General features: G+C 35.3%; 1 protein-coding gene across 1 annotated transcript; it reads left to right on the top strand.

Annotated features, from left to right (window-relative positions):
* The first annotated feature begins 17,150 nt into the window (after positions 1 to 17,150).
* On the top strand, positions 17,151 to 39,427 carry LOC148939173 (uncharacterized). Its single transcript, XM_089107063.1, has 2 exons — positions 17,151 to 17,278; positions 39,065 to 39,427. Exons 1-2 carry the CDS (start codon positions 17,270 to 17,272, stop codon positions 39,398 to 39,400), a joined length of 345 nt encoding a protein of 114 aa, XP_088963189.1. The 5' UTR covers positions 17,151 to 17,269; the 3' UTR covers positions 39,401 to 39,427.
* Positions 39,428 to 72,089: the final 32,662 nt, after the last annotated feature.

Here is a 72,089-nt window from a genome sequence, read left to right as displayed (position 1 = left end):
TGCTCACCAACGGCCCTTGCTGAAGATCTAATATTTTCCTAAAACTCTCGTTGAAATTCTTACCCGACCCCCAGTCTTGTAGTGTGGAGGCAGCAAAATTTGATGCAGCAGGTACAAGATATTTTCTGGCAAGGGGTAGTGCAGAACGAAATACCATAGCAAACCAGCTACCAAAACCATAGCCAGACATTGTAGTACGACCCTTGTAGTAGTCCAATCCATTGCCTATTTGACGTGGACTCAAAGCACCAACATAGCAATCGATATCGGGGCAGTCAAATGGAATTCTTCTATTGTTCATTTTAGGTGATGGTGCTGTCGCCGACAATGGGTCGAAAATGACATTTAATCCCTTCTAACCCTTTTGTTATTGCTAGAAGTTCACCCAATTCACTTCTTAGTGTTAACTGACAGAGTTCCAAATACAAAGTGTTTACAGGAACATACTGAAGATGCTTTATTTTATAGTGAAGAACAAGTTCATGAGTTTTTTTTCGTTCAAGAACACGTAGGAGGGGGACATTTGAATTACCAACTCTCGATGTCTCCACAAAAGATGCATAGAGAAATATGCGAAAGTCTGAGGTAAAACCAGGTAGATAATCAGCAAAAATAACTTGATCCATCCCGTAAACGGTGCCCGCATTTTTCCCATTGATCATATTCTGTTTAAAGCCAAGAACATCTCTCAAATTGTCATTGAGAATAATTATTTCAGTGTCAACAGATGAGGTAATGTAAATCCTATCGTGTTCCAATGAATAATTAAAATAGAATGTACCATTCCTACCATATGAGATTTTTCTATTGATTGTACGACACAAATATGTCATATTATCATATTCAATATATTTCAATTTGGCATGTGGATATTCGCTAGATTTAAATGCTTCAACCCATTCATAGTCGACAAAGAGTGTCCAATCAAATGGTATAACTTTTATATCATACACACAATCCTTTCTCAGGATGTCATAGGTATTTTTGAGAATACAGTCGACAAGAGCCACTTCATACGAACCGTCAAATTTGACGGCGGAGGGGAGTTTCGTCCAAAAATCACTTGTCGTATTCAAGTAGTTGTAGAGAGGATCGAAAACGTTGGACATAAAAGTTACATAGAAATCATTGGGCATTGTCAATATCTTCAACACCGATCCAAGAATCAAAATCAGAGTTGTATCCTAGCCACAGAACAAGTAACTGTTTCTTACCCCTGCGAGTACGAGTCTTTAATATCTTTTCAATTTGATAGATTTCACTATTACTTTTAAATTTTTGTAGTTCATAGTCATAAAAGCCACCAAAAATCTCTTCATCTTTGGTATCGCACAAACGAGAAGTTATGGGTTCAGTTTCTAGGATATTTGCCACTTTAAAAAGTTCTGTGGACCACAAGTAATTCCCCTTTTCAAAAACATTAGTTGTTCTATTATTTCGAACGGTATCATCAACATTGAATTTACTTTTCTTCTTAAAAATCATTTCATTGGAATATTGTTTTAGAAAGGTGTCAATTGTATCATGATCAGAATGATGAACTTCCGTTGGGGTTGAATTGGACAATGATCGATGAGGTTGTTAATTATAGATCGACATGATTTTATCTAAATCATGAATAAAAGCCGGTGTATATTTCAATGTACAATATCTTGAAATTAAAAGTCGAATAGTTCTTATCAATCGTTCGGCCAATAGAGCTTTTATAGGACTATAACTATGATAGAGCAGTGTACTATATTTCTCTAGTACTTTTGCAACATGGGGGTTAACAAATTCCCTACCGCGGTCCGTTTGATTTTTTTTTATATGAATCCTGTTCGAGAATACTTTCAATGGCCTGAGCAACTTTGACACCTCTCTTTGATCGCAATGGAATTGCATATGCATAACGACTATAAACACTGATTGCAAGTAGAATATACTTGTATGGTGTATTGTGACGTCGTTGAATCTCATCTAGAGTTAGGGGGTCTGCTTGCATTATATGTAATGGGAAAAAGGCTTTAGTTTTTCGATATTGATTAGCACGAAGTCTATGATCTCTATGCAGAGTGTAACTTGATTCATTTTGTAGATAGTCTTGCACACTTTTAGTGTGAACACCAGTGACATAGGAAAGAGTGGTGGTTGTACTTAAACTCCCCGCCTCACCAATATTTTCATAAACACCTTTCAGAACTTCAACCCTTTTGAAAGTAAACACGTAGTTTAACGCCCACTACCCGCTTATATGATAGTTGTGGATGGTGATGGTGACATGATGCGTATTTATATTTTCCTAGAAACTATTATCAAGTTTCCACTAGGTGAGCTAGTATTCCTCAAGATTAGATTAAAATCTTCTTCTTCTTCTTCTTCTTCACGTTTATATTTTAACGGTTGTGTTGATGTCGATGATGATGCATGTTCATTTAATTTTTTTAGAATTTGTCTATTGCCAATATGGCTTTTGGGGGAGTTTAATGTATTTAGAAAGTTGTATAGATGAGTGTCAAATGATAATAGTCCTTTACGATTTGTAACCATGTCATAGATTAAATCAAGTAGATTATAGCTCTTGCCCTGAATTATAATCCCTTTCCCATTGCTCTCAACTTGAATATGATCTTGACCACTTTCCAAGAGATAGGGTAGGAGTCGTGTACTTTGTTCACGATATGAGTGAGGCATTAGATTTCCAATTTTCGTTAAAATTAATTACATGTTCTCCTTCGTTAATTTTTTTTCAGAAGCAGCGGCAGACGCTTGAGGAGATGATTTGTTTTCTGATCAATAGTACTAGCCTTCACACAAAAGGGTTTGTGTTTATCAACTCGGTGAAGTGAATGTTGAAGTAAAAGCAGGTTTTTTCATCCTAAATATTCTCGTTGTCAAGGAATTTACTCACATTGCTCTCAAAGTGTTCCACGGGTGAGTGAGCGAGTTCTATTGGAGTCAATTTATAGGGTTTTGCCATTCTCTCTCTCTCTCTCTCTAGAGAAAACTGTTTACAAGTCCTGCAATTATTGGCAGTAAAAGTGTGAAAAAGCTACCACCCACCTGAAGAAGTCGTTTCTTTTTAAAACTATTTCCTTTGTTTTTAGAGGCCAATGTACGAACAATGGAACGATATTGCTTTGCCTGTTACTTAACTTCTTCTGGCAGTTGAACATTACCCTCGATCAAATTTAAACAAAGTTCAGATATCAGATTAATGAAATCATTGTCAATACCATCTTTGAGAATGGCTTTCCTAAGCGAGGGTTTTGAAGTGCTTAGAACTGAAAACAGATGTCTATTTTCATGTAGTTGCTTCAGTGTCATGATAGGAACTAATAGGTCTTTTAGTGTTCACAGGGAGATATACTTTAATTTCATTGTCAAAAATATCTGTGACTACACGCAGATCCTCGGGTGTATTTTGATTAAGATCCAATAGGATATAGCCATAGGGTTTATTAGTTGCCTGATTGTATGCTGAGATCAGAAATTTAGGGGAGCCGGGGTATATCTTTTTATTGAGAGTTATTAGCGAGCTAGAACCACGAAAAACTTTAGATGATGTAATAGGTGCAGTTCAATACAAGTGTTTATATACATTTGCTCTGATGAAAGAGATTTTGTAGAACCAGAGTAACGGAAATCTGTTCATGATGAGAGCGAACAGTAAACAGTTGTAGCATTTCCTGGGACCATTGTACAATAGATTCAGCCACATCATCAATAATCAGCCAAGAGTTTGATTCAATAATGCTGAAAACATCAAGTCTCTGTATGAATTGTATCTGCACCAAACCCGTGGTGGCAATTTGTTTTTATTTTATCGTATGACTCCTGCCAAATACTGTAACAATAGTAGATTTTTTTCGGCTTTTCCACAAAAATTTTATCGCAATTTTTAATTATTTTAGTTAAGAGTGTTGTTTTGCCTGACATCGACGGCCCACACAGAAACGATCTGAATCGTTTTTTAAATTTATACATGTTCCCTTCAACAGTTCACCTAGACAACTAACTGTGACTATGACTGTCTAATGACTAAATAATTTCCCTATTACTACTACTAGTCCGTTCAAGAATGAGAAGAAGAAGACGAATAAAGAATCATATTTTCTTTTATTATGTACGCATAAAAAAGTAATAACACTTAAAAAATACTACTTTGAATTTGAAAGCACATTAAACATGAAAAAAATACACTTTTTTAATTTATAATAAAAAATACAATATTTACATATGAACTAGAAAAAAAACACTTTAATAAATACACTTTTTTTTCTTTTATTTATAAAAAATACAACATTTATTAGAATAATGCACTTGAAATAATCTCAGACTTTTATTTAAAGCATTTGGTATGGGATCCCCCGGGCGTTGGCCTTGGGGCCCGCTGCGGCGGGCCGGAAAGGGGTGGCGGCCCGTTGCGGTGGGCCGGGGCATTAAATTGTGGAAATTGCTCTGCCTTGCACAAACACATTGAAAATTGTTTGTGATATAGAAAAAACAGAATTTAAAAACACCCAAAAAACTCTCCCACCCAATTTATACTTTTTTTTAAATGAATTTAAGTTAATTTTTCTAGACCGAGTTGTTTTCTTCAATCTATACATTCAACTCGGTCTAAAATTAAATAATGACCGTTTGGTAGTACCTTCACACCATCCTCAAGTACATAGACTTTGTCCGATATGGCAGACATGGCCTTTTTGTCAACTCTAACTGTGTACTTTTTAAATTGTAAAGAGCAAATCGTTATGACCTTCGCTCTTGGGACTAAACTACATTCCACACAGTTTCTATACACACTCATGTCAAAATTATTTTTTTTACAAAGTGTGTAGGTACCCCCTTGCAAACTTTTTTGATATCCTTGCTCTGCGTTTCCACACAGTATACCTTCGGCACAGGAAACGCACCACTGGATATCAGATCACTACCCGTTTCAGATTTTAGCATTAACAATTGATGTGGGGCCTGGTGTTTCACTAGCTCTGGATAGAGGGATTCATCCCAATTAGTGTAGTCCATTCGTGAGCTAATGTACTCGCCATTTTCTAAAGCATTCAATAGATTTTCAGTTTTGACTTTTAACAGGTGTGAATCAGTGTCCCCGTAATAAACTTGAACTTGTCCCTCAATCGGCCACTGTACCTTGCATACATTATAATAAAATTACAACATGAGTTTCTTGGATATTTCAGTTATTGCACTCCCGCCTGCAATATTTTTATTTAAAACAATGTTTCTTTTCTTACGGTGTAGGAGCAACATATCAGAGTCTATGATTGTGAAAGATGTGAAGTTTGGATCCACAATGATTTGAGCAGAATCTTTGGGGTTGGTTACAATGTCACATCGACTTCTGTTTCGTACAGTCTCTCACATTTTACCGAAAGCTGAGTTCAAAATGAGTTTATAGACTTCTTTTTCAACTTTCGTTTTTGCTTGTGAACGCCTACTGACAAAGATGTCAATAAACATTTTCATGTAAGGCTTTTGATAAAATTGGAGGGCTCTATGAATCTTTCTGACTTTTAAACCATTGGACACCATCTATTTCAATAACAAGTGTTGACCGACGATATTCTGTTTCGGGTTGAGGTCGGCAATTAGTTTTTGTTTTGAAGGTACCCAGTGCATACTCCCATCCTCTACTAATGATAAATTGTAGGGGCTCAAATAGTCCCTACCCACCGGTCTGTTTATGCACGGAAAAACAATCACGGAAAAACATGTCATGGATTTCCATGGGTATTTCACCGTCAATTTAAAAAAACCATCCCTGTGCCCCATTCTCTTCAACGCTAGCAATGTCGGGGAAATTCGAAGCAAACGGATTGTCAAGCCATTTATAATTGCCCCATGGCAAACAGTAGTGAGACATTGCCGATGGGTAAAGAGAATTCATATAAAAAAAAAACGCGTCCGACTTTTCATCGGTTTGCTGTCCGGTCGGATCAGTTTTCATGATACGATCCCCGTTAAAAAACATACCCACCCCTCATTGATCTCTCTACAAACAGATGCTGATCCACATCGGCGATCAGACCTATTTCTTCTTTGCTGATTTTAAGTATCAAGTCCATCACCAAATGAGGAGTGGAAAAATAATAACCTAAATCCAACCCAAATTCCCCATAGATTTTATCCGTATGTTTGCACACAATGTCCAGAAGAGTGACTACGTCACTAGCCAAGTATAGTTTACAATAATCTCACCCATTTTTACCTCCGCCCTTTGCCCAAACCCTCTTAGCAAATTCGTAGTCGCTAGTGGTGCACTCACTCTCAGTAAAAGAATTGTAAAAAGCTTCAATGGGCGGTAATGACACATCATCTAGCTTCGAGGCAGAGTTGTATTAATCATATGGATATATGCCCTTACACGTTAATAAATCATACATTTCATCATCGGGGAAGCGCTGTTTGAAGAGGGGGAAGCTATCAAAACTGTCACTTTTCTGTACCCGAATCAATTGACGAAAAAGCTTCTTCCCCAAAAGATTTGGGGAAGAAGCTGAAAGAGTCTAAAAAACGGATTTTATTCAGGCACGTGTTACTCTTGTCAACTGTTTTCCACATAAATTCTAGCAGCAGTAGCTTTTCCGATGATTTGGGTATGATATTATATGAAAAAGAACCATCTATCCATGCGTCATCTACAGCTCCACCCTTGGCAATGCGGGCCAACGCCGGTAGAACAAAATTTAAGTCGTAATTGGAATTGTGTATAAAAACAGGTACGAAATATTGCTGTCTAACGTTTAAATTGCACGACTTATGTGCTACCCCTCTAAAGTTACTCCCCCCCGCTGTAATGTCCTGCCACAAATGATCATGGTCGATCACCTTCCTCCTCCCCCCATTCCCAACCCCATCATCAAATTCTCCCTTCAAACCCAACACATTTTACGATTTTTAATGGCCAATCTGTCATCTGGTGATAGGAGCATAGGATAGTTTGTATAACGAAGGCGAGAAATTGCGCCGTTCGATGTTTTGATTAGACTGACCAATGCCGAGCGCATGCAGTCTTCACCGTCACCCAACATCTCAACTACATCCAGCACTTGCATGGTATTATTGGAATTTCCTTGCGCATGAGCGTAACAGACCCCTATGGCTTCATGTATTTTAACACGATTTGAATTTGACGGATCGCACACGTCTGTCAGTTTCGCTTCGCAGTCTAAAGAGATCTTATTGCTCTGCAGGAGTGTGTTTTGGAATTTTTTAAAACTTAAGATCGCTCTATCTCCGCTTACCTTCTCCACAGCCTGGTATCCATGACGTTTACATTGTTTCATGTGATGCTTTAAATTTAAATCAGAGCAAAATCTTGAGAGGCATGTTGGACAGTAATAACATGCCTCATGTTTCTCACTCTCCACCAAAACCATACCAATAACGGTAATTGGATTAAAATGACCAATTGAAGCGGTGTCTGTGTGTGGAGTTTATAGAAGCCACACCCAATGTTCCACTGATTCAATTGACGGAGGCCGCACTGGAAATAATACCCTCTTCTTATTGAAACGGTGACCCTCCTCAAATTCTGTTTTATACTGTAACACCATGACACCAATCTTTAAATGTGGATTAGTCCGCTCGAAAATATCTATTCCTTTTAGTGTCACAAAAAATTTACCATTTAAACAATTAAAATATACTTTGGGGAACTTTGAACCCTCCAAACCATTAACTGCCATTTTATTCAACTTTTTCTTAGTGGCATCTTTGCGCAGAGGTCTGTATGCTGCAATTAAAAATGCATACTTGAAACACTGTAGCCTCGTATCGAAACAAATTCGTTGTACCCCCTGAGACCCCTCTAATTCTGAATGATATTTTAATTCAATTGCCCTCCCCCTATGTCCACCTCTTAAAATAAAATCCTTTTTAGATCTACAAATATTAACATTTAAACTTTCAATAAATAAAACCACAGATCCACTACCCCCCTCATTATAATTTTCCAACCTACTTTGAATACTATTAGCCCAATTAAGAAAAACCTCCCCATAATTTGATAAATGCGGGTGAATTGCCAACATCTCTGTGTGCAAGTATTTCGAATACATCTCACCCGCATTTTCATTTAAAAAAATATTTTTAGTGCTATCGAAGCTTTTAAACTGACCCCCACCCCCCACACCCCCATCTGTTGTTCAACAATGGCTCGAATCTTATTATTATATAAATGTGTAATGGCCGAGGGATCTGTTATTATATCCCCTGACACTAGAGAGTTAAAGGGATCACCGAATTCTGCACTGTAGACCTTTGTTTGATGCAAGGCAGAGTTGGAAAGAAAAAATCTGGAATAGGGGGTACTTGTCATGTTGCTGTATTAATACTACTACTACTACCACTAGGTGTAACATTATGCGGAATGGTGGGGGGTGACATAGAATTGTCAATAGCACCACCCCCAGTCTGTTCAATTACATTGGATGGAGGTGGAATGAGGTCCCCTAGGCTAGTTAGCATGTCATCCAGTGTGTTTGGGGACAGCTGATCGAGCCAGCCTGTATTGTCCTGTGACGTAATTTCTATATGAGGACCCGGTTCAGATGCACTACTAACATCGCCTAAATGCTCCCGCATGAATCTATCTGCCCATTCCGGGTCCTCCATCATGTCAATGTCACAAGTTAAATCATCTAGGCTGGCCATGCCCCCAAAACAATCATTAAGAAAACCCCTATGCCACTCCATATTATCTAGAACTAATGTAGGTTCGTCTCTAAACTCCATTGGTGTTGCGATGATAGGCTCAGGTCCACTAAGAATTGATGTTTCATGAGCCAATGGCACTGCTATTTCATTAATCTATAGAAAAAAGGGCTTATTTTTTATGTGAAATAACCATTATTTTTATAAAGTTAATAAACTATGTCAATTTTTCATAGCCATTGTCCCACTTACCAATGTAAATGATCGTAATATATATATATATATATATATATATATATATATATATATATATATATATATATATATATATATATATATATATATATATATATATATATATATATATATATATAGATCGAATGAATGAAGTATTCAAACTGTATAAAATTCCAATTTGAAACTCGATTTTATAGTAAAAAAACTGAATATATTAACACCTAGCCAAGATACACCGTTTTTTTTTTACACCAAGACACACCGGTTTTTTTTTTACACGGATAATGTACTTACCCTAAAAGGCATGTAGGTCATACATACATTATGAAGTAGAAATCTGGCCTACATGAATTATGTCAGAAACCCGTCCTTCATAACATATTATGCAATCACTAGTGAAATCTATATATCAATGTCTGTGGTAAGTCAATGCACAGGTTAAACTACTTTTTTTCGAAAATCAATGTATATTTTCTTGTCCCTTCCGGATCAGCACTATCTTGCCCACGTTTCTTGTCCCTTCCGGATCAGCACCTATTCTTGTCCCTTCCGTTGTCCCTTCCGGACCAGCACCTATTCTTGTCCCTTCCGTTGTCCCTTCCGGATCAGCACCTAAGTTACTACTAGTATTAATATTCTATAGATGCCATAATAATCTAACTAGGAACACCTTAGATATATTTTCGGAAATTCAAACGAGATCAAGACAGATTGAATAAATTTACGCGGGAAATGGTTTCTTGGGAATTTCAAATGTGACAGCGCAGGGATGCCGAAACAAAGGAACACGCAGAAATTATTTTTAGGGGGTTATTTGGGCAAAAACAAATTAATTGGCATTTTAGGGAGTTTTTTGGGTGAAACAGTTTGAGACATTTAGAGGATGATTTGGGGTAAAAGTCTGCGGTCATTATAATACACAAGTTCCATTTGAACAGTGTTGTAAGCTCCCCTGCCCCAACCCCAAAGGCCCCCTAACCCCAAAAGGCCCCCGAGCCCCCAAAGGGACCCCCTCCCCCCGTGGCCTCCAAAGGGGCCTCTCCCCCTCCCCTTGGTCCCGAAAGAGCCCCCCTCACCCCATCTGTATTGGCTCCCCCTGAATTTATATTTTCAGAACAAGTTTCTTTCTTAATGTCCCTCCTAAATCAATTTTACAACTTGAAGTACTCATCATTATCACCAACAACTTTACAATATGGCTTTTTGAATACCCCAACACCAAGCAATTCAATAATTTTATCATTTCAGAACAAGTTCCTTTCTTAATATCCCTCTTAAGCTAATTTTACAAGTTAAAGTACTCACCCTCTTCACCCACAACTTTTCTTTATGGCTTTTTGCATACCCCCAACACCAAGCAATTCAGCAATTCTATCATTTCAGAACAAGTTCTTTTCTTAATATCCCTCCTAAACCAATTTTACAAGTTGAAGCACTCACCCTCTTCACCTACAACTTTACTTTACAGCTTGTTGAACACTCTAAAACCAAGCAATACTTTTAAAAAGGCTTTTTATATCTTTTCAAAATAAGTTCTTTTCTTAATATCCCTCTTAAACCTATTTTACAAGTTGAAGTACTCATTCTGTTCAGCAACAACTTGACCTTACGGCTTTTTGCATACCCCAACACTAAGCAATACTTTTCATAAGGCTTTATTATATTATTTCATAACAAGTTCTTTTCTTAATATCCATCCTAAGCCAATTTTACAAGTTGAAGTACTCATCCTTTTCACCTACAACTTTACTTTACGGCTTTTTGAATACCTCTACACCAAGCAATACTTTTCAAACGGCTTTATTATATTATTTCAGAACAAGATCCTTTCTTAATATCCCTCCTAAACCCATTTTATCTGTTGAAGTACTCATCCTTATCACCCACAACTTTAGTTTACGACTTTTTGCATACCCCAACACCAGTCAATACTTTCAAAAGACTTTATTATATTATTTCAGAACAATTTTTTTTAATATTCCATCTAAACCAATTTTACAAGCTGGAGTACTCATCCTTTTTACCCACAACTTTACTTTACGACTTTTTTGCACACCAAAACATCAAGCAATGTTCCACATTAGTTCAGATTTTTCCCCAAAGACATAAATTTAAAGTTCTCCTCCAATTTTTTTTTAGAAGATAGAAAAAGTTATACATTGAACATAAATATTTCACCATGACGATAAGGAGCTCCACTTTAATTTTCAGATTTTTCCCAAAGTCATAAAAAAATTTAAGGCTCTGTTCCAAATTTTAGCGTTGAAGATAGGAAAAGTTATACTATGATTGTGAAGGTTTTCCATGAAGATAAAAAGTTCCATTTTAATTTTAATTTTATCTATGAGACGAATTTATGGCTTTTTGCATACCCCAACACCAAGCAATTCAGCAATTCTATCATTTCAGAACAATTTTTTTTCTTAATGTCCCTCCTAAACCAATTTTACAAGTTGAAGTACTCACTCTCTTCATCCACAACTTTACGTTATGGCTTTTTGCATACCCCAACACCAAGCAATTCAGCAATTCTATCATTTCAGAACAAGTTCTTTTCTTAATGACCCTCCTAAACCAATTTTACAAGTTGAAGTACTCACCCTCTTCACCCACAACTTTACTTTATGGCTTTTTGTATACTCCAACACCAAGCACAGCAATTCTATCATTTCAGAACAAGTTCTTTTCTTAATGTCCTTCCTAAACCAATTTTACAAGATGAAGTACTTTCCCTCTTCACCCACAACTTTACTTTATGGCTTTTTGCATACCCCAACACTCAGCAATTCTGCAATTCTATCATTTCAGAACAAGTACTTTTCTTAATGTCCCTCCTAAACCAAATTTTCTCTTCGAACTATCAACATTTTCCGTTAATACTAACAAACTTTTACTTAACACACTCAAATTTCTCTTTGAAGTATTAACATTTCCCCTTAATACTGACAAACTTTTACTTAAAACTGTTAAATTTTTCTTAGAAGTATAATTTTTTCGTTTAGGATAACAAGTTTTCTGTCAGAAGTAGCAAGTTTTCCTTTCACACTAACAGATTTTCTCTTCGAACTAACAACTTTTTCCACAATACTAACAAACTTTTTATTAATACTATCAAATTTCTCTTACAAGTAACAATTTTTTCGTTTATGACAACAAGTTTTCTGTTAGAACTAGCAAGGTAACAACTTTTTCGTCTATGATATCAAGTATTCTGTTAAAGATACTAAACTTTTCTTAGAAGTAACAATTTTTCGTTTAGGATAGCAAGTTTTCTGTCAGAAGTAGCAATTTTATCTTTCACACTAACAAATTTTCTCTTCGAAGTAACAACTTTTTCCTCAATACTAACAAACTTTTACTTAATGCTATCAAATTTATCTTAGAAGTAACAATTTTTTCGTTTATGATAAAAAGTTTTCTGTCAAAAGTAGCAAGTTAACAACTTTTTCGTCTATGATAATAAGTATTCCATCAAAGATACTATATTTCTCTTGAAGTATCACTAACAAATTTTCTCATCGAAGTAACAATTTTTCGACAGTGATAACAAGTTTTTCTTTTAGAAGTAGCAAGCTTTCTGTCAAAGAGACCAAATTTTTCTTAGACATTTTTTAATTTATAGAAACAAGTTTTCTGTTAGAAGTATCAAGTTTTCCTTAACACTAAAAAATGTTCTCCTCGAAGTAGCAACTTTTACCTTAATACTAACACACTTTTACTTAGCGCTATCAAATTTCTCTTAGAAGTAACAATTTTTCGTCAGTAATACCCAGTTTTCTGTAAGAAGTAGCAAGTTTTCTGTAAGAAGTAGCAAGTTTTAGGTCAAAGATACCAAATTTTTCTTAGAAGTAACAACTTTTTCGTGCATGATAATAAGTTTTCTGTCCAAGATACCATATTTTTCTTTTTCTACCATATTTTTTCGATGTTGTCCGTTTCACTCAAAATCAATAAAAAAACATTGTCTTCTAGGAGGAGGAGGAGAAGTAATTGAGTATCGTCACAAAAAACTTATTTCCTATTGTTTTAAATAATGAATTTCTAGGTAGTGGTTAAAATCAGAATCACAATGTCATTTTGCTTCGTTTCAATTTATATATCAATAAATTGAGTAAATGCATTTGGTTCACACCCCATAAGCTTCATACAATAGTTTAGAGACGGGGAATCAGTCCCAATTATACTATTAAGTATTTCTAGAGAATATATTTGCCGTTGAAGAGATAATTTCAGAAAGTCATCATTTAACACTAAAAATTTTTTAAATTTGACTAGATTCCGTAAGATCTTCTGTTTCTCAAATCGAATCATTCTCGTTCTTGATACTCCCACTACCACTATAGACTAAAATAACAATTACAAGTGTCTACTTTGTGCACACTCTCGCTATCTATTGGTCACCTCCCACCATAAGAGAGAGAGAGAGAGAGAGAGAGAGAGTGGAATAAACGGTAATCTAGAGTGTCTAATCAAAAAAAGCATTATAAAAAACATTTTTATTAACAGAAACGTAATAAAATAATATATTTTCATTCTCTTTGCGTTAGGTGAGTCAATCTATTTTCCTCAATGTGCTTCATAATAGCATTAAACCCATGCTGTAGTCGTGATAAATACATTATATTCACTTTTGCGGCAAAGAATAATTGTTCATCTGATTTAAATTTACTCAATGATATAACGTATCTGCCAAACATCTCATCCCACTCAAATATTAGTCAGGAATCCTTTCCAATTTCAACTTCTACATTGGGGGCCCTTGTCTTCAAAACATCACTGTCAGTTCCTTCGAGGTGTAATAGTATGAAACTACTCATTTTCACAATATTTGATCGTTTATTTCTCCAATTTGAAATAATGTAAACTAATCAAATTCAACTTATAGAGTGAGATACTAACTCAGTATTGGGATTTTTACATCCACGCTCAATGACAGAGTAAAAGCGTCAACTCCTATAATCATGCTAAAATGAAGAATCATATCCAACATTAAAACATCCATAACAGCCTGAAAAACTATTATAATCCGTATATCCATACAGTAAAACATCCATACAAAAAAAGTATTGAATAAAACTCCAACCATATGACAACACCAGGAAAAAAACATCAATGCATGAAATCAGTCATGACTTTTAACAGAAGCATGAAATTATATACAAAATCATTGTATTGTGAACAGCACGAATTTTAATGGTATGCTGATTATAATTACAACATAAAAAACCAACCAAAGATATGACTTTTTAGGCATGGAGATTTTTTTTATGGCACATGTTAATGCCCTGTCGGAATGGCAGCCCCCGTCAGAATGCAGGAGGACTACCCCCGTCGGAAGTATTACTACTACACTACTCTTGAGAATCAAAATTAACCTCATATTATCCTAAGAGACTCTAAAATCCATATATCTAAGGTTTAGAAAAGTTCTTAGCAGCAAAATCTAAGTAAGGAGAAATTTTTGGCTAATATTAACAATAATTATAAAGTAGAGTCTCGATAACAACACATTTATCAGAAAATCGAAGTATGTAAAACCCGCTATGTTTAAAGTTGCACAACAGAACTAACAAATCTGAGATAAATTGCTCAGTTTAAAAAAGGGGGTGATATACTCCTAAAAGGGCGGTTTTTATGAATAAAACTTCATAATTGCTTAAGGATTGTTCTGGGTACCCGGCTGACTGACCGTATATCAGACAACAAGCTGTACGAAAGATATGGTTCAATACCGCTCTCTAGGGCTATAATGAAAGAGGGGTTGAGATGGCTAGGGCACGTTGCGCGGATGAAGGATGACAGATTGCTGAAGATTATTCTTTTCGGCCAACCGTCTAGGGCTAAACGGTGCGTTTCTGTGTTGGCCTCAGGTGGCTTGGTGCTGCGGTGAGTTGTTAGTAGTAGTAGTGGTAATAAATTTAGTGTAAAAAGAATCAAATTACTGAAGTTTCAAGCTTTAATCGATAAAGATGTATGATGTTGCATTTTGCCCATGAAAAAAGATCACTTCTGCTTGTTTATTTGCTTGTTTATTTGCTTGTTTTATTTGCTTGTTTTTTATTGATATTTTTTATTTTTACTGATCCAACCAGTGGTTCTAGAGGAACGATAAAAGGCTTATTCGGGCTGAAATCAGAGGTTCTGATTGGTTTTTTAAGAGGTGAAAAGATTGCACCACAGCAAGGTGACATTATCTAACATTTTGTGGCGCAAAACAACCTTGGGTGCAAAAATACCAGAAATGGGTGCAAAATTGAGCAATTTCTCTCAAATTTATTAGTTTTATTGAGGACTGAAAATTCTGAGATAGAAAAAAAACTACAGACTCTGATAAAAAAAACAAAAAACTATATATTGAGCTTCAAGATTTCAGAGGCAATGATACCAAAAAGTGGCGCATTTGTCACTAAAAATCTATGCCATCCTTACAAAATAAATGGTTGAAAATTTTTATTTTAAGCTTTACTTACCCAAGTTAATTCATTTAAGGTTTGGTAAATTTGTTTTCAATCATGTGCAATTCCTAATTAGCCATTATCGACGAGGGCTCCTGGATATTTATGTAGGTAGGGGAGTGTGCTTGAACCACAAAATGGGCATATTTATGCCAAAGTTGCTCAAGTCTCCATTAGCCTTCAGATAAATGTGAAAGAGTCTTTGGGAGGAGAGGGGATAATTAAAAATTAATGTCTGATTCCCCTAGATTCCCTTGAACACTTCTTGACTACGTCTGAAATATGGGTATTGTAGGGGAAAGTGCCCCTTTAATTACATACAATCTTTTTCCTTGTAAGATACAAGATTTGATTCTAAGGCTTACTGGCATACGGGTGGATGGGGAGACAACCCTACCCAGCAGGAAATATGCAGGAGGAGGCTGAATTTATAAGACCCAGTAAACATTTGGAGGGGTACATTTCTTTTCAGGGATTATTACCATTTTCATTTTTTTTATATTGATATTAAACTTTCATTTAAAATTGGGGGTTGAAAGAGGGACTAGTAGCCTCTATAATATTAAAAAGAGCCAGGGATCAAACAGCTGTTAAAAAACTGCAAGTAAAGAGTGGCCCTTATCATTCAAATTTGAAACTTTGTAATGATAAAGATTTGATAATCAAAGATTCGATTACAATTAATATAACAATGAAATACTTCATTTATGTTGATTCTAAATAAATAAAATGCTTTAGTTCCGAAGTTGTTTGTAATCAATATTAAAACAATAAACATTGGCATAACTTTTGAAAATGAAAATAAACCCTCCTCATATTATGCAAACACAACATAAAAACAAGTCTAATAGAAGAACTTAGTTCTAGTTTCACGTTATTTATTATATTTCCTGACGCATACGCAACACACCTAACGCTACTAATGAGGATATCCCCTGTATTTTTCCTGGCCATAGAACCTTACGGGGGAGTTTATATTGAAGTGTATTTTGTTGTGTTTAGTAATTAAATAAATTGATTGATTGATTGATTGATTGGATCCACACACCTGCTTATCCCTTGAGACAAGAATTTTAAATCTCGAACGCTAATGTAAAGCGAAAGTCATATATACACTATTTGAATAATTTTCGACGTCCATTAGTTTTTGTAACTCATTCCAAAGGTCTCCTTTGAGGGGGAGGGAGGGGGTTTCTTTCAGAAGTCCCAACATTTCCCCTTAAGGACACAAGTAGTCCCTCTTGTTTAGCCTGTGTCTAATCCTACCAATGGTATATCTAAAAACCTCTTCCCTCCATGTTTTCTCAAGGGCAACCGATCAAAATATTTTTTTTTTGTTTTCTCCTATTTTTCCCAAACAAAATTTAAATCCGTTCAAATATCCTGCAACCGTTTGACTTTTCCTTCCCTTATCTCCATAAGATGCCTATTTCCTTTTCTTTCATTAGGAATTAACCCCATGGCAAGCTGTAATTATCATTTATATAGTTGGGTCAAAGGTATTTTCCTGAGGGGGGATGGACAGCTGGATTGTAAGAGGGTAGGGTTTATCGTGTTCTGTCAGATCTTATTTTACCCTAACTTCAAATATTTAGGAAGAAAAATAGTCTTGGTCATTATTGGCCAAACCCCTTCCGAACCCCTTCCATAATTAAGACCACTGTGGTGAGTTATTAGACCAGTTAGACCAGTTAGACCGTTAGACGAATTTCGGTTAATACCCTATGATCCTTATTATAAAAGGATCATAGGATATTACCCAAATTTTGTTTTACACTAAAAACTTGTTAAATTGCTACACAACTTTATAAGATGCAATGAGTTCTCTTAGCTATAAATACAGATTGTAAGAGGCTTCAACATTACTAAGCTAACGTCGTTCATTTCATTTACTTATAACTTATCTGGATTAACAAGACATGAAATTGGTATGTTTACTTTCTCATAATTATTTTTTAAAGTATGATTCCCTCTTTATTGGAAAATGATGAGCATTTTGAACATTTAGTGTTTGTTTATTATCAGAGTATCCTTAAGACGACAAATACCAGGTCAATTTCATGGAGAAAGAAAAAGACATTTTTTGGTCAAAGCCGAAGGCCAAAAACGACTCCGTTGACTTTTGAATTAAAATCAAGTTGGTATCAAGCCGTGGCCATTTGGTGAAAAAGCCAAGACAGATAGTCTGAGTGAGGGGTGAAACTTGCGTGATATTTGGACAATCAATTTAATTTTACTATTTTAATTACGCCACTAATTTTCGTCAAATATTTATTGTTTCTGTTTGATTCAAATGCATAGAAGAGAAGTAGATAAGATAAACTTTGAAAGAGTCCATTGGCAATTTTTATGCAAAAAATTTAGTTTTACGTAAAGCGTTAGTGACAAGTTCGTTTTAAGATGATTTGACAGGGGTGGCAGCCGAAACTTTTTGTTGTGGTAATTTTTCTTTTTCTAAGACGAAGTTAACATTCCGTTCACTTTTGCTTTCATTTAGTCAGTCATAGTACTTTATTCCAGTTTTATTTTATTCATTACATGACTATTTTAATTTATTTAAAAATTCATTAGTGTTTTAAAACACTGCTAAATTTCTTTTGACTTTATTTTTCTTCTTTAAAGTTGACACAATATGGCTAAGTACTTGTCATACTGTTAATGCACACACTATACCTTCTTGGGGTATATTGTTACCCCAGCAAAGGTAGTTAAGAAACAGAGTATCCTTATTGTTAACAAAGGCAATTGAAGATGGGGCGAACAAATTGTTACCAATAAAGGTTATGAACAAAGGTTACAATAAATTGGAAGTTTTGTAGGCTAGAGAAGGAGGTTTTGTAGTACTTGCCAAAGGAGGCTGGCATGAGAACGCAGACACTGTTTACCAAATGGGTTTGGGGACTGAATGTAGACATTGCTGACCGAGAGGGCTCAAGAGGAAGTACACGAAGTTTTTTTTTTCAAGGGAGTTCAGAATCCAGAGTTTACCCAATGCTGACCAGTTGGGGTGTGAGGTTGATTTTATATGGGAGGTTATGCCTCACTTATGGCTCTTCAGTTATGTACATTGAAAATCGTTGTATTAATTTCAACTGAGTGTGTCATGTGATTTTTTTTTAATGTGTATGTATGGCGCCCCAGTAATACATAGGCTATTTTTGTATAAATATATGGCCTTGACCCTGAAAAAAAACGTACATATAATGTCACTACTATAATCATCTTTAAAGTCTACTTACCTAAAATGGCTTCCCGAAATTTTCGGCAAACAAAAATAGTTTCCTAAAAAGCCTTTAAATTGGCTTCTTAAAGACTTTAATGCTCTGTAGATAAGTATGGCTGTCCGATAGGACATTGGGCCCTGAAGAGACGTGAAAGTGCTGGATAATTGCACCAGAACTTTAAAATTTGTACTATTGGACCTTTTCTAAGTTCTACCTTCCTGCCTTCCTCATTGTGGGGTGAGGGGGATATAATACATCAAAGACACATCCATTTTTACAAGGTCTATTTTATTCCATTGATCACGTGATCACTCCTCTCTTTTGTCAAAATAGTATATTACAAAAAAAATCCATTTAAAAATAGCGTTTCCACAGTATCAGGGAATTTGGGGTCAAAGCTTTTAAATTGTGGCATATAATAAGAGAAAATGGCAATTTGTTGTTGCAAGATATCTTTTTTATTCAAAGAGAGGCTCAAACTTGAAAGTTTTAATCAATTGAGCCATCTTCCAACATACCACTATCAATGGTTCAATATATTCTTCCCTCATGAAATTAAAAAAATTGTAAACGTGTATTTGTGATTATCCATTCCTACCAGGAAAAATACGAAATTTTGCTCATTTGTTGTTATAGACTTGACACTTCTGATTAAGAATAATACTCTTTTACAAAGTCCCCTTTATAATATTAAAATCATTTTAATTCAAAATTTAAAAACTTAGCCTTTTGTTAATAATAGAAAAACAATATGAAAAAAAGGAATATTTTCGAACATTTTCGCAATTTTACATTAGATAGCTAAAGATTACTGAAAGATTACATTAGATTACTGAAAACACCGATGCGATGGTGCCAATGACAATGTAGCATGTCTCTAATAGATATATTATTTCATTTAAAATTATGATGTTTTGTGTATTTTCCTTAAAGGAAGAGTTATGAATTTTTTAAATCTTTAAAAAGTGAAATGAAAATTTTACAAAATTTACAAGAAAATAAATGCAAAAAAATTGAAATTAAGATTTCGTAAAATATTTGAAAAAATGAAAAAAATATAAATTTTGTAAATAAAATGAAAATGAAAAGAAAACTTTTAGAATTTTCAAAAAAAATCAAATGAAAAAAAAAGTGAAATGAGAACTTGGCAAAATCTTAGAAGTATTGAAACGAAAAAAAAGTTATGCAAACTTTTTACCAAAAAATGAAAAACTGAAACGAAATTTTTAGAAATAAAAAAAAAAATTGCAAAATTTAAATATCCAATTTCGGCGATGCTTTCTACCTTTTTCTAATATTATGCAAGATTTTGTATCTGTACAACAATACTAGCTGTTAAACAATACCGCATACACTATTTACTTCCCCAGCATTATAATGGTAACTCCGGAAAAGGGGCAGTAGTTCTCTTAATAAGGAAAAAGGGTACCTGAAACCCCAAAAAGTGCAAATGATCCAGTCTAGTTAGTCGTTCAAGCGCTGTAAATTGAAAAATAACTGAAATCTTGAAGAATTGTTTTACTTATAACCATGAGTTTAAAATGTTAACCGCAAAAGCTCTTAAACTATTTCTATACCCATCAAGTCTTGGTTCTAAAGCTATTGTACATGCGCTTCTTCCCCTCCTCTTAAAACAGCATACTTAATTCAATATAGAATGCTTGGGCAACCACAAGTGAGGGTGGAACCAGAAACAAACCCCTCGCGTGCTATTGAACCCAGAAACATATAACACGGCCAAATTTTGTGATAGTCAGGGGCAAAATTACATTTCAGAAGCCTACCATTTCCTCCTCTTTAATCTTTACATCCCCTTTAAGAAAGCATAGACTTTAAATCCAATAGAAAAAAGATCATTTGCTTCCCCATTCAATTCTAGTTTTTCAAATATAATAACCCCTATCGTTACAACTACGCACCAGTAATCTTATGGACATAGCCCCCAGGAAACAAGAATGTCCCTCCAAAACCCATGCTGGAATCCATCGAGTAAAATCCTTCAGAAAAGATGTGATAGAAGGATTGACCTTCAAAATGGTAAAATAATGAATCTAAAAACCCTAACAGAAAAGCAAAACCCTACAGAAAACATGCTATAGAAGGATTGACCTTAAAAATGGTAAAAATAATGAATAAAGAATCTCCCATGGAAAATTTTTCACCGTGGAAAATACCCCCGGGAAAAAAGGAAAATAACCCCGCGGAACCCTCCACCCGGAGAACACCAATACAGAAAATATCCCCCCACAGAAAAAACCCTAGAAAATCGTCCCTTGGAAAAGCTCCTTACTCCCCCCGTCATTAAAATAAAAAGTCATAAAAAATCACTCATTCTTATTTTTGAGACTTCCTACCCACCCCACCTAACAAATATTTGGGATGGTTCCATTTTCAGGGAATGATTCTTGTATTTTTTTTTTATACGAAGGGGGATTAGTAACCTCCCTCGGCTTTAAGAGAGCCATGGATCAAAAAGCTGGTAATAACAAACTGTAAGTAAAGAGTAACTTGCCAGCAGAAATTGATCGAAACAGTAAAAACAAGTTTCCAATTAACATTTGTTCAACAACAGCTTTTATATTTTGCTACATCTATATATGTAAGATGTATTAATTTTAAAATCACTCATCTAAAGCTAATATTCAATGAAAAATTGGATAATCTTTGAAATTGGGATTGTACATCCCCAAATTGGGATGGAGGTTTGATAGAAATTTGGGAACTTAAGACCACTACTGGCACAGAATGATATTTTTTTCTTTTCTTCCAGAGAAGGATAGTCACGCATGTGACCACCCATAGTGTGTAATTGTAGATTGTTAAAATAAGGATTTCATTTTTGTTAGTAAACTCTATTTTTTTTGTGGCTCAATCCAATTTGTCATAAATATTATTTGCAAGCATAAGAACCGTCGGCAATAAATGTGGTATTATTCTATTTATGCTTTTCTTCATTGTGATTTGCAATTTTTTCTTTTGTATTGCGTTCAAAACCTATCCCAGAAGCTACCGGACTTTTTTTTTCTATCACATTTTCTTTACCATTCATTTGGTATGGCTTTTAATAATTGCAACGACAAATATTTTCAAACCTTTACTGAAATGACAATAAATGAAACCTTCTTAAGAAGTATGTGTCCTGCCTTTACGCTACAATTTCATTTTGCTATTGAGATGCATTGCAGCCTTTGTAGTTTTTTTTTCATGATAGTTATTTCCTGCCATAGCTTTTACTAGTAAGAAATGAAACTGAAAAAAAAAAATTAATGGAAATAACGAAAAGAAAAACACTTTCTCTGAAGTTTGTAATATTTTTAGCTGGTTCCATTAAGAATGTGGTGCTTTTTTTAGTCTAATAAATAATGAAACATGAAACAATTCTTGAACAACTCCAAGACGCCCACCCCAGGAAAATACACCCCTAAGGATAATACCCCTCCCCGTTGAAAAAAATACGCCCGGAAAATACCCCACCTCAGAATATACCCCACGAAAAATACCCTCGTGGTAAATCCCCCTGCGGAAAATACCCCCTCCCTCTTAGAAAATACCATCCTACGGAAAATAGGATTTTCCGAATTTGGGAATTTATCTATTTTTTTTTCTTTGACAAATGCTAAAGAAAGTGAAAAGGCGTAAAGAAAATATAAGGCGTTGTCGTAGAAACTTCAAAAAAGGCACATTCGATTGTAAATTCAAAGGGCTAGTGCCCTTTTTAATAGTCGGAAGTGATTGCAGGGTAACTAGCCCCCCCACGCCCATCACTTATCAAAACACGTCTAATCAAAATTGTGCGATAACCATTTTGTTCAGCTTAGTTGATTTCCAGTTGTTGTTTTTTTCACTGAGATTTTTCTCTTTGTTGGTTTTTTGAGATAGCGATTTTGTTAATAATAGTTCAAAGGTAAAATAATAAAATTCCTTTGTTGACAAAACCCCCCGAGGCCCGGGGATAGGTCTTGTAAGTTATGCTCTGGGGCTATATATGGTTCTTATGGAAGGGATGCTCGTATAAAATTTAAAGAGGACTCACTTTTTTGGAAAGTGAAAGTTTTAGTTCACTTTTTAAGAGTCAAAAGAGATCGGAGAGCAACTAGTTTTCCCAAATACATCAAATAAAAAATTTAAGATAGCTATTTTGTTAAAAATAGTTAAAAGGTAAGATAACATAAACTCTGGTTTCGACAAAACCCTCCAGGGCCCGGAGACAGGCGTTGTAAGTTTTACCCCAGGGATGAATATGGTTCTTATGGAAGGGATGCCCGTATCAGAAGTAACGCTATAGCTTTGCCTATAATAAAGGCTATATAGCTCAAATGTTTCATTATTTTTATTTTGTTTTCCCAGAGGCACTTCATACGGAAGGGTTCTTCTTATAAACTTCAAAGGTGGCTCAGCAATTAGAAATCAAGAGTTCTAGTGTCCTTTTTCAGAGTCAAAAGTGATTGGAAGGTAATTAACACCCCTTCGACAACAAATCCAATCAAAATTTGAACGAGCCGTTTTGTTCTACGTAGTTGGTTTCCAATTGAAAATTATGTTTTTGAGGAGGACACTCCCCCCACAGCCCTCAGGGCAAGGGTTGTAAGCTATGCCGTGGGGCATATAAGTATTTTATAAAAACTTTGTCATAGAAACCAAAAAAAAGGCTCATTCGATTGGAAATTGACAGGGCTAGTGACCTTTTTGATAGTCAAAAGTGATTGGACGGCAACTAGCCCCCCTCTCACGCTGACCTTTTCCCCAAAGGGCTCATTCAATTGGAAATTTAAATGGCTAGTGTCCTTTTTAATAGTTGAAAGTGATTTGAAGGCAACTAACACCCCTTCCATGTCCACCGTTCCGCCAAACATATCCAATAAACATTTTGAGATAGCTATTCTATTCAACGTAGTTAAAAGTTCTGGAAATTATATTTTTGAGCAGGACACTCTCCCCACAGTCTTCAGGGCAAGGGTTATAAGTTATGCCTTGGGGGTATATACGGTTCTTATGGAACGAATGCTCGTACAAAATTTCAGAGAGGGCTCATTTGATTGAAAATTGAAAGTTCTAGCTGACTTTTCACGCGTCAAAAGATATTGGAGGGTGACCACCACCCTTTGTTTCCCAAATAGATCCGATAAAAATTTCGAGATAGCTATTCTGTTAAAAATAGTTCAAAGATCATATAACAAAACTTCTGGTTTCAACACAACCCCCAACCCAAGGCCCAGGGGTAGGCGTTGTTATGGCAAATATGGTTCTTATGGAAGGGATGCTCGTTTAAACTTCAAAGATGGCTCATTTGATTGAAATGATGGAAATGATTGGAAATATAAAGTTCTAGTTCACTTTTTAAGAGTCAAAAGATATTGGAGGGCACCTGTCCACCCTCCTCCATGCCTTTTTTCTCAAACCCATCAGATAAGAAAGGGAGATAGCCATTTCTAAAGAATAGTTCAAAGACCATATAACAAAACTCTGGGGTCGACACAGCCCCCCCTGGGCTTGAGGATAGGCATTGTAAGCTATTCCCTGGGGGAATAAACATTTTTTATGGAAGGGATGCTCGTAAAAACTTCAGAGAGGGCTCATTTGATTGGACATTGAAAGTTCTACTTCAGTTTTTGAGAGTCAAAAGAGAATAGAGGGCTACTAGCGCTCAAGCCCCTTTTTCCCAAATGAATCTGATAAAAAATTTTAGATAGCCATTAAGTTTAAAATTGTTAAAAAGTCAGATTACAAAAATTCAGGTGTCGACAGAACCCCCCAGGGCCCGGAGGCAGGTGTTGTAAGTTACGCCCTTGGACATACATAGTTCTTATGAAAGGGATGCTCATATAAACTTCAGAGAGGGCTCATTTGATTGGAAATTGAAAGTTGAACATTTTATGTTAGCAAAAGTGAACATTATCTTACAAAAAATAGTTCAAGGTCGGAAAAGAAAAACTTCGGTGTCAATACAACCCCCAGGGCGTTCTAAGTTGTTCCCTAAAGGCATGTATGGTTCTTATGAAAGGATTGCTCGTATAAACTGCATAGACGGCTCATTTGATTAGAAATTGAAAGTTCTAGTTCTGACAAAAAACAATCTTTTTCCCTTTGATATTGTTACTTTGATACCAGTTTTGATAATTTGATGAAAATTTGATTTTTTTTAACAAGTTTGATATTAAATAAGGAAATTTTAAAAACTTGAAACTTTTTGCAAGCAAAAATGAAAAAAAATTAATTTAAAAAAAGCTTTCCTAAAAATAAATTTTTCAAAGAAAAGTAAAGGCCATTTTAAACTTAAGCTCAGCAGATACCTTTTAAAATTCAAACTCAAAACGGCCAGAAATTACTATTAAAGAATAAATGAAAAATGATATATAATGATATTTGTTTTTGAAAGATCCATCAGTTCAAGAATTTATTTCACTGTAATTTCGTTATTGAAGTATAAATGAAACTTAAAACGAACAGAAATTAAATGAAAAATCAATACAAACAAACATACAATAGATATTAATGTAAATAAATAAATAAATCTTAAAAAGAGTAAAATTTAAATTGAATATAAAAATCAAGCTTGAAACGAACAAAAATCACTTCAAACAAGAATTTGGGTATCGCCTCCTTCTCTCACTATAAAAGTCTTTTTACTGAAAACTTCTTTACTGAAAACTGAATGCGTCTTGAACAGTCTTGGAAAGTATAAAAAACATAAAATTGAATATTCGATGTATAATGATATCAATTGTCGAAAGATCCATCAGTTCAAGAATTTATTTCACTGTAATTTTATTTTGATTTTCAATGCTGTAAGAACTGGAAAATAAACTATTTATAATATAATTCGTTTTAAGTTATGCGTCAATGATGCAGTAGGCTTTTAGTTTTTATTTACAGCTAAGGAAGCTAAGGGGCAGTATCCAAACTCTTATCTGTAGTGAAACTATATTCGGCTTGAACAACTTTAGAAACAACTAATAGATTCAAATGAATATTTGATTCATAATGATGTTAATTACTGAAAGCTCATCAGTTCATAACTTTACTATAATTGTAATGTTTATTTTCAATATTAAGTACAAAAGAAAATTTTTGCAATAAAATTGGTTTTCTGTAAAGCGCCAATGACCCAGTACGTTTTAGACTTTTAGAGTGAGAGAAAGAGGTGATACCAAAACTCTTGTTTGTAGTGATTTTTGTTCGTTTCACTCTTCTTAAGTTTTATTTATTTTTGTACATTATTAACTATTGTATGTTTGTTTGTATTAATTAAAAAAAACTTTCCAAAAAATAAGTTTTTCAAATAAAAGTAAAGGCCATGTTAAACTTAACCTCAGGAGATACAAATACCTGTTAAAATTCAAACTCAAAACGACCAGAAATTACTATTAAAGAACAAATGAAACCCAAAACGAAAAGAAATTAAATAAACAATCATAGCAAAAAACATGCAACAAGTAATAATATAAATGAATAAATAGATCTTAAAGCGAGTAATGCTTAAATTTAATATGAAAATCTAGCTTAAATCGAAAACAAATATTTTGCTATTAAAGCATAAATGAAAATTAACCCGAACAGGAATTAAATGAACAATCATTCCAAAAAAAACAGATAATATATATAATGTATATGAGTAAATGATTCTTAAAACAAGTAAAACTTAGGTCGCAAATGCAAGTCAAGCTCGGACCGAATCGAAACAACTATAAACCATGATTTGCGTATCGTATCACTGGAAAAGCCTAAAACCTACTGTGTCATTGGCGCTTTACTGAAAACAATTCTTTAAAAACTTTCGCATTTGTAACCTTAAGAAATCAAAAATTAATTAAGATTTTAGGGAATAAATATCAGCATATGTATATTAAATTGGCAATGCACATTTTTTTTCAGTAAACTCATTTGAATTTTTTTTCAAAAAAGTACAAATTATATTCTTGCTTTTAGAAAGCATAGGGGTTTTGAACCCTACTCACATTAATTTATGCTCGTTTTGAGCTTGACTCTAATATTTATTGTAATTTTTGTTCGTTTTGGGTTTCATTTATTTTTTGATACGGATTTGGGGTAGTTGTATGCTTGGTAGATTATATGAGATTCCGAATGCCAGGTGTTGAAATAGTGAATCATACCACGACCGAATGGGACTGCTACGAGAATTAGCCTACCCTCCACCCTCTAAATTAACCATATGGATTCAAAAATATCAATGGCACTTTCTTGCGAGTGGTGGAACACACCGAAACTTGACATTTTATTATATTTTGGTGTTTAATGCAAGAAAATACATGTTCCACAAAGTTTGAGGTGCAGTTTTCCGCTCAAATAGAAATGCCTAGAAGCCATAGAATGTTTTCATACCAAACTAACACGATTAGTTAAAAAAATGGCACAGTTAAAAAAAATGGCAAAACTTTATGAGTCTTGAATAGTCTTGGAAAGTATAAACAAAATCAAATTGAATAATAGATATATAATGATATTAATTGTTGAAAGATCAATCAGTTCAAGTTTTTTTTTCACTGTAATTTTTATTTTAATTTTAAATGCTTTAAGAACTTGAAAATAATACATTTGCAATATACGAGTAATTCGTTTTCAGTGAAGCATCAATGACGCAGAAGGCTTTAGGTTTTTACAGTTAAAAAATGGGACAGTATCCAAATTTAGCGTGTAGTGAAACTATATTTGTCTTGACCAATCTTGAAAAGAAATAATATATTAAACTGAATATTTGATGCATAATGATATTAATTGCTAAAAGCTCATCAGTTCAAAATTTTATTGTAATTTTAATATTTATTTTCAATATTAAGTACAAAAGAAAACATTTGTAATATAATTAGTTTTCAGTAAAGTGCCAATGATGCAATAGGTTCTAGGCTTCTACAGTGAGGCGATACCCATATTCTTATTTTTAGTTTTTTTTATTCGATTCAAACTTGACTCGCATATTCAATTTAAGTTTCACTCGTTTTAAGATTTATTTATTCATTTATATTAATATATATTGTATGATTTATTCGCATTGATTGTTTATTTAATTTCTTTTCGTTTTAAGTTTCATTTATAGTTTAATAGCAAAATATTTGATTTCGTTTTAAGCTAGATTTTCATATTCAATATAAGCATTACTCGCCTTAAGATCTATTTATTCATTTATATAATTACTTGTTGTATATTTTTTGCTATGATTGTTTATTTAATTTCTGTTCGTTTTGGGTTTCATTTATTCTTTAATAGTAATTTCTGGTCATTTTGAGTTTTGATTTTAACAGGTATTTGTATCTCCTGAGGTTAAGTTTAAAATGGCCTTTACTTTTCTTTGAAAAACTTATTTTTCGGAAAGTTTTTTTAATTAATTTTTGTTCGTTTTTGATTGCAAAAATTTTCAAGTTTTTTTGGCATGGAGGGGGGGTTGCTTACTGTCCGATTATTCTTGACTTAAAAAAACGGATCTAGAACTTTCAATTTAAATCGAATGAGGCTTTTATCCAAGTCTATACGATTACCTCTTTCATAAAAACCTTATATATGAACAATAGACAGCTTGCATAACTTGTGGACAGCGATTGACAACAATAAATGTATTGAAAAAATAGCTCCAATAAGGGAGTTGAGTCCATGGCAACGACTGACAAAGATGTATCACAACTTTTTTGACTTAACCTACATAGAATTGTGTGCCCCGAAGTCATTTTGTACTTAATAAAAAATATTCATCTTAACAAAGTAAATGATTAAATATAACAGATGTTAAAGGTTTTCTTTCCATACAAAACAACCTCCCGTACGTTATAAGCCCCCCTTGATAAGTTATGCCCCAGGGCATAGTTTACACCGCCTACCCCTGGGTCCTGGTGGGCTGTGTCGACACCGGAGTTTTTGTTATCAGAACTTTGAACTATTTTAACAAAATGTCTATCTCAAAATTTTTTTCTGATGCATTGAGGGCGTGTAGGACGGAGTGGGGCTAGTTGCCCTTCAATCTCTTTTGACTCTTAAAAAGTCAACAAGAACTTTCAATTTTCAATCAAATGAGCCCTCTTCAAGGTTTGTACAAGCGTCCTTCCATAAGAAATAATATGAAGGATCCAGAGAATACTTAAATTATAATCGTTGTAAAGAGGGCTGTGGGGCAGTTATAATCCTCATAGACCTAATTTGTAGAACTTAAAACTACATTTAATAAAATGGCTGTCTTAAAATTTTGATTGGATGTGTTTGGGGAAAAGGTGGGCATGAGAGGGGGGTTAGTTGCCCTCAAATCACTTTAGACTATTAAAAAGGGCACTAGCCCTCGGAATTTCCAATCGAATGAGTCTTTTTTGAAGTTTCTACGACACCGCCTTCTATAAAAACTTTATATGCCCCCAGGGCATAAATTAAAACCCTTGCCCTGAGGGTTGTGGGGGATTGTTCTCCTCAAAAACATATTTTCTATCTGGAAATAAACTACGCTGAAAAAATGGCTATCTCAAAATTTTGATTGGATGTGTTTGGGGGAATGATGGGCGTGGGGGGGGGCTAGTTGCCCTCAAATCACTTTCGACTATGAAAAGGACACTAGCTCTTTGAATTTTCAATTGAATGTGTCTGTTTTGAAGTTTCTACGACAACGCCTTCTATAAAAACCTTATATGCCCCCAGGGCATAACTTTAAAACTCTTGCCGAGGGTTGTGGAGTAGTTTCCTCCTCAAAAACATATTTTCTATCTGGAAATCAGCTACACTGAACAAAATTGCTATCTCAAAAGTTTGATTGGATGTGTTTGGGGAAATCATGGGCATAGGGGGGGGGGGGCTAGTTGCCCTCCAATCCCTTTTGACTATTAAAAAGGGCACTATCCCTTTGAATTTCCAATCGAATGAACCTTTTTTGAAGGACCTAAGACAATACCTTCTATAAAACCTTATATGTCCCCAGGGCATATCTTAAAACCCTTGCCCTGAAGGTTCTGGGGGAGTGTCCTCCTCAAAAACATATTTTCTATCTGGAAATCAGCTGCATTGAACAAAATGGCTATCTCAACAGTTTGATTGGATGTGTTTGGGGAAATGATGGGCGTAGGGCGGGGGGGGGGGGCTAGCTGCCCTCCAATCACTTTCGACTATTAAAATGGCACTAGCCTTTTAATTTCCAATCGAATGAGCCTGTTTTGGAGTTTATACGACAACGCCTCTTATAAAACCCTAAATGCCCCCAGGGCATAACTTAAAACCTTTGCCCTGAGGGTTGTGGGGGAGTATCCTCCTCAAAATTATATTTTAGATCCGGAAATCAACTACGCTGAAAAAAAATGGCTATCTCAAAATTTAGATTGGATGTGTTCAGGGGAATAATGGGCGTAGGGAGGGGGGGGGGCTAGTTGCCCTCCAAACACTTTTGACTATTAAAAAGGGCACTATCCCTTTGAATTTACAATTGAATGAACCTTTTTTGAAGTTTCTACGACAACACCTTCTATAAAACCTTATATGCCCCCAGGCCATATCTTAAAACCCTTGCCCTGAAGGTTCTGGGGGAGTGTCCTCCTCAAAAACATCTATTCTATTTGGAAATCAACAACTCTGAACAAAATGGCTATCTCAGAATTTTGATTGGATGTGTTTGGGGGAATGATGGGCGTGGGGGGGGGCTTGTTGCACTCCAATCACTTTTGACTATTAAAAGGGCACTAGCCCTTTAATTTCCAATCGAATGAGCCTGTATTGAAGTTTCTACGACAACGCCTTCTATAAAAACCTTATATGCCCCAGGGCATAACTTAAAACCCTTGCCCTGAGAAATGTGGGGGAGTGTCCTCCTCAAAAATATATTTTCTATCTAAAAATCAACTACGCTGAACAAAATGGCTATCTGAAAATTTTGATTGGATGTGTTTGGGGAAATGATTGGCGTGGGGGGGGGGGGGGGGCTAGTTACACTCCAATCACTTTTGACTATTAAAAAGGGCACTAGCCCTTTAATTTTCAGTTGAATGAGCATGTTTTGAAGTTTTTACAACAACACCTACTATACAAACCTTATATGTCCCTAGGGCATAACTTAAAACCCTTTCCCTGAGGGTTTTGGGGGAGTATCCTCCTCAAAAATATATTTTCTATCTGGGAATCAACTACGCCAAAAAAAAATGGCTATCTCACAATTTTGATTGGATGTGTTTGGGGGAATGATGGGCTTGGTGGGGGGCTAGTTGCCCTCCAATCATTTTGGACTATTAAACAGGGCAATAGCCCTTTAATTTCAAATCGAATGAGCCGTTTTTGAAGTTTCTACGACAACACCTTCTTTAAAAACCTTTATATGCCCCCAGGGCATAACTTAAAATCCTTGCCCTGAGGGTTATGGGGGAGTATCCATCTCAAAAATATATTTTCTATCTGGAAATCAAATACGCTGAACAAAATAGCTATCTCAAAATTTTGATTGGATGCGTTGGAGGAAATGAGGGGCATCGGAGGGGGGCTAGTTGCCCTCCAATCACTTTTGACTATTAAAAAGGGCACTTTCCCTTTCAATTTACAATCGAATGAACCTTTTTTGAAGGTTCTACGACAACACCTTCTATAAAAACCTTATATGTCCCCAGGACATATCTTAAAACCCTTGCCTTGAAGATTGTGGAGGAGTGTCCTCCTCAAAAACATATTTTCTATCTGGAAATCAGCTAAACTGAACAAAATGGCTATCTCAAAATTTGATTGGATGTGTTTTGGGAAATGATGGGCGTAGGGCGGGGGGGGGGGGCTAGCTGCCCTCCAATCACTTTCGACTATTAAAAATGGCACTAGCCTTTTAATTTCCAATCGAGTGAGCCTGTTTTGGAGTTTCTACGACAACGGCTTTTATAAAACCCTAAATGCCCCCAGGGCATAGCTTAAAACCTTTGCCCTGAGGGTTGTGGGGGAGTGTCCTCCTCAAAAATATATTTTAGATCCAGAAATCAACTACGCTGAACAAAAATGGCTATCTCAAAATTTTGATTGGATGTGTTTAGGGGAATGATGGGCGTAGGGAGGGGGGAGGGGGGGCTAGTTGCCCACCAATCACTTTCGACTACTAAAAAGGGCACTATCCCTTTTAATTTCCAATCAAATGAGCCATTTTTGAAGTTTCTACAACAACATTTTCTATAAAACCTTATATGCCCCCTGGGCATATCTTAAAACCAATGCCCTGACGGTTCTGGGGGAGTGTCCTCCTCAAAAAAATATTTTCTATCTGGAAATCAACTACGCTTAACAAAATGGCTATCTCAGAATTTTGATTGGAGGGGTTTGGGGAACTGATGGGCGTGGGGGGGGGGGCTAGTTGCACTCCAATCACTTTCGACCATTAAAAAGGGCACTAGCCCTTTAATTTCCAATCGAATGAGCCTGTTTTGGAGTTTCTACGACAACGGCTTTTATAAAACCCTAAATGCCCCCAGGGCATAACTTAAAACCTTTGCCCTGAGGGTTGTGGGGGAGTGTCCTCCTCAAAAATATATTTTAGATCCGGAAATCAACTACGCTGAACAAAAATGGCTATCTCAAAATTTTGATTGGATGTGTTTAGGGGAATAATGGGCGTAGGGAGGGGTGGCTAGTTTCCCTCCAATCATTTTCGACTATAAAAAAGGGCATTATCCCTTTGAATTTCCAATCGAATGAGCCTTTTTTGAAGTTTCTGCGACAACACATTCTATAAAACCTTATATGCCCCAAGGATATGTCTTAAAGCCCTTGCACTGATGGCTCTGGGGAGTGTCCTCCTTGAAAATAAATTTTCTACCTTACTATCAAATACGCTGAACAAAAAGGCTATCTCAATATTTTACGTGGTGTGTTTGGAGAAAGGAAGGGCGTGGGGGGGGGCTAGTTGCACTCCAATCAATTTCGACTATTAAAAAGGGCACTAGCCCTTTAATTTCCAATCGAATGATCGTTTTTTGAAGTTTCTACCACAACGCCTTCTATAAAAACCTTATATGCCCCAGGAAATAACTTAAAACCCTTGCCCTGAGGGTTTTGGGGGAGTGTCCTCCTCAAAAATATATTTTCTATTTGGAAATCAACTACGCTGAGCAAAATAGCTATCTGAAAATTTTGATTGGATGTGTTTGGGGAAATGATGGGCGTGAGGGGGGGGGGAGTGGGCTAGATTCACTCTAATCACTTTCGACTATTAAAAAGGGCACTAGCCCTTTAATTTTCAGTCGAATGAGCATGTTTTGAAGTTTTTACGACAATGCTTTCTATAAAAACCTTATATGTCCCCAGGGCATAACTTAAAACCCTTTCCTTGTGGGTTTTGGGGGAGTATCCTCCTCAAAAATATATTTTCTATCTGGGAATCAACTACGCTGAACAAAATGGCTATCTCAAAATTTTGATTGGATGTGTTTGGGAGAATGATGGGCGTGGTGGGGGGCTAGTTGTCCTTCAATAATTTTGGGCTATTAAAAAGGGCAATAGCCCTTTAATTTCCAATCGAATGAGCCTGTTTTGAAGTTTCTACGACAACGCCTTCTATAACAACCTTATATGCCCCCAGGGCATAAATTCAAAGTCTTGCTCTGAGGGTTGTGGGGGAGTGTCCACCTCAAAAATATATTTTCTATCCGGAAATCAACTACGCTGAAAAAATGGCTATCTGAAAATTTTGATTGGATGTGTTTGGGGAAATGATAGGCGTGGGGGAGAGGGGAGTGGGGCGCGTTACACTCCAATCACTTTCGACTATTAAATAGGGCACTAGCTATTTAATTTCCAATTGAATGAGCCTGTTTTGCAGTTTCTACGACAACGCCTTCTATAAAAACCTTATATGCCCCCAGGGCATAACTTAAAACCCTTGCCCTGAAGGTTGTGGGGGGGGGGTATCCTCCTCAAAAATATATTTTCTATCATAAACTACGTTGAACAAAATCAACAGTTCTTTAATTTCCAATTGAATGAGCCTGTTTTGAAGTTTCTACGACAACGCCTTGTATAAAAACCTTATATGCCCCCAGGGCATAACTTAAAACCCTTGCCCTGAGGGTTGTGGGGGGTATCCTCCTCAAAAATATATTTTTTATCAGGAAATCAACTACGCTGAACAAAATGGCTATCTCAAAATTTTGATTGGATGTGTTTGGGGGAATGATGGGCGTGGGGGGGGGGGTTAGTTGCCCTCCAATCATTTTCGACTATTAAAAAGGGCACTAAAACTCTCGATTTCTAATTGAATGATCTCCCTCTGAAGTTTCTACGACAACCTCTTCCATATGAAGTGCCTCTGGGGAAAAAAAATAAATAATAAATAATAAAACATAGGAGCCGTATGGCCTTTACTATGGGCAACGCTACAGCGTTGCCTCTGATTGATTTTTATTTAATTTCTGTTCGTTTTATGTTTCACTTATACTTCAATATCAAAATTACAGTGAAATAAATTCTTGAACTGATGGATTTTTCAAAAATTAGTATCATTATACATCATTTTACATTTATTCTTTAATAGTAATTTCTGGTCGTTTTGAGATAGAATCTTAAAAGGCATTTGTATCTGCTGAGCTTAAGTTTAAAATGGCCTTTACTTTTCTTTGAAAAACTTGTTTTTCGGAAAGTTTTTTTTAATTAATTAAAAATAACCCCCAGCTGCTGTGGCGTAACTTGTCATAACATATTTCGACTTCTTCATCTGAGAACAATCCGATTGATTTAGGCTCTTTGGAAAGTAATTTTTCCATTATCCGCCTCCTCTTGACAAAACATTTCGATTCTTACTTTTGGGTCATTTTGCAAAGTTAGACCATGCTAAAAACTATATCACCATCACGCCTGCATCTATTCAGGCACATATTCGCCGTCTTAAACTAAGTAAAGCAGGGGATTGAGACGGCCTGCAACCCGAACATATGATATTCGGTGCTTTCAAATTTTTCAAACAACTTGCTATTTCATTTTAGGCTTGTATTGCTCAATAACATATTTCTGATGCACTATTTGAAGGTCTACTAACGTGCATTTTTAACAAATATAAATACCTGAAATCCTGTGATGCAAATAGACCGATTACTGTACGTTTGAGGATTGGCAAGCTTCTTGAGAAGCTTATCTATAATGAAATTATCACGAAGTGTGATCATGGCGATAACCAATTTAGTTTCAAACAGTTCGTGGTAACGAACTGTAAGTAAGGAGCGACCCGGCTCAATGGGAACCGAAACTGTAGAAAACGGAATTTTGATACCAATAGATACATCAAAAGAATTAAATTTTAATGCTAATTTCAAATATATAAGTTTCATCAAGATTAGTCCTACCTATCAAAAGTTTAGCGCATGAGAAAATTTGGCTGATTTTCAAAAAAAGTAGGAAAGACCCCCTAAAATTTAGAGAACCTTAATAAAAATCACACCATCATATTCAGCGTATCAGAGAACCCTACTGCGGAGGTTTCAAGCTCCTATCTACAAAAATGTGGAATTTTGCATTTTTTGCCAGAAGAAAGATCACGGATGCGTGTTTATTTGTTTGTTGTTTTTTTTTCCCAGGGGTGATCGTATCAACCCAGTGGTCCTAGAATATCGTGTTACGGCTCATTCGAACGTAAATTAAAAGTTCTAGTGCCCTTTTTAAGTGACCAAAAAATGGAGGGCAACTAGGCCCCCTCCCACGCTCATTTTTTCCCAAAGTCACCCGACCAAAATTTTGAGATAGCCATTTTGTTCAGCATGGTCAAAAATATGATAACTATGTCTTTTAGGATGGGTTAATCCCCCGAAGTCCCCAGGGGGAGGGGTGAAAGTTATGAACTTTACCCAATGTTAACATATAGTATTGGTTATTGGGAAGTATACAGACGTTTTCAGAGGGAATTGTTTCTGGTAGTGGGGGGGGGGGGGCAGTGGGTCGGGGGTTGTGTGGGAGGATCTTATAATGAAGGAAGTTTTCATGGGAGAAGGGACATTGCTATGAAGGGGGCGCCGGATTCCCCAGCATTATTTAAATACAGATCAGAAATTATATATAGCTAGTGCACTTGCATATACAGCTATCCGTGCTAGTGCACTTGCAGATATTAAGAATAAGCTTAAAGCAGGTTATGCTAAAGTTGTTCCAAATCTCGGCCGACATTCGCGTAAGGCATTGGCTAAACTCTATTCTACGTATTGTGACCATTCCATTCTTTTTCTATCAGGTTTGCGCCTATTTTTTAATAATAATGATATTCGAATGTTTAATGCAATTGATATATTGACGTCATATAACAAGTTGGACTCCAAGTTAAAAGATGAGGCCTGCAAGCGGTTGGGTCCTTTTCATCCTCTTGTGCGATTGTTTTGATTTGTATTTGTAGTTTTTATATTGATATTGTTTTGCATGTGTTTTGTTTTTGTATGTCTTTACTTTTTATTTTCTTTTGTTACTCCACTTTTTTATCATTGTTAGTGGGTCAAAAATAAATTATTATTATTATATGATTGGGTTCATCCCCTAGTCCATACCTCGCTCTTTAAGCCAAAGATTATTTAGTACTTTCATAAGAGCTATTTATTCTAATTAACGGCATTTGTGATTAAGGGGTCATTTTAAAGAATCGGAACAACATTCAAACTTTAGCTTAAAGAGCAAGGTATTGACTAGGGGGCGAACCCTCCAATATACGTATTAAAAATATAAGAATATAGAGGTTCGTTACGTAAGTTAATTCGTAAGTTACGTATATTTATTACTAATAAAAACGTTCGTAAATAAAATTAAACAGGTTTCGTGAAAGCCATTTAACCAAATAAAAGTAAAATTAATATTCATTTTTTTTTAATTATTCATCTACGGTGAGCCAAAATCAAAACCTGAATTAATTCAAAAACGTTCAGAAATTAAATAAAAAAAATAGGTTTTTTTAACTGAAAGTAAGGAACGACAGTAAAACTTAAAACGAACAGAAATTATTACGTATATGAAAGGGGCGGTCCCCGCCGCCACGCCGCGCGCGTTACGCTAAAGTTTGAATTTGTCACAACTCTTTTTTTTGTTAACAATAAAAAACTTTAGCCTAAAGAGCGAGGCGTTGAGGAGGGGATAGCCCCTTTCATATACGGAATAATTTCTGTTCGTTTTCAGTTTTAACGTCGTTCCTTACTTTCAGTTAAAAAAACTTGTTTGTTTTTTTTATCTAATTTCGGGAAAGACTTGGCGTGCAGAAGACCCAAGCAACTTTTCTAGCGGTTCCTGAAAGGCATAAGAAGCAAAAAGTAACCTCTACGTTTCTGCCATTGATATTTCTAAGGCTTTTGACTCCGATCTTCACTCCCAAGCAGTTTTGTCTCTCTTTAGAAGTGAAGTTAATCCATTTGTTTGTACCTACCTTTAGCAGTGGTACCAGAAGTCCTCAATCCAGATACGCTTGTAATGTACTGTTAGTAATCGTACGCGTGTGTGCCATGGTGTTAAGCTGTGTTCTGTTCTTTGTCCGGCAATATTTGATAACTCTATTTGGGTAATCATTCGACAGATTCCATCATGCTTAATTGAGCCATATATTGACACAAGTCACATGTAGTTTGCCGATGACGTTCTTCTCTTGGCTGATAATCTTAGGGCACTCCAGAACGCTGTTGATGTTGTTTGCTCCGGACTGAAGGAAATTTGTCTTTCAGTCACTACTTCCGATACACGAGTTTCTTGTCTTCAGAGCGGAGATTCCCTCCAATGATACAGTCCAATTTGGGCCCGCCACAATCTCATCTCTTAGTTCACTTAGGTATTTAGTCCTTCCATTTAGAACTTTTATGAGATCCACTAGGAAGCTTATAATTGATTCTTTGAAAGAAAAATTAAGAAAATCTTAACGGTCTTCTCGTCAGGGTAAAGGGCCAGTTTGATAAGAGAACCCTTGGCTGGCTCTATAATGCGTTTTTTGCACCGCATGTGTTGTTTTTTTACACCTTTTTGGAAAATTTTTCTCTGCATCTGATAAAAATAAAATCCGATCGCTGTTCTTTAGGTTCTCCAAATATTTTCTTAGTATCCCCATTTGGACGCATAATAGTTACATTTTACGACGGTACGGTGTTTTCGAGATTTGTCAAAAAATGGACAAACTGTCACCTAGGACCGCTGCAACGAAATTGTCAATTTTCCAATGACTTCCCTTCTATCGAGTACCTGGCGTTCCTACCTGTGAAATCTTATAATTTTAGACCGATATACTAAAGCAGGAAGAAGACAATGGAAGAGGGGTGTATTCAGTAACAGTTATATAATGTAAAGAAGAGAGCGGGAGTGAGTGGGAAGAGCCGTATAGGTACCAGCCGGCCTAAAGGCATAAAACTGTTGGGGACATGCTGCTCAAGTACCCGCACCTCCCACAACACATCATAGGAATTAAGTAATATTATAAGGAGAACCCGTTGTTAGCTGATTGGAGGATATTTTCATTTCTATCTGAAGATACTTTTTTGGAGTCCAAGGGGTAAATGGACTAATTAGGTACTCCATATACCCTTACACAAATTTTGAAAACGGACTTAGATCCTGAATAAGTGTTAAAAGTTGTTGAGATTTGTGCGTAATTTTCATATGTGTCCTTTTTGTTTTTCTTTTCATTTTCTTATACTCCTCTTTAGTGCATTTTTGTTGTGTAGAGAGGGTAACAATAAATTATTATTATTATTACTATTTAATTTTTCCAATTGTAATTTTAAGTATTATTTCAAGATAATTCGTTGTACTGGAATTCCTCTTCAATCTCTTTTGACTTTTAGAATGCGCTTAAAGTCAGAATTTTCGATCTGTTGAGTCCTTTCCCATCCATCTATAATAGACATTTTCTCTATTTTTCATGTAATGACTTCTGGAAGACATGATGAGTAAATAGGCAGAGCACCTCTCTCTTCATTACAGCAGCACTGCAGCGTCGACTATAATCAACTACAAACTATCAATCATTTTTTTTTTAAAGTGATGTTGAAAAAAATTACAAAGCCCTACTACAAGCAATAAAACTTATATTTTAGTCCATATTTTGAGACACACCTGCTCCTAGAATTTTTACGAGAGCTATATTAAAAGTCGATATTTCAACACCTTAGCATCGCTATTAGACACTAGTCCAAGCAAACTTTTAACTATTACCTGATTTTAAGGATAAATCGATTTTATTCTGAAGGACCTCTGGTGACAATTAGAAAAATATTCACCTAAAAAAGCACGAAAAGCATTTTGAGGCTCAAGCCCCCCCCCCCATCTTCCTCCATGAAAAGATCCAATGACTTACCTCCTAATACTTGGCCTGCAACACTACATAGCTGGTAGTATCACAAAGTACTTAGTCTATAACGACCGTGATATTATGTGAATAAATGAACGAGCTTAATAAGGAACTCACTCAGTGAACTACTCAATAAGGGATTCATTACATTGCAGCAATGTGACTTCTGAAGTGGGAGAGGGAATACTAAAATAAGTTTTATTTTCGATAATTTAAAGCTAATATGCTTAAACGACTTTGATCTACCTGTATAGCTTTTCTAGGTTATCTTGGTGGCTCTCGGAACGGTGACGATTTTGGCACAAGAAACAATTCCTAAGCAAATACAAGTTGAGCGGCAAGATGAAGGATTGAAAACTTCTAAAGTAAAATTACCAGTTGAAGAAGGTATGGAAGGCATTGGTACCCATTACCAAAGCTATTACCCCCCTGGTTATCGTCACTACTACCCTTCATATAATTATGGTAGTTATCTAAGGTCACCAAGTTGGTCACCAAGTTCGAAAGATCCACCCCTTCCAAAGGGTTTATATTGGAAAGAGTTAAAGGGTTATTATTTTTCTCAGGGGGTTTTGTTACCCCTAAACCCCAGTGGATAGACAGAATGAAGAAGGTTGGGGGGGGGGTTAAATGAAGAAAGTCAAAATTATATATTTGCTGATGTGTTTTTGCTGATGTATGTTTCTTAGTCTTTTGACAATTAAATTGTTTATAGTTACATAGTGCATATATTTTTAGAAAGAAGTACAGACCAATTTTATTTTCAAGGACTTTCAATTTTTATTTTCTATACTGATTTCTTTCAGGAGTTCCCTTTCTCTATCTCTCTCTCTCCCATTTTCATTCTCTCCCATTCTATCTCGGATCTTTCCTCTGTCCCCATCCGTGAAATGGAAATCCTGCTCGCGTGGCCTCATAATGGCATCACGGTGGATCTTTCACGATTTTGCCTAACCAGAACTGTAAAAACAAACGGTGCTACAGCGTAGCTTTGAGGAGCGGCGCACCTTGAGAAAATTATAGTCTTGTAAGCAACACAAATTACTTATGATAACTTTTAAGAGAAGAACAATGGGGTGTTAGGAAGGGTAGACCAAAAAGGCTGGCCAAATATTCACTCTTAGATTAATACTTCAGAAGGGCTATAGTTATCAAACACCTTTAGTCACCAGTTTTTTTTATCATGAGTAAGCATTCGATTTAGCTGATAGAAAAGCCTTAACGATGGTTTTATTATTGTATGCGGTATTAAATAAAAAAAAAACTTTTTTTTAACTGAAAGTAAGGAGCAACATTAAAACTTAAAACGAACAGAAATTATTCCGTATATAAAAGGAGCTGTCCCCTCCTCAACGCTTCGCTCTTGACGCTAAATTTTTTAATATATTAAAAAGTAGAGTTGTGACTAAGAGTCAAACTTTAGCTTAAAGAGTGAGGCCTTGAGGAGGGGACAGCTCCTTTGATAAATGGAATAATTTCTGTTCGTTTTAAGTTTTAATGTTGCTCTATACTTTCAGTTAAAAAGCTTGTTTTTTCTTATCAAATTTCTGAACGTTTTTCAGCTAATGCAGGTTTGAATTTGGCTCAGCGTTCATAAAAAAAATTTTATATTAATTTTGGCAGATTTATTCCGTATATGAAGGGTTGTCCCTTCCTTAATACCTGGCTCCTTACGCAAAAGATGTTAGAATTAAAAAAAAAGCTTCCTATTCTAATAAAACGGCCCCTGTGTTTCAGTAGCCGTCGTTAAAAATACGAACAAACATTCAAACTTTAGCGTAAACGACAAGGTATTTAAAAAGGGACAACCCTTCATACATTGAATAATTTCTGCTCGTTTTTCAAATAATGCCGGTAAATCTGGCTCACCCCTTATGAAATTTACCCCTCTCCGTCATGGATGTCTCATCCGTGTAAATTTCATCCAACGGAAAGTGCAACCTTCCCTGTCAAATTATATCCAGACAGTCCCATCCTCACTGATAATCCCCCCCCCTGATTCCTAGCGGACGATTCATCCTGAAAAACTCTCCTTAGCATTCTTTCATTTGAATAAGACTTTAATCTCTAATCAGTTTCTCAATCACTCCAGACAAGCCTCCTTCCGTGGAAACTATTTCCTGGAAATCAAAACACGTGGAAAATAGCTCCCGGATAATTAAACCGGAACATTTCCACATGAAAAATTTGGCAAAGATAATGTAAGATGATTAAAAAGAATTTTAAGTAGTTATTCTGTCAAATCCATCTAGTGTAACATTTCCCCTGGAAAATTCACCGAAAAAATATGTCTTTGTAAATATCATGACCTCCCACAGCCCCTGGGGAAAATGAGAATACATTTCTCACTGAAGCAAAAAGAGTGAGAGACACATAAAAACACATAGATTCGAACATACAAACCAAGAAAGACAGGCACTTCAGATATACAAACCATCAAAGACAAAAACTACGACTTGCAAACACCAACCCTGAAAAACAGACAAAGAGAGTGAGAAACAAATACAAATACATAGATTTAGACATACAAACCGACAAAGACAGGCAGTGGAACAAGCAAACAACCGACCAGACCTACACACAAAGAGAATAAGAGAAAAAAAACAAATACAAATATATAGATTCAGATATACAAACCGACAAAGACAGACACAGGGACATGCAAGTACCCACCCAGACACACAGACTTAGGGATTGAGAGACACATACAGAAACATGGATTCAGACATACAAACCGAAAGGCACTGTGACATGCAAACACCCCCCCCCAGACAAACAAGCAAAAAGAGCGAGAGACACATACAAATACATAGATTCAGACACACAAACCGTGAAAAACAGGCACTTCAGACATACAGACCAACAAAGACAGATAGCGGGATAAGCAAACACTCGCCCAGACACACAAGCAAAAAGAGTGAGAGACACATACAAATACATGAGGCAATGGGATAAGCAAACACCTGCCCGCACACACTGGCAAAGAGAGTGAGAAACATATAGTTTAAAAAATTAGTTTACGAGTAGAAAAATGCTTCACTACAGATAAGGCTATTTTTTTTTTCTGAAATTTCTGAGGGGGGTGGGCGGGGGTAACTATTTAGTTTAAAAATTAGTTTACGAGTAGAAAAATGCTTCACTACAGATAAGGCTATTGTGTTTTTCTGAACTTTCTGAGGGTGGAGGGCGGGGGGTAACTATTTAGTTTAAAAAATTAGTTTACGAGTAGAAAACTGCTCCACTACAGATAAGGCTATTGTGTTTTTCTGAACTTTCTGAGGGACGAGGGCGGGGGTAACTATTTAGTTTAAAAAATTATTTTTACGAGTAGAAAAGTGCTTCACTACAGATAAGGCTATTGTGTTTTTCTGAACTTTCTATGTATTTAGTTTAAATAATTATAGGAGGAGGAATTGAGTTTTATGGGGGGGGGCTGGTCTGGAAAAATGGTACATGTTAAATATTCGGGAAACATACGAGTAGAAATAAACATGATTTTTCAACTTTATGAAATAATACTTATTTCACATAGAAAATAAAACCTTTTTTCTATAGACTAATGATATAGCACCACCATTGAGTGATAAGACATCAGCATTTACTGGACCAATTCTATCACCACCACCAACGGAGTTCAGTGACAAACCTTCATTAGTTTTAGAGAATATAGAGTGGCATAGAGATTTTCTTAATGATGTTTTTGGGGATATGGCTAGCCTAGACGACTTAGCTTGTGATATTGACATGCTTGAGGATCTGGACTGGCAGATAGATTTATGCATGAGCTTTTAGGGGGTGTTACTAGTGCTTCTAAACTGGATCCTCATAAAGAAATTCCAAAACAGGAAAATGCAAGCTGGCTCCATCAGATGTCCTCAAACAACTTGGAATATGTGCTTTCCGGTTTAGGGGACCTCATTCCACCTCCAACCAATGTAATTGAACAGACTAGGGATGGTAGTGTCATTGACAATTCTGTGTCAGCCCCCACCATTCCGCTTAATGATATAGCTAGTAGTAGTACTAGTAGTAATATAACAACAACACAAGTATCTCCTCTTCCAGATTTTTTTCTTTCCAACTCTGCCTTGCACCACACAAAGGTCTACTCGCTAAATTCGGTGATCCCTTCAACTCTCTAGTGTCGGGGGAGATAATAACAGAGCCCTCGGCAATTACACATTCATATACTAATAATATTCGAGCCATTCTTGAACAACAGATGGGGGTGTGGGGGCTGGGGGTCAGTTTAAAAGCATCAATAGTACTAAAAATATTTTTTTAAATGAGAATGCGGGCGAGCTGTATTCAAAATACTTGCATACAGTGTTGTGGGCAATTCGCCCGAATTTCTCAAATTACGGGGTGGTTTTTCTAAATGGGGTTAATAGTATTCAAAGTAAGTAGGAAAATTATAACGAGGGGGGTAGTGGATCTGTGGTTTTATTTATTGAAAGTTTAAATATTAATATATGTAGGTTCAAAAAAGATTTTATTGTAAGAGGTGGGCATGGGGAGAGGGCTATACTTTTAAAATATCATTCAGATTTAGAGAGGTGTCAGGGGGTACAACGAATCTGTTTCGATACGAGGCTACAGTGTTTCAAGTATGCATTTTTAATTGCAGCATACAGACCTCTGCGCAATGATGCCACTAAGAAAAAGTTGTATAAAATGGCAGTTAATGGTAGGGAGGGTTCAAAGTTCACCAAAGTAGATTTGAATTGTTTAAATGGTCAATTTCCCGTGACACTAAAAGGAATAGATATTTTTGAGCGGGCTAATGCACATTTAAAGATTGGTGTCACGGTGTTACAGTATGAAACAGAATTTGAAGAGGGTCAGGGTTCTGATTAGAAGGGTGTATTATTTCCAGTGCGGTCTCCTTCAATTGAATCAGTAGAACATTGGGTGTGGCTTCTATACACTTCACCCACAGACCCTGATTCAATTGGTCATTTTTATCCAATTACAGATATTAGTAGGGTTCTAAGTGAGGGTAAACATCGGAATGTACGTTATTACTGTCCAACATGTCTCTCAAGATTTTGGACTGATTTAAAGTTAAAGCATCACATGAAACACTGTAAACGTCATGGATACCAGGCTGTGGAGATGGTAAGCTGAGATAGACCGATCTTACGTTTTAAAAATTTTTAAAAGACGCTCCTGCAGTGCAATAAGATCGCTTTGGACTGCGAAGCTAATCTGAAAGACGTATGCGATTCGTCAAATTCAAATCGTGTTAAAATACATCAAGCCATAGGGGTCTCTTATGCTCACGCGCAACGAGATTCCAATAATACCATGCAAGTGCTGGATGTAGTTGAGATGTTGGGTGACGGTGAAGACTGCATGCGCTCGGCATTGGTTAGTCTAATCAAAACAGCGAACGGTGCAATATGGCGCCTTCGTTATACAAACTATCCTATACTCCTATCACCAGATGACATAGTGGCCATTAAAATCGTAAAATGTGTTGGGTTTGCAAAGGGGAATTTGATGATGGTGTTGGGAATGGGGGGAGGAGGAAGGTGATCGATCATGATCATTTGTAGCAGTAAATTACATCGGGAGGGAGTAACTTTAGAGGGGTAGCACACCAGTCGTGCAATTTAAACGTTAGACAACAATATTTCGTACCTGCTTTTATACACAATTCCAATTACGATTAAAAGTTTGTTCTACCGGCGTTTGCCCGTATTGCCAAGGGTTGAATTGTAGATAACGCATGAATAGATGGTTCTTTTTCATATAATATCATACCCAAATCATCGGAGAAGCTACTGCTTCTAGAATTCATCCGGAAAACAGTTGAAAAGGGTAACACGTGCCTGAAAAAAATTCGTGTTTCTTCCCCAGTTTCAGTTTCTTCCCCAAGTCTTTAAGTCAATTGATTCAGGTACAGAAAAGTTACAATTTCGATAGTTTCCCCCTCCTCAAACAGCGCTTCCCCGATGATGAAATGTATGATTTATTAACGTGTAATGGTATATATCCATATGATTATTAAAACTCTGGCTCGAGGCTAGATGAGGTGTCACTACCGCCCATTGAAGCTTTTTACAATTCTCTTACTTAGAGTGAGTGCACCACTAGTAACTACGAATTTACTAAGAGGGTTTGGGCAAAGAGTGGATGTAAAAATAGGTGGGATTATTGTAAACTATACTTGGCCAGTGACGTACTCACTCTTCTGGACATTGTGTGCAAAAATACGGATAAAATCTATGGGGAATTTGGGTTGGATTTAGGTTATTATTTTTCCACTCCTCAATTGGTGATGGACTTGATACTTAAAATCAGCAAAGAAGAATGACTCGGTACCATGACTCGGTACAAGACTTTGTTTTTCCGTGCATAAATAGACCGTTGGGTAGGGACTCTCTGAGCCCTTACAATTTATCTTTAGTAGAGGACGGGAGTATGCACTGGGTACCTTCAAAACAAAAACTAATTTCCGACCTCAACCCGAAGCGGAATATCATTGTTCATCACGTGCTATTGAAATGGATGGTGTCCAATGGTTTCAATGTCCCAAAGATTCATAGAGCCCTCCAATCTGATCAAAAGCCTTTCATGAAAACGTTTATTGACACCATTGTCAGTAAGCTTTCAAAAGCGAAAACGAAAGTTGAAAAAGAAGTCTATAAACTCATTATGAACTCAGCTTTCGGTAAAATGTGCGAAAGCGTACGAAACAAAAGTCGATGTTACGTTGTAACCAACCCCAAAGATTGTGCTTGAATCATTGCGGATCCAAACCTCACATCGTTCACAATCATAGACTCTGATATGGTGCTCCTACACCATATCCTACTACTGATTTAAAGTTAAAGCATCACATGAAACACTGTAAACGTTATGGATACCAGGCTGTGGAGACGGTAAGCGGAGAAAGAGCGATCTTACGTTTTAAAAATTTCCAAAACACGCTCCTGCATAGCAATAAGATCGTTTTGGACTGCGAAGCCAAACTGACAGACGTGTGCAATCCGTTTAATTCACATCGTGTTAAAATACATGAATCCATAGGGATCTCTTACGCTCACGCACAACGAGATTCCAATAATACCATGCAAGTGCTGGATGTAGTTGAGATGTTGAGTGGCGGTGAAGACTTCATGCGCTCGGCATTGGTCAGTCTAATCAAAACAGCGAACGGGGCAGTTTCGTCCCTTTGTTACACCAACTATCCTATGCTCCTATCACCAGATGTCATAGCGGCCATTAAAAATCGTAAGATGTGTTGGGTTTGCAAGGCAGACTTTGATGGCAGTGTTGGGAATGGAGGAAGCAGGACGGTGATCGACCATGTTAATATGTGGCAGGACATTACATTGGGGGGGAGTAACTTTAGGCCGATAGGCCATCAGTCGTGCCATTTAAAAGTTAGGCAGCAATATTTCATATTAGCTTTCATGCAAAGTTCCAATAACGACTTAAAAATTGTTCCACTGGCATTGGCCCAAATTGCCAAGGGTTGAGTTGTAGATGAGGTAGGGATGTATGGTTTTTTTCCATATAATATCATACCCAAATAATCAGAGAAGCTACTGTAGCTAGAATTCATATGGAAAACAGTTGACAAGGGTAACACGTGCCTGAATAAAATCCGTTTTTTTTACTCTTTCAGCTTCTTCCCCAAATCTTTAAGTCAATTGATTCAAATACAGAAAAGTTACAATTTTGATAGCTTCCCCCTGCTCAAACAGCGCTTCCCCGATGATGAAATGTATGATTTATTAACTTGTAAGGGTATATATCCATATGATTATTAAAACTCTGGCTCGAGGCCAGATTAGGTGTCACCACCGTCCATTGAAGCTTTTTCCAATTCTCTTACTGAGAGTGTGTGCACAACTAGTAACTCGGAATTGTCCAAGAGGGGTTGGGCAAAGAGCGGATGTTAAAACGGATATGATTATTGTAAACTATACTTGGTCAGGGACGTACTCACTCTTCTGGACATTGGATGCAAAAATACGGATAAAATCTATGGGGAATTTGGGTTGGATTTAGGTTATTATTTTTCCACTCCTCATTGGGTGATGGACTTGATACTTAAAATCAGCAAAGAAGAATGACTCGGTACCATGACTCGGTACAAAACTTTGTTTTTCCGTGCATAAATAGACCATTGGGTAGGGACTCTCTGAGCCCCTACAATTTATCTTTAGTAGAGGACGGGAGTATGCACTGGGTACCTTCAAAACAAAAACTAATTGCCGACCTCAACCCAAAACAGAATATCGTTGTTCATCACGTGCTATTGAAATGGATGGTGTCCAATGGTTTCAAGGTCACAAAGATTCATAGAGCCCTCCAATTTGATCAAAAGCCTTTCATGAAAACATTTATTGACACCTTTGTCAGTAAGCGTTCACAAGCGAAAACGAAAGTTGAAAATAAAGTCTATAAACTCATTTTGAACTCAGCTTTCGATAAAATGTGCGAGAGCGTACAAAACAGAAGTCGATGTGACACAATCTCTTTCATCAGAACAAATGTATGCGAACACTTGCATTGAACTGCACCTACTGTTTCATCTACAGAGTTGTTCGTGATTCTAGCTCGCTAATAACTCTCAATAAACAAATCTATCCAGGCGCCTCCAAATTTCTGCTCTCAGCATACAATCAGGCAACTAATAAACCCCACGGCTATATCCTATTGGATCTTAATCAAAATACACCCGAGGATCTGCGTGTAGTCACATATATTTTTGACAATGAAATTACAGTATATCTCCCTGTGAACACTAAAAAGACTTATTAGTTGCCATCATGACACCGAAGAAATTACAGGAAAATAGACATTGTTATCTGTTCCAAGCACTTCAAAACTACCGCTTAGGAAAGCCATACTCAAACATGGTATTGATAATGATTTGATTATTCTAATATTTTATATTTTTTTTATATTAATCAAAGGCAATATTCTACTTTATGAAGTAGAATAACAGATAGCAAAGTAATGTTGTTCCAGTGCGCATACAATGGCCTCTTAAAACAAAGGGAAGACTTTTACAAGTAAACGACTTCTTCAGGCGGGCGGCAGATTTTTCACATTTTTACTGCCAATAACTTCAGAACTTGTAAACAGTTTTCTCTAGAGAGAATGGCAAAACCCTATAAATTGACTCCGATAGAACTCGCTCTCTCACCCGTGGAACACTTTGAGAACAATCTGAGTAAATTCATTGACAACGAGAATATTGAGGATGATAAAAAACTGCTTTTACTTCAAGATGCACTTCACCGAGTGGACAAACATAAGCCCTATCGTGTGAAGACCACTGGTATTGATCACAAAAAAGAATCATCTCCTCAGGATTCTGCTTCTGCTGGAACACAATTAAAGAAGGAGTAATTGTATTAAATTTTGTTTAAAATTGTAAATATAAGGCCCCATTAATAGCGTGAAAAAATAAAACGACTCCTAAGCTATATCATGGAAAGTGGTAAAGCTCATATTCAATTTGAGAGCAATGGGAAAGTGTTTATAATTCAGGGCAAGATATATAATGTACTTTATTAAATATATGATATGGTTAAAAATCGTAAAGGAATATTATGATTTGAAGCTCATATGTATAACTTTCTAAATACATTAAACTTCCCCAAAAGTCTTATTAGCAATAGACAAATTCGAAAAAAATTAAATAAACATGCATCATCATCATCAACAACAACACCATTAAAATATGAAGATGAAGAAGAAGAAGAAGACTTTAAATCAATCTTGGAAAATACTAGCACACCCAGTGGAAAAAACTTGACAATGTTGGCGAAGAAAAAGCGAAAACGTATCATATCATCATCACCATCCAGTATACAAAAGGGTAGCAGACGTTACACAACGTGTTTACGTTCAAAGTGGTTGATGTTCTGAAACGTGTTTATGAAAATGTTGGTGAAGCGGTGAGTTTAAGGTCCCCCACCACTCTTTCCAAAGCCACTGGTGTTCACACTAAAAGTCTACAAGACTATCTACAAAATGAATAAAGTTACAGTATACATAGAAATCATAGACTTCATGCTAATTCTTATGTAAAAACTAAAGCCTTTCACCCGTTGCATGTAATGCAATTAGACTCCTTTACACTAGATACGATTCAATGATGTTAAAATACAACATACAAATACATCATACTTGCACTCAGTGTTTTTAGACGCTATGAATATGAAAGTCCAGTGCGATCAAAGAGAGGGATTGAAGTTCATCAGGCCATTGAAAGTATTCTCGAACATGATTCATGTAAAAAATTCAAACGAATCGCGGTAGTGAATTTGGTAATCCCCATGTTGCAAAAGTACTATTGAACTATAGTACACTGCTCTATCATAGTCATAGTTCAATAAAGGCTCTATTGGCCAAACGATTGATAAGAACTATTCGACTTTTAATTCCAAGATATTGTACCTTGAAAAATACACCTGCTTTTATTCATAATTTAGATAAAATCATGTTGATTTATAATCAACGACCTCATCGATCATTGTCCAATTCAACCCCAACGGAGGTTCATCATTCTGATCATGATGCAATTGACACCTTTCTTAAACAATATTCCAATGAAACGATTGTCAAGAAGAAAAATAAATTCAAAGTTAGTGATACTGTTCGAATTAATAGAACAACTAATGTTTTTTAAAAGGGGAATTACTTGTGTTCCACAGAACTTTTTAAAGTGGCAAAAATCCTAGACACTAAACCCATAACTTATCGCCTGCGTGATACCAAAGATGAAGAGATTCTCGGCGGCTTTTATGACTATGAACTACAAAAAGTTAAAAATAATAGTTAAATCTATCAAATTGAAAAGATATTAAAGACTCGTACTCGCAGGAGTAAGAAACAGTTACTTGTTCGGTGGCTAGGATACAACTCTGATTTTGATTCTTGGATCGGTGTTGAAGATATTGACAATGCCCGATGATTTCTATGTAACTTTTATGTCCAATGTTTCCGATCCTCTCTACAACGACTTGAATACGACAAGTGATTTTTGGACGAAACTCTCCCCCGCCATCAAATTTGACGGTGCGTATGAAGTGGCTCTTGTCGATTGTATTCTCAAAAATACATATGAAATCCTGAGAAAGGATCGTGTGTATGATATAAAAGTTATACCATTCGATTGGACACTCTTTGTCGACTATGAATGGGTTGAAGCACTTAAATCTAGCAAATATCCACATGCCAAATTGAAATATATTGAATACGATAATATGCCAGATTTGTGTCGTACAATCAATAGAAAAGTCTCATATCGTAGGAATGGTAAATTCCATTTTAATTATTCATTGGAACACAATAGGATTTACATTACCTCACCTGTTGACACTGAAATAATTATTCTCAATGATAATCTGAGAGACGTTCTTGGCTTTAAACAGAATATGATCAATGAGAAAAATGCTGGCACCGTTTACGGGATGAATCAATTTATTTTTACTGATTATCCATCTGGTTTTGCCTCGGACTCTTGCAGATTTCTCTATGCATCCTTTGTGGAAACATCTAGAGTCGGTAATTCAAATATACCCCTCCTACGTGTTCTTGAACGAAAAACAACTCATGAACCTGTTCATCATTATAATATAAAGCATCTTCAGTATGTTCCTGTAAACACTTCGTATTTGGAACTCTGTCAGTTAACACTAAGAACTGAATTGGGTGATCCCCGAGCAATAACAGAAGGTTAGCGGTGATTACATTGCATTTTCGACCTATTGTTGGCGATAGCACAATCACCTAAAATGAACAATAGGAGAATTCCATTTGTCTGTCCCGATATAGATTGCTATGTTGGTGCTTTGAGTCCACGTCAAATAGGCAATGGATTGGACTACTACAAGGGTCGTACTACAATGTCTGGCTATGGTCTTGGTAGCTTGTTTGCTAGGCTATTTCATTCTGCACTGCCCCTTCCCATAAAATATCTTGTACCTGCTGCATCGAATTTTGCTGCATCCACACTACAGGACTGGGGGTCGGGTAAAAATTTCAAGGAGATCGTTAAGGAAAATATTAGATCTTAAGCAAGAGCCTTTGGGGAGCAACTAAAATCTAGGCAAAATGGGGAGCGAGTGAATAGGATGCGTTCGTCTCATACACTCATCAGTCTCCACCCAGGCGGAAAGTAAAGGACATCAACAAGGACTTTGAGGAATAAAACAACGAAGACCAATAAGCAGAAGAAGAAGAAGAAGAAAAAGAAAAAGATTATTAGATCAAAGAAGGATTTCTTCTCTTAAGATGACCTATCTCCCCCACAAGGAATCCAATCCATCAATTAGTTCCTCATTGAATCTATTCAATGCTGAAAATGTTGATGTCAGTGTCAAGTATGGCTACTATGAAAAATTTTACCCCCAACAACCCCTCTCGGAAAATTTACACTTTCAAATATTTTCCAATGAAGACTATTTCATTGATTTGTCATCAACATTTATTGATTTAAGTGTTGCGGTGAAGAAAAAGCCAGATGATACAGCTCCAACTACTGGCGAAGGTCTCTCCTACGACAACTGTATTTTACACAGTCTGTTAAAACAACTTAACGTATCTATTAGTGGAGGATTGGTGACCACTAGTAATAATTTATCCAACTATGCAAGCTACATACAATTTATGATGATGACACCAAAGGCATACAAGGAGTTGAGAGGACAATAAATGGGCTATTAATATCGATCAGGTGTTGATACCGACGGCGACTTGACTACTGCAGTAAACCAGGAGTATCATTTGGTTAGGAAATTAAATCATGTGATATTCAATACATTCTAACGCCTATCTCCTAGGATCAAGATTGAAATAAAGTTACAGATGGCCCCATCGAATTTCATTTTGAGAAAAACACTTCCTGCAGAACCCGATGCAAATGCCATTATCACATCGGCAATTCTCCACGTCCGAAAACAACAGGTTATGAGCTCTGTTGCATTGGCAGTGGAATAGCTAAGAACCAATGGCAATAACATTAAACTTCTTTTCCCCCATACGATCACCAATCAACGTCACATTGCCACCGATACTCGTAGCTATAGCGATTCATCATTTATCAATGGAGAAATCCCATCAAAATTGGCTTTGGCCTTTGTAAAGAGTGGCAGTGCCGTTGGATCCTGGACTGAAACCCCCCCTGATTTTAATTTTTTCGGTCTATCTAGCCTTGTGTGCAAAGGGAATGGTATTCCACTATATACTCTATCATATGACCAACAATCCTATGAAATTCTCTACGAGTTGACCATGTAGTCCCTAGATCAAGACTCAATTATTTGAAAATGGAATAACCGATTCAATGTTTTCAAAAAATCATGGGGTAATTTTTTTGGACATGTTAGGGACTCAGGATATGAGCATAGTACGAGCAGGGACTGTACGTTTAGAGTGTATATTTGCCGATGCTTTGACTGAGAGTATCACGCTAATATCACTGAGTCAATTTGAAACCTATTGGGAAATCACACCCGACGGCAGTGATCTACTAGACCTAGCACCGTGAACACAAACCAAATAATCAACGTATTTAGTATGGATCCATACATGTCCCGGTACAAGTCCTATTGCATACCTTCGGACTTCATTGAAAAATTCCAAGTGTTAACAATACCTTAATCATTGTTAATAGCATGTCCATCAACACTGAAGACTGGCAATTGGCTGCGCATCTTTCAAACATCAAAGAATATTGAATTTTTTTATCCTCTAGGCTTATTGTATAAATTCTACACTCCATACATCAGCAACTTAATTGAAAGCAGTGGGAAAATCTTTGTTCAAAATCAACGACGAGTACAGGATTTAACGACTAAGGCATTTGGCTTTCATGCACTACTCTTTTTCTTGTTCAGATGTCATGGCTACACCTACAAGCAGTTTCTCAACATCTACGTTGACTTACCTCGATTGAACGACTTTCTAGGGGAAAATATACTTACAAGCGTATTTAATATTGATTTTAGTGCCCTACGAATAAAATGTTCTAAAAATGTATGTAAAATTGTTTATTAATAAAAATTTATATACATGATAAAACGACTTTTCTACTCTTTAAATTTCATCTTCTACTAGGTATAGATATTTGTCGACAACAACTAGTGCAGGTAGATTATCTGAATTCACAGTGTACTGATCCTGATGTACTGCAATGTCAGGGTCACTTTTTCTACAGTAGAGTGTAACTTCACTCTTGTCATATCTCTTTGTATAGTCAATGATACTATTCTCATTCATTCTATAGAATTCACTTGTTTCAATTTGCCTATTTGAAGCAATTTCACAAACAGTGTCTTCAAGTGTCGAATCACATTCCGTCACAGCCAAATAAAAATCAGTGGGCTTATAATCATAACACCCATTATCTTCACAACGATGACGTAGAAACCATATTCTTTTGCTGTTCCAGCAGTTGAATCGGTGACCCGGTTCCTCCTCCCAGAACAATCTAAAACCACGACGATACCAATCTTCGAGCAATAAACTAAAATCACGCTTAGGATTCTTTCCAATCATACCAGGATATGTATTCTCCCATTGATTACATTTATCATAATGGCAATTGGAGCATAGTTGGCCTCTAGTATGAGAGTCACACACCTCTTCAAGACAGGAATTACAATCTTTAATTTGTACAGCATATCCTCTATGCAATTTACATGGGTTGCATAATCTACACTTTTCATCATACTCGTCAATCATTGTGCAGTTCTCACATGATGACCAGCTGCCCAGTGTGTACATACATAGCGGCCATGTAAAGAAAATTTTTTCATGTGTTGTCACTCTCACTACCATAATGAAACTGAGGTACGAACATCAAAAATTGTCTGGGATAGAGAGAGAGGAGCAAAACATCCTTGAGTACCATCTTTCTCAAGAAAAAAAAATCCTATACTTCTAAACTAATGTTTAAAAGCATATCCACAATATCATTTTGCTATGTCGTGATCAATATATCAATAAATTGTGTATGTGCAGTTGGACCACGATTTAGTAGCTTCGTACAATAGTCTAATGATGGAGAATCAGTTTTCTTTATATCGACAAGCATTCCCCGAGAAAACATCTTCCTTTGAATAGACAGCTCTAGAAAATTGTCATCTAGAATCAAATGTTTGCCCATAAACACTAGATTCCTAAAGATTCGCTCTTTCTCAAATCTATCCATTTTTTAGTCCTAACACTCTTAGAACCAACTACAGACTAACCAGAATTTTTGTACTCTAGAAAATATACGCTAGTCTAATATAGAAAGAAAAATACCTTTGATTTAGAAACAATTTTATTGAACGTAATTACAATAATAATATTCACTGATGCATTTTATTCTCATCAATATATTTCGATTGGACATCTAATGCAGACCGAAGTCTATTTATATGGAGAATATTCACTTTTCCAGCAAAACATAGTTGCTCCTCTTGCTTAAACTTGCATAATGATATAACGTATCTAGCATACATAGTGTCCCATTAAAGTCATAGTCAAAAGACAGCGGTTATTTCCACAGCCACATTGGGCATTCGTTTATTGTTACTGCTGCTGTCGGCTCAATCTGAATCTCCAATAATGTTAATGCACCACTCATTTTTTTCTCAGGCAATATTCTCTCAAATAGACTAGTCACTTTGAATTCAATTCTCTTACTAATATGAATTGCAGTGAAAACCATTCCTTTTATTGAAATCCCAACCACAAATCAAGTTATCGTATATTGAACAAGCATCGATGCCTCTGATTGGCTCATAAAAAATGTCTACGTCAAACGATACATTCATTGTGCAATTCTTATCAAAAACAAAAACCTTGCCAATTTTTAGAATGTTCACGCGTAGGTTTAATGTCTCAGGCATGGGTTTTTCTTGCGCAATTCATGTGTAATTGTATGTGTATTTCGGAGCTTTATATAACTTACTACTATTTTTATTTGAATTATTAAAGTTATAAAAGTAAAAACATTTACATTTTTTCAGTAAAGTGCAAATTATATTCTGGCCTTGGGAGCGCATTGGGGTTTTGAGCCCTACTCATGTTAATTTCTGCTCATTTTGAGTTTAACTCGGTTATTTATTGTAAGTTCTGTTCTTTTTCAATTCAATTCAATTGAATTCAAAGTGTTTTATTTCCTCCGAATACGAAGAGTAAAAAAAAAAATAAAAAAATAACCGCAATCAACAGGCCATAAAATTCTTTTAAGCTATATAACAACAAGTACGCATTTTTGGTTTACTGGTTTTAAACCATTTTTGGTTTAATGGGTTTCAATAATTTATCGATACTGATTTATGGTAGTTTCACACATGGTAGATTATTTGATTTTATTTATGCTCATTTTTGGTTTAATGGAGTTCTTTACATTTCTTTGAAAAACTTATTTTGTGGAAAAAGTTTTTTCCCAAATTTTTGGGAACAAATGAAAATGAAAAGGTTTTGTTTTGTAGCGAGAAGATCGATCAAGTGGACATCTTCACTTACATAGGTAATATCATGGGCAGCGCAATAACGCTGTCTATGTAAAGAGCGATGTGGGCACAATGCACTTATTCATTTTTTTTTACCAGAGCAATTCGTATATAAGAAGTTGTTGAAGAAACTTTGAAATGGGCTCATTCGAGTGAAAAAATGAGAGGGCTAGTGTCATTTTTGATACAGAAAAGTGATTAGAGGCGAACTAGCCCCCTCCCCCACGCCCATCATTTTCCCAAACACCTCCAATAAAATGTTTGAGATGGCAATTTTTTTTAGCTTAGTTGGAAGGCCCTGAAATTATGGCTTTGAGGATGAAATCCCCCTAAAATCTGAGGGCAAGGCTTTTAAGGTATATCCTTTTCATAGGTTTTCATAGAAAGAGTGGTCGTAAAAACTTTGGAGGAGGCTTATTGGATTGCTTATCAGAAGTCTTAGGGCCTTTTTTATGAGTCAAAGTGATCGGAGAGTACCTACCTCCTCCCATACGGCATATTCTACCGAAATGTATCTGATAGAAATTTTGAGATAGCCATTTGTTCAAAAATGGTCCAAAGATCACATAACAAGGCCTTTGGCGTTGACACAATTCCACAGAGTCTGCGGGCAAGGCTTAATAGTTATGCCCCAGGGGTATATAAAGCTTTCATGGATGCAGTAGTCTTATAACGTTAGAAAAGGCTCATTTGATTGGAAGTGTATAGTTCTAGTTCCATTTTATGAGTCAAAAGACATAGAGGGTAACAAGTCCCCCTCCTCTCTAACATCCTGTTTTCTCAAAATACATCAGATCGAAATTGTGAGAAAACCAATATGTTTACAATAGTGCAAGTAGCATATAACAATGTCTTTAGGGTGGATACCCTCCCTCTGAACCCAGGGTCAAGGGTGGTGAGTTACGCCTCAGGGCATATAAGGTATTTATTGTATAGGTGGTTGTATAAACTTCGGATAGGATGGGCCTTATTTGATTGGAATTCGGAAGTTATAGTCTCCTTTTCAAGAGTCGAAACTTAATGAAGGGCAACCTTTCCCATCCTCCCAAAGATACAGTAATTATCTGTTTGGGGATGTAAACCTTCCCTTAGTCCTCAGGGTAATTCGTTAATTGCTTACACATGGTAGAAGTTATTGAGAAAGGCATGTTTAACTTAGCTTTACTTTCCAAAAAGATAAAGGGCATTCAGAGAATAATGAGTAGAGTATTGAACTAAATGAAAACACACTACGTCTGTGTGGATTATCAAAAGGGCGCTACTCAGAAGTGACTGAGTATATTAATTTGGAACTTTCAGGAAAGGATAAGGGAGAGGGTAAAAAAGGCAACATTTGCAGGCTACCACCACTACTACAACTACCAACACTACTACTGCTACCATTAATACTACCACTACTACTACCATACTACTCCGTTACGATATTGAGGGGAAATTTGAAATAAATCAAAGCCGCTATATGCACGTAAATTATCAAAAGAGTGAATCTCAGCTACTGCTAATACTACTATCACTGCTAAATTTTCTACTACTTCAACTTCTGTACTACTTCTATTGCAACTACTTGTAAGCCTAAGAACAATGAGATGAAAGTTTTGAGAAGAATATGAACAAATGAATTATCAAAAGCACATTCAAACAATGCTATAGCAATGGCTAGTTGTATTAAGTTAAAATGTTCAGGACTTGAACAGAGGTTTTTCTACTAACCGAAAGGCAATACGTTAATATTAGGCTACTGGTGCTACTAAGACTACTGTTATTACAACTAATACTACTACTAATTATACTAATACTAATACAGTAGCTACAATTACAACTATGCCTAATGGCATGAAGGTGAAAATTTCCAAGGAATGTTTAAGGGGAAAGGTGAACTGAAACAAAACATGCCATATAAATGCCTCTATAAAGGTTGTAAAAAAGAGCGTAACAGTAATATATTACAAACAGTTGGGTGTGTGAAGTTGAGACTAACAGGGCTTGTTGTGGGTGACATAGAACTCACCAAAAAGAAATATTTTCATCCTAATGTTACAAGAGAGTTTAAGAGACAAAAATGGGTTTAATTTAAATAAGGCAGTGACAAACGTATTAAAAACAGAAGCAACAACAAAACATTAATTATTAAAAAAATTCTATACATTTCAACCCCACATCCGGGAGCCTTTATCAACGTGGAAAAAATGAAAAGTCCTTCTCCCAAGCCTATTTATTTTTCAACATATCTAGTAAAAACTTTTAGACAACGATTTTGTAGAGCATAGTAGAACAGTCCAGCAACTATGTCCATAGGGATTTTGGGTATGTTTATCCCACAATATTATACAATTGACACATTATGCTTCACAGCTAAATTTTGCTTCAAAACTAAATCAAAAGGAACTGTTTGGTTTTCAATAAGTTACCACAGCAATATATTGAGAGCAGCTAGGGGTAATTAGTTGAAACTTTCGGGGCTACTGCTATTACTACTTCTGCTCTTACAATTTAAATAAATCAAAAGAGCGTAAATGTATCCCGGTAGTCAAAGAGCATAGATGAAATCTTCTGGGAAGGATATTAAGTTTTGTGTTTCAGGTATGTCTCTATTGATACTATGTCTAATAAATATGTCTTTGGGGATGTTATCCCCTAGAGCCCTCAGGGAAAGGGCTGTAAGCTGCACAATTCCCCCATTATATCTATATAGTATTTGTTTTTGGGAAAGGAGAGCAAGTTTGACCTTCCCAAAAGACGAAGGTTATTTAGGTGAATAATTCACAGAATATTAAGGGAAGTATGGAACTAAATAAAAGCACGTTATGTACAGGTTTCATAAATGGGGATAACTCAGGATTTATTGAAAGTATTAAGTTGGATGATTCATCGACCATACTGCCAATATTTTTACGCTACTACTGCTACTGCTATGTCTGGTACTATTACTACTACTACTACTACTAATAATAATACTATTTTTACTACTAATGCTACCATCACTACTACTATTGCTTATGTAACGACTGCTGCTAAGGCCTAGGATGTTAATAATAAGAAATGAAGGAAGGTTGAGGATAATTTTGAACTAAATTAACACATATTATGTGCGTGCAAAGTGTCAAAAGAGCGTATGAACAATATCTTAAGAACAGCTAACCGCATCAAGCTGAAAGTTCAAAGGCATAATGAAGGTGTTGGTTAACTGACAAAAAGGCAAAATATGCATAATACTACTGCTAATAATTTTGATAAAGTAACAACTACTTTTAATGCAACACTGGTACTACTAGTACAACTAGTGCTACCACTATTGATACTACTACTACAACTACTACTCCTACAACTACTAATATGATTACTTAGGGTAAATGTATGAAGGTGAAACCTTAAGAAAATATTTAGGGGCAAGTTGAACTAAATCAAAACGCACTATCAGCATGCGTGTTATCAAACAGGCGTGTCCCGAGAATGGCAAATCCCAATATACAATCCTAAAAGGGGGCTCACCCAGATTTGCCTCTTAATCACTTGGACTATCTGCCTTGGCTTCTCCTACAATTAGCCATGTCCTGATGCCTGCAAAATACTTGATTTTAATCAAGTATCCTGGAGTCTTTATCAACAGAGAGAAAAAAAACAGTCCGTCTCCCAAGTCCATTTACTTTTAAACATAAGTAGTAATCGCTGCAAAACAATCACATACTTCAATATAAAATGTCTTCTCAGTGAGTATTTAGAGCATCTCAGGCTCCACTCAGTGCTGCGGGTATATTTTTCATGGAAGAAAAGATTCACGGCATTATTTGAAAAACTATCTGAAATCTAATAAAGCTAGTAAAGAGTAAAGTGACAGCCTACGAACAGAATCATTCTGTATAGGGCTACCCTCCTTGCTTACGCTGATGGGACTTTAGGTTTTACTGATACCAAGGAAATGACTTTGCATTCTTCGGCAGGGCTGTCATCATTAACGAAATAACAATTGTATTTTCACTAAGAAAATCACAAAATCACCATTTTTTCACCAAGAAAATCACCGAAATCACCAATATTTCATCAAATCACTCAAAATCACCGAAATCAGTGGTCAAATACCAATAGGGCTTCACAGCATGAGTGTTGTCATCCCAAATGTTATATTTTTTCAGTGGCAAAATTCAGCCAAGAAGGAATAATTATATTAATAGTTTCTAGTTAAAACTGAAATTGTCCTAAATCTGGTTTGACATAAAGAACCTTTTTATTTATTTAATTACTACTTTGTATTTTTTGTCTTTATTTCTACAAATTTTCTTTTTTCTTTTTACTTACTAACGGTAAAATTTTAAATTTTGAAATAATATTTTTCGAATAGTGGTTGATAGTCACAAGGCTTGATAGTTATTTGAATTTAGGTCGATTTGACTTTTTGTAATTCATTGAAGGAGGTTAGAGCTTTGTCTCGTCAAGAATTTTGTTATTAGACTTATCTCTCCATTAAAGTAAAAAAAAACACACCAGAAGATCTGGATCTTGTCAGAACTACAGGTTCACAGATAGATCGACTACTGCCTGTCTGAGCAAAATAATAGATGTTACATACTGCAATTGTCGACAAAGACTACTCAAAACTTCGAGTTAAATGAATTAAGTAACGCACATTTTTTATAATTTCCATATTTAAAACAAATCGAGAAGCTTGTCAAAAAAAAAAAAAAAAGATCATATTTTTTGATTTTCATGTAATTGGAAACAAGAAAGTTTTTTTTTGCAACATTTAATTGAAAAAACAAGTTTTTAACTGAAAAGTAGAGCAACATTAAAACTTTAAAATGAACAGAAATTATTCTGACTGTCCCATTTTACGCTAAAAAGTTTTTTATTGTTTTAAAAATAAAGTCGTGAGACAACATTTCTAGGGGTCTCGTCCCCACATTCACTTTTTTGGTTCATTTTAGTTTTAGTGTTTCTCCCAGTTGAAAATTTTTTGAATATTTAATGCGCACTAAAAATTATATGCTACAAACATCAGAATCAAACTCGGTGAAAATAATTATGAATTGCGGGAAGAGGGTTATTATTTACTAAATTTTCTTCTTTTTTGCAGTGATCATGCAATATTTCCCGTATGAAAGCTTATCGAGACATATCATATCGACGTAAAAAGGCCAAAATAATGGTGAAAATATCTCATTACATTTATTGCACTTGGATCGAAGCGAAACAAGAAAAACAGATAATTTAAACACAGTGATTAAAGTCATATCTTTGTGCAGATGGAGCATTTATACAGTGTGTTTACATAACAAGGTTATTGTAGCATATGATTAAAGAGAAGTATTTAATGTCATAATAGATTTTTTGTATTAATATTTCTACATAGCATTATTTCCAATTAAAATATGTATATAAAATGATTTCTAGATTACTAGATATATGGAAATACTTTGATTCGTTCTCCTGATAAGAAATCCTAAGTAAGAATAAACTTTTCTTGAAGTTACCATGGATTTAATGTACAGTTTCATTTAAGAAATTATCAAATCTGTAGTTAAGAAAATGAAAATAAATTTAAACAAATAAAACTATTCTTAAAATAGAAATCTCTTTACATAAAACCCAAAAATATTTTAACAGAATATTTGCAAAATAATTAAATACAGCACGAAAATACAAATCATAGTTCTTACAGAATACAAAAGTTCAAACAAATTCCGAAATAGTTCTTAAAAATACTTGTTGCTTTATCAACATCCCAAATGTTATTATACATACAAATTCAAACAATATTTTTAGTTATTATAGCATACAAAATTAAACATATTCCAAAAATAATTCCATAGTAGAAACAATTCCAAAGTTAAAGGATAAGCAAAAGTTCAAATAATCTGAAAAATTAAATTTAAAAAAATTATTCCAGAAATACAAAAAAATATTTTAGACAAATCCAAAATAGTACTAACAGAATAAAAAATAGTTGTTGCAAAATTCGAAATACTTGTTACAAAACAAAAGATTTCTAACAACATCAAAAATAGTTCTTACAGAATATAAAAGTTCAAACAAAATCTAAATTGTTCTTACGAAACAGAAATAATTCTTAAAAATATAGAAAGTTGTAAGAAATCCAAATTATTTCTTACAAAACAATAAATTATTCTTAAAAATAAAAATAGTTAACACAAATCCAAAATAATTCTAACAGAATAAAAATACTTGGTGCAAAGTACAAATACTTGCTTCAAAACATTAAATTTCTAACAACATCCCAAAACTTTGGATACACACATACGGAAATTTCATTCAAGAAATTATACAAAATATTTGTAAGTAAGTAACAAGTCTTTATTGATTTCACCTCTTGAATATACAGTACAGATACTTCATTCAAGAAACGTGATTAAACACGTTTTGAAACTACATGCTATTTGTATGCCTTTCCTGGCACCTTTCCAAACGAGCGGGGATTCCTCACTGGTTCCTACACATTGCAAAAAGTGAGCAGTACGAAAACTCCACGTTTTCAACCAGACTGGTTTTTTAGGGACCAATCGGGAGAGATATAAAGTCGACATAGCTTTATTTCATTTTTTAAGGTTCATTTAGACGAGGTTACGTGCGCGCACGTAACCTCGTCTAAATGAACCTTAAAAAAATGAAATAAATCTATGTCGACTTTACATATCTCTCCCGATTGGTCCCTAAAAAACCAGTCTGGTTGAAAACGTGGAGTTTTCGTACTGCTCACTTTTTTGCAATGTGTAGGAACCAGTGGGGAATCCCCGCTTGTTTGGAAAGGTGCCAAGGAAAGGCATACAAATAGCATTTAGTTTCAAAACGTGTTTAATAACGTTTCTTGAATGAAGTATCTGTACTGTATATTCAAAAGGTGAAATCAATAAAGAGCTTGTTACTTACTTACAAATATTTTGTATAATTTCTTGAATGAAATTTCCGTATTGTGTGTATCCAAGAGTTTTTGGGATGTTGTTAGAAATTTAATGTTTTGAAGCAAGTATTTTGTACTTTGCACCGAGTATTTTTTATTCTGTTAGAACTATTTTTGATTTGTGTTAACTATTTTTTGTTTTTTAAGAATAATTTATTGTTTTGTAAGAAATAATTTGGATTTCTTACAACTTTTTATATTTTTTAAGAATTATTTCTGTTTCGTAAGAACAATTTAGATTTTGTTTGAACTTTTTATATTATGTAAGAACTATTTTTGATGTTGTTAGAAATCTTTTTGTTTTGTAACAAGTATTTCGAATTTTGCAACAACTATTTTTTATTCTGTTAGTACTATTTTGGATTTGTCTAAAATATTTTTGTATTTCGTAAGAATAATTTTTGTTTTTTAAGAACTATTTTCGGATTTTGTTTGAACCTTTTGTATCCTGTAAGAACTACTTTCGGTGTTGTTAGAATTTTCGTGCTTTGTGACAAGTATTTTATATTTTGCAGAAGATATTCTTAACTCTGTTAGAACTATTTTGGATTTGTGTAAAGGATTTTTTCTATTTTTAAGAATAGTTTTTGTTGTTTAAGAACTATTTTTGATTTTCTTACAACTTTTTGTATTTTGCAAGAATTGTTTCTGCTTTGTAAGAATTATTTTTGGAATATGTTTGAATTTTTTGTATGCTATAATAACTAAAAAATATGTTTGAACTTTTTGTATGCTATAATAACTATTTGGGATGTTGTTAGAAATTTAGTGTCTTGAAGCAAGTATTTGGTATTTTGCACCAAGTATTTTTTTATTCTGTTACAACTATTGTTGATTTGTGTAAAGTATTTTTGTATTTAATACGAATAATTTTTGTTTTGTAAGAACTATTTTGGTTTTATTAGAAATTTTTATATTTTTTAAGAATTATTTGTGATTCGTAAGAACAATTTTGATTTTGATTGAACTTCTTATATTCTTTGAGAACTATTTTTGATTTTTTAAGAAATATTTTTGTTTTGTAACAAGTTCTTCAAGTTTTGCAAAAACTATTTTTTATTCTGTTAGTACTATTTTTGATTTGTCTAAAATATTTTAGTATTTCGTAAGAAAGATTTTTGTTTTTTAAGAACTATTTTTGGAATTTGTTTGAATTTTTTTTATTCTGTAAGAACTACTTTCGGTGTTGTTAGAATTTTCGTGCTTTGTGACAAGTATTTCATATTTTGCAGAAGCTATTTTTAATTCTGTTAAAACTATTTTGGATTTGTGTAAAGGATTTTTTCTATTTTTAATAATAGTTTTTGTTGTTTAAGAACTATTTTCGATTTTCTTACAACTTTTTGCAGATTTTTGATAATTTCTTAAATGAAATTTCTGCATTGTGTATCCATGAGGTAACTTCAAGAAAGAGTTTGTTGCTTACTTAGAGTTTCGTCATAAATTTCTTGAATGAAATGTCTTTTTTTATTTATCCAAGAGGCAAATTCAAGAAAGAATTTGTTCCCATGTGTCTGACAATAGATGTATGAAAATTCCTTTTCTTACATCTCCGACGTTTTATTAGACATTCTAAACGTTTTGATATGCTAGCTTACTCTAAAAATAATGAACAAATAACAATGTAATGCGTAATATATTTTTAATGAAATAATGTCATGTAGAATATTAATACAAAAAATATATTATGATACACTATTAATATCAATGATTAACTTCGGACATTTTGAATCTGTTCCATAAAATAGTTCACCATGTTCTGTCTTGATATTATAGCTATTGTCTTCTCTTAGTTCGTAATCAGTAGAATAATCATTATTCCATTTTGAGTCATACACAATTTTTACTGGTGTCTCATCAACAGGCCCAATATGCTTTTCGTCTTTGGTATTATTTGGATCAATGACTGTTTGATCAATGGCAGTAACGTTTGCTGTTGCTTTTTTTTTCATCGATTAATCTTTATATTCCATAGTGATATTTTATGAAAATGACCTTTTTATTTTTATTGCAATTTAAATGTCTATTATCACATTATTTTTAAACAGGTAACAGTTTCGACACGTAGACAATATATGGTTTACGATATTAGTAGAAGAGTAGGCCTTTCTTTTATTGATCTTCCGTTGAATGCTAATACCCGAAAGGTGACGATTGGATGTATCAGTAGGTAATGTGTTACCTGCAACAGTAGCAAGGAGTTGTCCTCTATCATCAATGATTATTTTTATGTTGGCATTCTCTTTGAGTGCAATCATCTCTGGAGATCTCGATCTCGCATAACCACCAACATAAGAGTTGAATTTTTTCGGTATTCCAAAGAAATTTAATTCCTTACTGTCATGACAATGCATGCATACATTTCCAATAGTGCTACCACCTGTACTTGTTTCAAAGTTTAAATACTTCTCTTTGTCAGCATTCAATGCTACAATAACCTTGTTATGTAAACACACTTTATTAAAATGCTCCATCTTCACTTTTTTTTAAAAGATATGACTTTGTCCTTTTTCTGTGTTTTTAGAAGTGTCCTTAACTGTTTTCTTGTTTCACTCGAATCGTTGTCAATGTGTATAGGGATATTTTCACCGTTTATTTTGGTAGCTTGCATCGATTTGGTATCGTTCCATCTCGGTCGTTTCTCAGGGGGGAGTTTAATTGAATTAATCCAATTCATCCTTAAAAAAAAAAAAAGAAGATCAATTTAGCAATGAAATATTAACCCGTCTTTTACAGATAAATTGTCCCTCAAAAGTTGATTATTATGTTTGTAGCGCTATATGTTATATTTCATTAGAAATATTCCAAAAAAAATTTCAACTGAAAGTAAGGAGAAACACTAAAACTTAAAATGAACCAAAATTATTACGTATATGAGGGGGGGTCCCTCCTCCTCCTAAACACCTCTCCTTTCACGCTAAGCTCAAATGTTGTTCAAATTCTTTAAAAATGACCCCTGAATAAAAAGGTCGCTTAATTAGAATAAATAGCTCTTTTGAAAGCAATAGACAAACTTTAGCCGCCAGAGTGAGGTCTTGACGAAGGGGCGAACCCCCTCATATACGAGGCGAACTCCCTCATTTACGTAATAAAAACATGCGAATATAGAAATTCGTTACATAAGTTAATTCGTAGGGTACATCTGAACAAAATTTCGAGAAAGCCATTTAGCAAAAAAAAAATTAGTATACGAATTTCGTTTTAATTATTAATGTACGGTGAGCCAAAATCAAAGCTGCATTAATTCAAAAACGAAGCGTTCAGAAATTAAATAAAAAAAAACAAGTTTTTTTAACTGAAAGTAAGGAGCGACATTAAAACTTAAAACGAACAGAAATTATTATGTATATGACAGGGGGTGGCCCCTCCTTAACGCCTCGCTCTTTACGCCAAAATTTGACTCTGTCTCACGACTTTATTTTTTTTAAACAATAAAAAACTTTAGCGTAAAGAGCGAGTCGGTGAGGAGGGGACAGTCCCTTTCATATAAATAATAATTTATGTTCATTTTAATTTTTATTGTTGCTCCTTACTTTCAGTTAAAAAAAAACTTGTTTTTTCAATTAATCAATACAAAGATTGCAAAAAAAAATCTTCTCTTATTTCAAACCCATGAAATAAAATACGATCGTTTCCAATTTGACTGCAAAGAAATGCTAAGCCTCGTACAATTTGTTATCTCTGTCGACGTGATAGAAAAAATGTGCGTTAAAGCCTATTTGGAATCATTTTGAGTCGAAGTCTTAATTAGTCCTTGTCGACAGTACGTAAACATCTATTATTTTGCTCAGACCCTAAATCCAGTAGTCGATCTATCTGTGAGCTTACTGTAGTTCTGACAAGGTCCGAAAATCTTCTGAGTAACTTCAACGGTGTTTTTTTTTTTACTTTAATGGAGAATACCACCAAAGTCATAACCTGTAAAATTCTTGACAGACTAAGCTCTGGCTACTCACTCAGTGAAAGGAATTACAAAAAGTCGACTAGAGTTCAAACATAAAACAATCAGAGTAGCTGTGACTGTCGAGCAGGGTTGGCACCACCCTACTCGAAGACCAAAAAGTGGTATTTTCCAGAGCTAAATTTTACCGTTAATGAGACCAACTATGGCAGGGGGAATTAAAAACGCTCAGAAATAAATGAAATTCGATTTGATGACAAAAGAGGATTATTGTGATTATTCTTTTGAATGGAAACCTAGTAAAAAGAAAAAGAAAGGATTTTGCAAAGTAAAGACAAAGAAAAGTAAAGTAGTAATTAAATAAATAAAAAGGTTCTTTATGTCCAGAAACCGAATTTTAAGGTCACAGTTTCAGTTTTGGCTAGAATTCCGGTTGTTGGTATAAATTCTATTCCTTCTTGAGCAGTTGCCTTTGAAAAATATAACGTTTTAGCTCAGGATGACCAACGCGTCTATTTGCTGTGAAGCCTATTATTGTTGACCACTGATTTTCGGTGATTTTTGAGTGATTTTGATGAAATATTGGTGATTTTCGGTGATTTTCTTGGTGAAAAAATTGTGATTTTTGGCGATTTTTTTAGTGAAATACTGGTGATTTTTATTTCGTTGTGGTGGCAACCCTGCTGCCGAGGGTAAAACACTAAGTCGACACTAATTCAGCTATTGTCAATTAAAACCTAAAGTCCCATGGAACTCTATGTATGTATGTACGCTTTCTTGATATTATTTTGACGACGGATTTTTTCCTCCTTTTCCATTTGGTTAACAGAAAAATACAAAAGTTTTTGGAAAAAACTGAAAAGAAAACAATTTTTAATTATCATCATAATTAGAATATTTTGGTTAACCTTTAATCTATTAAATATAGAGCAATTTTTTCAACTAAAATTAAGGAGCAACATTCGTAGTTCGAAAATGCTTGTTAATCTAATTTCAGGCCCTTGTGTTTCAGGCGAGTCGTTCTTAATGAATTTGGGTGTCAAACATTAGCGTAAAAATCTAGGTATTTAGGAGGGGGTAGCCCCCTCATATACGGAATGATTTCTGTTAGTATTAGGCTTTAATCTTGCTCTTTACTACCAATTGAAAAAACTTTTTATTAGATTTCAGATAGGTTTTCAGATAATGCCGTGAAATCCCCCCTCTTCCATGAAAAATACTCCCACGAAAAATACCTCCATGGAAAGTTCTTCCCTTTGAAAGTCCCCGCCCCCGGAAATTCCCCTTAAAAAAATTCTATTTTCACTTAAAATTTCCCCAGGAAAATTTCAGGCGCACAATTAGGCCTGGGATATTCTCCTAAGCCCACTTTCACTTGAGAAAGGTTTGTTTTTTATATTAGTATGTGATTGTTTTTCAAATCATTCCCGAAATCCCCCCTCCACGGAAAATTTTTCCTGGAAATCCCCCCCTCCCAGCAGAAATATTCTACCATGAAAAATTCTCCCACTTAGAATTTCTTCTGCAGAAAAAACCCCATCTCCCACAGAAAAACCCCCCAGACGATGCCAACCCTGCGGAAGATTTCCCCCTTACAAGTCCGCTGGGAGATCTCCACGTGTAAAATTGAGTCGCCAAAGAGAAAGTTCGACAAATCCTGGAAAGTACAATGAAATCTGGCAAACTCCCCTGTGTAAAATGTCCTCTGGAAGGTTTACCCCCGGGAACTTCCCTCCCTACGGTAAGTCCTTCCTGTGAAATATCACCCCTGCGGAAAATCTCCCGTCCGCAACAAAAAAAAATCCGTAGGCTATACTTTCCAATGCTAACAATGGGCAAATTTCATACCTTACATTCTTTACCATCGCAATACCTTTACGCTAATACCTCTTCGCAAAAAATTCGCCAATGGGCAAATTTCATACCTTACATTCTTAACCATCGCAATACCTTTACGATAATACCTCTTCGCAAAAAATTCGCAAATCTCGTAAACTAAATAAGTAATTTCATCACTGTTAGTTGCTCCATCATTAATATACAATAATGTAAATGCACCACTCATTTTTTCCCTCTACTAATATCCTTGCAAATAAAAACTATTTCCTTTGAATTCAAGTCTCTTACTAATATGAATTGTAAAGAAAACTAAAAAGATATACCAGTTTTTCCAACACGGATCTAACCTAAAAAAACTAGTATATCATGAAATAGAAATTCAGTTAATTGTGTCAGAAAAAACTTGAACCAGAATAGATTATACCCAACCTGTTTGCTACGGGCGCGTACGCAAAGTATATACCTTCAAGCAAATTCCATATGATATTTCAAATTACTATAGAAATGATACCTCTTTGCAAATGACCCTGGTAACCCAATTCGTTGAAAACCTACACACATATCTATGCCTCAGGCGTAAGTTTGCATTTAGGTTTTCAACGAATTGTACGGTTACTACTTACATATCACGTCAAAACTTTTAGACAAATTTTTAACAAATTTATTTTTTTTACTAATAATTCAAAATAAAATATAAATACACACAACCGTCCGGGGAACGCTAGAAAAGCCTGATGATAGACAGCTGCAATCCTCTAATTCTAAACTATGAAAAAAAAAAAAACTCAAATAACAAATAATACCAAAATTAAATGCCCTCTCCCAATAAATGCTTCTTAAATTTTGCTTTAAATAACCCAATGTGCTCAGCCTCCCGAACGCAAGCGTCTGGTGCCACATGGTAATGACTAGGGGTGATGCCATGTCGGTGTGGAGTGCTTTGTGGGGCATAATGATAGGGACTGGGTTGCGAAAACTTGTTTCACAGGATTTAAGAGCATAATTTTTATTAGGAAATGCCTGAAAGATGTCTTGGGGGAGATGTATTGATTTCCTGGGGGTGTTTAATAGCATCCATAATTTACCAAGGTGGTATGCATTGTCATTGACTAGTATTAATTAAAAAAAACTTTTTCCACAAAATAAGTTTTTCAAAGAAAAGTAATGAACTCCATTATACAAAAAATAAGCAAAAATCAAATCAAATAATCTACCAAGCGTGAAACTACCACAAATCAGCATCGATAAATAGATATAACCCAAAACGAACAGAAATTACAATAAATAACCGAGTAAAACTCAAAACGAGCTGAAATTAACATAAGTTGGGCGCAAACACCCTATGCCTTCCCAAGCCCAGAACAAAATTTGCCCTTTACTGAAAACATTGCAATGTTTTTACTTTTATAACTTTAATAAATCAAATAATATTAACATTTTGATTACTAAATATCAGTTAATGTATATTAAACTGACAATGCACATTTATTTGTATTTTTTCAATAAAGTGCAAATTTTGTTCTGGGCTTGGGAAGGCATAGGGGCTTTGCACCCAAGTTATGTTAATTTCACAAATAACGACGAAGACCACACTGCCTTCCATCATAAACAAATAAGTAGAACAACAGGGAAATTTTTATACAAGACAGTGGAACGCAACTTTAAATGAATATTTCGACCCTATATCCAAGGGCCGTCCTCAGCAAAACTTAAAAACACTATAAAAGAAACTTATATTAAAATTCAATCATTAAAACTGTTTAAAAAAAAGTTTTAAAACAGCCCTAATATCATTACTTCAAGGAAATTCAACCAGGACTGGTACTCCAAACGAAATGGACAGAGAACAATTCATTCAGATGGAATTAAAATACTTACAGACCAGATTTTTAAGCTTATGTCGCCTTCTTGGCAGCCAGCCTAGAAGGTCTATTCGTAATAGGTTGAGTGGAGCTATTTACTGGTTTTTTAATATAATTAGTCATATCATTTTTAATTAAATTTTTGTATAGGTCATTAAGCGAATATTCCCCCAAGTCTCTATTTAAAGAAATATTATTATTTATTTTTGTTTTAATTTCAATTACCTCTCGAACGACCTATTTTATGGCTAAATCATTGCCAATAAAGCAAGTTTCTTCAAAAAGCATTTTATGACTAGGGTTATCATATTTGTGACTGCTTAAAGCTGAATCAAAGGAAATATTTGTCCTAGTAGAATTTAAAGTTTTAGTTATGTCATCTTTGTGTTGTTGCAGGCGTTTTTCTAAATTTTGATGGGTTCTACCAACATAAAAATGGCCACAGTCTTTTGCTGAGGACGGCCCTTGGATATAGGGTCGAAATATTCATTTAAAGTTAGGTTCCACTGTCTCGTATAAAAATTTCCCTGTTGTTCTACTTATTTGTTTATTATGTTAATTTCCCTTCGTTTTGAGTCTGACTCGATTATTTATTGTAATTTCTGCTCTTTTTGGGTTTCATTTATTTATCGATACTGATTTGTGGTAGTTTAACGCTCGGTAGATTATTTGATTTTATTTTGCTCATTTTTTGTTTAGTGGAGTTCTTTACTTTTCTTTGGATAAATTATTTTGTGGAATTTTTTTTTTATTTCTGTTCGTTTTATATTGACACAGTCCTTTCAGGGAAAAAGACGATAATACTTTAAATCTTTTCGTTTTTTAAGACTTTATAGTTTGGCCTGCTATTTGTATGCTGGAGAAAAATTTTCAGCAATTTTTAAAAACATAAACCATTTTAAAAATCGTGACACAAATAGTACTTTTTAATTTAGTTTTATACCTCCTCTAGTTAACCTGAAATGGAAAACTTGATACCATTTCCAAGATAATCTGTTTACTTTCTTTGATAGCTTGGTTACACTTAAGCTATTTTGATTTCGTTATATTTTAAGAGAAGAAGCAGCCACGAAAGTTTGAAAAAAATCACCCCAATCGTTCTTGGGATACTGCTGAGATGCCTTATTGGGAATTAGCATTATCACAGTGCATTTTGATTTAATTTTAAGGCAACATTTAGTTTTTAAACATAATGGGCAAATGGGAGGTTGGGCGTGGAAGGTTGTGTTTGGGAGGGTGGGAGTGGAAGGGGAATTATTAGTAGAAAGGACCCTAAAGGTCCGACGCCCACACCATATTTGGGCATAGAGTCCCTAGGGAGATGGTTTTCTCACTGAGAATAAAAAAACAGAATTTTTCTCACTTGAAAAAACAGGAATTTTCTCACTTTTATGGATGTTTCTTGGAGGGATATGAGTGCTGGTCAATTTATTTGATGTTTTTCATGGATGTCAACATCAATTTATGTCTGTTTTATGGTTTTGTCAGTGAGAATGGAAAAACAGTATTTTTCTCACTTTGATGGATGTTTCTTGGATGTTCTCATTTTGATGGATGTTTTCTGGATTATTGAGTCTAACAGGTTTCCAAGACAATTGTTTCCGGGGCAAAGTTTATTTATATCTTTGGAGTTCGACCAGTAAAATTGTTTCCGGGGCGAAGTTTTTTAATGTTTGACAGATGATGTCATGATTGATTGATTTGTCGAGAAAAGGTATTAATTTGTTGTTTCTAAGGGGAATTATTGATTCACGAAAGGGTTTCTTATTAATTTGAAATTTGACAGCGCAGGGATGCCAGAAACAAAAGGAACACGCAGAAATTACGTTTAGGGGTTATTTGGGCGAAACCGTTTTAGACATTTTAGGGAATTATTTCGGCGAAACAGTTAGAGACATTTTAAAAGATGATTTTAGAAGAGGTTTTAGAAGAGGATTTGATGGTGAAACTCTGCGGTCGTTATAATACATAAGTTCCATTTGAACAGTGTCGTGAGGTCCTCTACCCCAACCCCAAGGGGCTCCGATCCCCATACCCCAACCCCAAAGGGCCCTGATCCCCCTACCCCAATCCCAAAGGGCTCCAATCCCCATACCCCAACCCCAAAGGGCCCCGATCCCCCTACCCCAATCCCAAAGGGCTCCGATCCCCATACCCCAATCCCAAAGGGCCCCGATCCCCCAATCCCAACCCCGAAGGGAGCCCCCTCGGTCCCCCAAGCCACCAAAGGACCACCCGGCCCCCAAAGACCCTCCCGGGTCCCATTAAATTATCAGAAAGTATTGTGCCACAATGGAA

The sequence above is a fragment of the Artemia sp. Qi Xiang Cuo genome, chromosome 21 (genome assembly GCF_049724085.1).
Source record: "Artemia sp. Qi Xiang Cuo chromosome 21, ASM4972408v1, whole genome shotgun sequence".
Classification (NCBI taxonomy): Eukaryota; Metazoa; Arthropoda; class Branchiopoda; order Anostraca; family Artemiidae; genus Artemia; species Artemia sp. Qi Xiang Cuo.
Note: the sequence above shows the minus strand (reverse complement) of the source record. Positions and strands in the feature narration are given on the sequence as shown.